Here is a 72,089-nt window from a genome sequence, read left to right as displayed (position 1 = left end):
CCAGGCCAGCAGAAGCCGCCCTCCAAAGGCAACAGAGACGAACTGTCCAGCCTAAACAAAATTCTGGACCAAATATGTCAGATCCATAGCACCCCTGATAAACCTGCAAATCATACCCACAGAAAATGTTGGGTCTTCAAACAGTCCGGCAAGCTCAACGCCGAACACAAGGGGCAGGATACACCAAGTGAAGACGAGGACGAGCCTCGCAAGCAAAGTACAGGGGAACAGAAGAAATTCCCACCAGAAGTCAAAACAGTCAATGTGTTACACGTGATAAAAGGGAGAAACAAAGTGGCACCTTTAGAGAAACACGCCCCAGGGCCTATCACCGCGGAGCTCCGCCACTGGTCGTCCCAACCGATCACCTTCGACCATCGGGATTACTCAGCAAGTATCCAGCGTGCGGGATGGGCCGCCTTGGTATTAGATCCAATAATTGACAGATACCACTTCACACGAGTCCTGATGGACGCCGACAGCAGTTTAAATCTGATATATCAGGACACAGTCCGCAAAATGAGGATAGACCCAACAAAAATTTGCTGCAGCAATGCAACCTTTAAAGGAGTAACACCAGGCCTGGAGGCTCATTGCAGGGGCTCCCTGCTACTAGAGGTTATATTCGGCTTCCCCAATAACTTCCGCAACGAAAATTTAACTTTCCACGTCGCTCCGTTCCAAAGTGGCTATCAAGCACTACTCGGACGCGAAGCTTTCGCTCGCTTTAACGAAATACCGCATTACGCTTCCCTCAAGCTCAAGATGCCCGGTCCACGTGGCATCATTACAGTAAATGGAAATACTGAGCGCTCCTTGCGCGCCGAAGACAGTGCGGCCGCCTTGGCCGCCGCACACTAAACGGCCTCACCAACTCAAGCATTTGACAGGTCGTTAAGACCATGGACGCGGTTAGACGAGTCCGGCGCAGCTATACGTAATTAATACAGGTTTGACGGCTATACCCCTATTACAATACAAGGGGCTCAACGCGCGTGCAAAAGTCGCAATAAGGCTCACCTTTACCAAATTTCAACTATATATCGTTTATTTAGTATAACTTAACTTTTGCACGGTAATTAAGTTCCTCTCTTTTTCAGATGACCATCGTGCTACACCCGTCCAGGATATGGCACAACGGAGACACAGGCGCAGACGTGCAGCAGGGACCCGTTCCAAGGATTCTTTGTAGATTAAGACCCTGCGTAAACCTTTTCTACTGTCTCTTGTTGATTTACATCCCTCGGTTTCTCAATACAATCGAGATGGATGCTGTCGTCTTGGCATGTGGCCACGCTAGAATAATGCACGTACCTGGACACCAGGGGCTTATTATAAAGGGTACTGTTTAGACCTGGTTTACACCATAAAGATCGAATACCTTAGGGAGTCTTCGGCATCGCGAGTTTGGCCTTATATGCATCAGCTCCGAATCATGTCTTTGGTCAAATGTTGGGTTTCCCGGCTCCTGTGTTTTACTGTCTTACGTTCCGCACTATCGGCTAAGGCGGTACCAGGAGAACTACTGCGATTGTGCCCTGGTTCATCCGGACGAGCACCTCAGTAGAGAAAGCCGAAAACTGACTATCATGATATAGCGTGAGACTGGTCAACCACTTGATGACCTATTGGAATCTTCGGGATTCCTCCACATTAACGAAGGGTCGTTTCCCGGCCAGGCATGTACGCACCCCGAATCTGGATGAGTGCGGAGCCACCAGGGGCTATATAGTAGCCCCACTGTCAAACTCCTATGGCTAAGTGAAAGTGTTAAAGCAATATAGTCCGGTTGCCTAGTTCGCTACGCTATCACCTCTTTAATAGGACCAAGATGTTGGATTTAGTGTGAATACGCGTCTTCCGCGAACATCCCCGCATTATATGCGTGGGGGCTGAAGCCGACGACTGCAATATTTGAGGTTATATACATGTATACATAAACGGCCGCACAGGAGGCATCACAATACTTTCGGGCAAAAGTATAAATACAGCCTTGATAAAATCAATAAAACGTTGTTTTTACAATAGGAATACATATCACTCAAACATAACATTCTTCGAGCATTGGGCCTCTATCGAACGAGCGCCCTCAAGAACTTCTTCAAAATAGTGCTCGGCAGCCACTCGGCCTATGGCCGAACCCTACGCCGCGACAGTCGTGGCATCCATCTCTGCCCAGTATGTTTTGACACGGGCAAGGGCCATCCATGAGCCTTCTATGCACGCCGACCTCTTCAACGCATTAATGCGTGCCACCGCACCAAGAACTGCTGCACCAAGCTAAAATAGCTGTTCGGCTTTGGCATTTCCGGCCACAGATGATCCACGACAGACCTCATGGTGAGTCCGGACAATCTATTGAGTTCGGCCCATTCGGCAAGCTGATCAGTCAATGGAAGCGGACGCTCTGGAACGTTAAATTGCGACCAGAACAGCTTGTCCACTTCATGATTTGTTTGATCTCGGAAGTATTCGGCCGCATCAACAGTGCTCGCCGCTAAGTCCAGATATGCGTCGGCCGAACTCCACAGCCGATCCAGAGGGGCATACCGCGGATCACCGAACTTCCTCCGTAGCATAAAGGGCTTCCCAGCCACAATGTGCCCGGCTTCACGTAGTTCCTCCTTCTTCGCTCTCATTGTAGAGCGGGTGTCTTTGGTCGCCATTGTGGCCTTTTCAAGGTACGTAGCCTTCGCCCGGTTTTCTTCTTCAAGAAACTGGCAGCGGTCGGCAGTGTCTTTTAACCTCACAGCCATTTTGGCCATTTTCTCTTTGCTCTTGCTATGAGCGGCCTTCTCGGCTCTCAACTCTTCGGACGCCTACAAAGCGGCCGCATTACTACTCCTTGCTTGCTCCTTGGCTCGGGCAAGCTCCGCACGCAAGGCCTCCACGGTGGCAGCTCCATCTGCAGTCACAACATATTAAAGATACTGGCATCACGCTGCTCTTACTATGTCACATCCACTATAAATATCACCTACCCTGTGCCTCGTCAAGCCGCTTGTTAACAAGCTCGATGTCGGCATCCGCTGCATCCAATCGCCGCTTTAGTTCGGCAACCCCATCAGTCCGGCTAGCCACCGGAGCTTCATACACCTACAGATAAAGGCGGTCCGGTTATTACCTGGGACTATGATCCTCTATTCGCTGCCGTTCTCGACGACAACCAGAGTCTCAGGGGCTACTATCTACACAGGGCACACCTAAAATGTGCGGTACCATCACAAATGTATATCATTTCACGTACCTCAAAGCCCGTCAGTAGACTCATAAAGGCTTCATGCAACCCGTTTTCGGCGGACGAAATCCTTTCAATCGCCGTACACATTAATGTACGGTGCTCTTCTGAGACAGTCGCTCGCTCTAGCAGACCCTTCAGTATGTCCGACTGCATACCAGATGGTGCCGGACTCTTTTGATTGCTCTCTTCAAGAGCGGGATACTGAGGGCTTCGGGTGACCATGGGATTACCTTCTGGCCTTGCCGGATCCGGAGAAACTCTCTGTCATGACACTTCAAGGTCGCCCCCTTCTTGAGCCGGGGAGTCCGGGGGAGGCGTTTCGCTCTCCATCATCTCCGGAAGAAGATCCCCCGAAGACGAGCTCCGCTGAGAAGGGCTCAGATCCGAACTGCAAGATAAATGCTTCGGTTATCTTCCTCAGGAGTAAGGTAGTATATCTTCACTATTAAGTACTTTTTGATTACTTACAGCTCGTTAGAGGGCTGATCCCCGCACGAACTTTGTGCGGCAAGAGCACCCTCCGAGGCGGGACCCTCTGGTGGAGTTTTCTTCTCCCGTTTGGAAACCTTGGTTTCTGGATCATCAGAGGTAGTCCTCTTCCTCCCCCGGGGTGAGGGAATGTCAGATTCCTTCCCTTGGTTATCCTCCCTCACAGAGGCGCTCGTTCCCTCGGTTGGAATAGGTAGCGGTGGAGGCCCGCTTGCGCCCTCTTTATTGCCCCCTTCATCTCCCTTTAAGGGCACCGGGCAAGGTGTTGGCTCGAGCATCTTTTCCAGGACCGGATTGTCCAAGCCTTGGGGGAGGGGGGCCGAACACCGGATCATCTTCGCCTTTGTTATCCAGTCCTGGTCAAAAGCGATTCTTCAGAATGACGTCGTGATAAATGAAAGACAGTGTGTTCGACTAGAGGATTACTTACTTGGGCCGCGGTGCGGTTGCTGCTCAGGCCCACGTCCTCGGAGGTGTCCGGACACTCTATTTGGGCTTCGAAGAACGACTTGTACATCTCCTCGTGCGTCAGCCCGAGGAAATTCTGAATAGCGTGCGGTCCTTCTGGGTTGAATTCCCACAAGCGGAGGGGCCGATGTTTGCAAGGCTGGACTCGATGAACCAGCATGCCTTGCACTACCATAACCAAACTAAAATCTCCCATGAAGAGATCTCGGATGCGGCTCTGCAGTATGGGCACATCCTTGGCTGGACCCCAGCTCAGCCCCCTGCTGATCCATGACATCAGTTGTGGTGGAGGGCCCAAGCAAAAGGTAGGGGAAGCTACCCACTTGGCACTTCTGGGAGCGGTGACGTAGAACCACTCCCGTTGCCATAATCCGGACACCTCTGGAAAGGAACCCTTTAGCCACGGAGCTCCAGCAATCTTGCCTATTAATGCCCCTCCACACGATGCATGCTGCCCCTCAACCGTCTTCGGCTTCACATCAAAGGTCTTGAGCCACAGGCCGAAGTGAGGGGTAATGCTGAGGAAGGCCTCACATACGACAATAAATGCCGAGATGTGGAGAAAGGAATCCGGGGCTAGATCATGGAAGTCAAGCCCGTAATAGAACATCAAACCCCTAATGAAGGGATCCAGAGTGAGGCCTAGTCCTCGGAGGAAGTGGGAGATGAACACGATGTCTTCATTGGGTTCGGGAGTAGGGACGACCTGCCCTCGGGCAGGAAGCCGATGCGGAACTTCAGTGGTCAGGTATCTTGCCTCCCTCAACTTCTTGATATCCTCTTCCGTGACGAGGAAGGCATCCACCGGCCCTGGAGACTGGATCCGGACATGATTGGAGATCCGAAGCACCTGACCTGGGCTTTGGGTGTTAGAACTCGAGGCGGGGGAAGGATTCGATTGAGCACACGAGGGAAAAAGTAAAAGCCTTGTCCCTTTATAAAGAGGGTGAATATCAAGCGTCCTCCTCGTAGCCATTTGGGACTTGCCTAAAATCTAGGAGTCCTAGGCGCGGTTGGGTTACCCACGACTGTATTGATGAGAATCTCGTAATAAGGGGGACACGATCTCTGCTTTGAAAAGACGTGTCAAGAAACTGCCTCGCGTTATGTGCGGGGCTAGTTAGAGAAAAACAGTTCGAATAATCGCCGAGCCATGGCATGATGTCATGTTGCCAAAACGTGTCAGCAGATTAGATTTGTGGAAATATTATTCTCTCTACGATAGTATGTGGAACTTATTTTGCAGGGTCAGACACTATCCTTTTATTCGAACTCTTCTGTGGTGTATCCGGAGGAGGAACCCACCTTGCAATGCCGAAGACAACACTGCGCGCCGGACTCATCGTCATTGAAGCCTGGTTCAGGGGCTATTGAGGGAGTCCTAGATTAGGGGGTCTCCGGACAGCCGGACTATATCCTTTGACCGGACTGTTGGACTATGAAGATACAAGATTGAAAACTTCGTCTTGTGTCCGGATGGGACTCTACTTGGCGTGGAAGGCAAGCTAGGCAGTACAGATATGGATATCTCCTCCTTTGTAACCGACCTTGTGTAACCGTAACCCCTTCCAGTGTCTATATAAACCGGAGGGTTTTAGTCCGTAGGACAACATACAATCATACCATAGGCTAGCTTCTAGGGTTTAGCCTCTCCGATCTCGTGGTAGATCAACTCTTGTAATACTCATATCATCAAGAATAAATCAAGCAGGACGTAGGGTTTTACCTCCATCAAGAGGGCCCGAACCTGGGTAAAACATCGTCTCCCTTGCCTCCTGTTACCATCTGCCTTAGACGCACAGTTCGGGACCCCCTACCCGAGATCCGCCGGTTTTGACACCGACAATCTTCGTAGAATATGTAGGAGCCAATATGGGCATCCAGGTCCTGCTATTGGTTATTGACCAGAGAGGTGTCTCGGTCATGTCTACATAGTTCTCGAACCCGTAGGGTCCGCACGCTTAACGTTCGTTGATGATATAGTACTATGAGTTATGTATGTTCGTGACCGAATGTTGTTCGGAGTTCCGGATAAGATCACAGACATGACAAGGAACTCTGGAATGGTCCGGACATAAAGATTGACATATGGGATAATAGTGTTTGGACTCCGGAAGGGTTCCGGAATTCACCAGAAGGGGTTCCGGATGTTTCCCGAAATGTTTGGGTACGAGAACACTTCATTTGGGCAAGGGGAAAGCCCACAAGGTTTTTCGAAAGCGTAAAAGGAAGTTTGCGGAGTCCAGGGGTCCCTGGCGTGTGGGTCCAGACGCTGGGAACCCTGGCGTCTGGCCCTGGAGTCCGGGAAGGACTCTTGCCTTTCGGGTGAAACCAACTTTGTGGAGGCTTTTACTCCAAGTTTCGACCCCAAGGCTCAACATATAAATAGAGGGGTAGGGCTAGCACCCAAGACACATCAAGAAACACCAAGCCGTGTGCCGGCAACCCCATCCCCTCTAGTTTATCCTCCATCATAGTTTTCGTAGTGCTTAGGCGAAGCCCTACGGAGATTGTTCTTCACCAACACCGTCACCACGCCATCATGTTGCCGGAACTCATATACTACTTCGCCCCTCTTACTGGATCGAGAAGGCGAGGACGTCACCGAGCCGAACATGTGCAGAACTCGGAGGTGCCGTGCTTTCGGTACTTGGATCGGTCGGATCGTGGAGACGTACGACTACATCAATCGCGTTAATATAACGCTTCCGCGAACGGTCTACGAGGGTACGTAGACAACACTCTCGCCTCTCGTTGCTATGCATCACCATGATCCTGTGTGTGTGTAGGATTTTTTTGAAATTACTACGTTTCCCAATAGGGGGTAGGGCACGCCCCCACCCTTGTGGCCAGGGTGTGGCCCCACACTAAAACTTCTTGCGCTCAGTATTTTTTATATATTCTGAAAATGACTTCCGTGAAGTTTCAGGACTTTTGGAGCTGTGCAGAATAGGTCTCTAATATTTTCTCCTTTTCCAGCCCAGAATCCCAGCTGCTGACATTCTCCCTCTTTATGTAAACCTTGTAAAATAAGAGAGAATAGGCATAAGTATTGTGACATAATGTGTAATAACAACCCATAATGCAATAAATATCGATATAAAAGCATGATGCAAAATGGACGTATCAGGGTTCATTGCTATTTAAAGTTTTAATCTCTTCAATCCCACTTTTAACAATTTTTGGCATCAAGATCTAAAGATTTTGAATTTTTGGAACACCTTCTAGGTAAAGGTGGCTCATCTTCAGTCCCATCATTATCAAGATTCATATTGCAAAACAAAGATTTAATAGGGGACACATCAATAACTTCTAGATCTTCATCCTTATTATCATGAAAACTAGAAGAACACGCTTTAATAAAGCAATCTTTCTTAGCACGCATCCTAGCGCTTCTTTCTTTGCACTCATCAATGGAAATTCTCATGGCTTTGAGAGACTCATTGATATCATGCTTAGGTGGAATAGATCTAAGTTTCAAAGAATCAACATCAAGAGAAATTCTATCCACGTTCCTAGCCAACTCATCAATCTTAAGCAATTTTTCTTCAATCAAAGCGTTGAAACTCTTTTGCGAAGTAACAAATTCTTTAATATTAGATTCAAAATCAGAGGGCATCTTATTATAATTTCCATAAGAATTGTTGTAGGAATTACTAGGAAACGGCCTAGAATTAAAATTGCCTCTGTACGCGTTATTACCAAAATTGTTCCTGCCAACAAAATTCACATACATAGATTCATTATTATTCTCAATAAAAGTAGACAAAGGAATATCATTAGGATCAGTAGGAGCACTCTTATTAGCAAACAATTTCATAAGTTCATCCATCTTTCCACTCAAAACATTGATTTCTTCTATCACATGCACTTTTTTACTAGTAGATCTTTCGGTGTGCCATTGAGAATAATTAACCATAATATTATCTAGGAGTTTGGTAGCTTCTCCTATAGTGATTTCCATAAAAGTGCCTCCCACGGCCGAATCTAAAAGGTTTCTAGAAGCAAAATTCAATCCGGCATAAAAATTCTGTATAATCATCCAAAGATTCAAACCATGTGATGGGCAATTACGTATCATTGATTTCATTCTCTCCCAAGCTTGTGCAACATGTTCATTATCAAGTTGCTTAAAATTCATAATATCGTTTCTAATAGAGATGATCTTAGCGGGAGGAAAATACTTAGAGATAAAAGCATCTTTGCACTTGTTCCATGAATCAATACTATTTTTAGGCAAAGATGAAAACCAAGCTTTAGCACGATCTCTAAGCAAAAACGGAAATAGCTTCAATTTAACAATATCATTATCCACATCTTTCTTCTTTTGCATATCACACAAATCAACAAAGTTGTTTAGATGGGTAGCGACATCTTCACTAGGAAGGCCAGAAAATGGATCTTTCATGACAAGATTCAGCAAAGTGATACGTCTCCAACGTATCTATAATTTTTGATTGCTCCATGCTATATTATCTACTGTTTTGGACTATATTGGGCTTTATTTTCCAATTTTATATTATTTTTGGGACTAACCTATTAACCGAAGGCCCAGCCCAGAATTGTTGTTTTTTTGCCTATTTCAGTGTTTCAGATAAACGGAATATCAAACAGAGTCCAAACGGAATAAAATCTTCGGGAACATGATTTTCTCACCGAACGTGATCCAGGAGACTTGGACCCTACTGCAAGGGATCAAAGAGGAGGTCACGAGGGTGGGGGGCACCCCCCTAGGGCGCGCCCCTGCCTCGTGGGCCCCTCGGTGCTCCACCGACGTACTCCTTCCTCCTATATATACACACGTACCCCCAAATGATCAGAACAGGAGCCAAAAACCTAATTCCATCATCGCAACTTTCTGTATCCACGAGATCCCATCTTGGGGCCTGTTCCGGAGCTCCGCCGGAAGAGGGCCGTCATCACGGAGGGCTTCTACATCATCATAGCCTCTCCGATGAAGTGTGAGTAGTTTACCTCAGACCTTCGGATCCATAGTTAGTAGCTAGATGGCTTCTTCTCTCTCTTTGAATCTCAATACAAAGTTCTCCCCCTCTCTCATGGAGATCTATTCGATGTAATCTTCTTTTTGCGGTGTGTTTGTTGAGACCAATGAATTGTGGGTTTATGATCAAGTCTATCTATGAATAATATTTGAATCTTCTCTGAATTCTTTTATGCATGATTGGTTATCTTTGCAAGTCTCTTCGAATTATCCGTTTGGTTTGGCCAACTAGATTGGTAGTTCTTGCCATGGGAGAAGTGCTTAGCTTTGGGTTCGATCTTGCGGTGTCCTTACCCAGTGACAGAAGGGGCAGCAAGGCACGTATTGTATCGTTGCCATCGAGGATAACAAGCTTGGGTTTATTTCATATTGCATGAATTTATATCTCTACATCATGTCATCTTGCTTAAAGCGTTACTCTGTTTTTAACTTAATACTCTAGATGCATGCTGGATAGCGGTCGATGAGTGGAGTAATAGTAGTAGATGCAGAATCATTTCGATCTACTTGTCACGGATGTGATGCCTATATACATGATCATGCCTAGATATTCTCATAATTATGCTCAATTCTATCAATTTCTCAACAGTAATTTGTTCACCCACCGTAGAATACTTATGCTCTTGAGAGAAGCCACTAGTGAAACCTATGGCCCCCGGATTGATATCTTGGTTCTCAAAAACTGAGGGAAATACTTACGCTACTCTTCTGCATCATCCCTTCCTCTTCGGGGAAAACCAACGCAAGCTCAAGATGTAGCACAAAGCAGTATTAATTTCAGAAGATTCAGCATCGGTAAGAGGAGCAATCAGAGTGCTAATAAAATCATTATTGTTGGTATTGGCAAAGTCACACAATTTAGTATTATCTTGAGCCACCGTGACAAGCAAGCAATCCAACACACAAGCAAACAAGAATCGGGAAAAAAGGCAAATAGAAAAAGAGAAGGGGAACGGAAATAGAGGGAGAGAGGAAAAGAGGGCGAATAAAATGGCAAGGTGAAGTGGGGGAGAGGAAAACGAGAGGCAAATGGCAAATAATGTAATGCGAGGGATAAGGGTTTGTGATGGGTACTTGGTATGTCTTGACTTGGCGCGAATCTCCCCGGCAACGGCGCTAGAATTCCTTCTTGCTACCTCTTGAGCACTGCGTTGGTTTTCCCTTGAAGAGGAAAGGGTGATGCAGTAAAGTAGCGTAAGTATTTCCCTCAGTTTTTGAGAACCAAGGTATCAATCCAGTAGGAGATCACACTCAAGTCCCATGCACCTACACAAACAAATAAGAACCTCGCAACCAACGCGATAAAGGGGTTGTCAATCCCTTCACGGTCACTTACGAGAGTGAGATCTGATAGATATGATAATATAATATTTTTGGTATTTTCATGATAAAGATAAATAAAAGATGCAAAGTAAAATAAATGGCAATGGAAATAACTAAGTATTGGAAGATTAATATGATATAAGATAGACCCGAGGGCCATAGGTTTCACTAGTGGTTTCTCTCAAGAGCATAAGTATTACGGTGGGTAAACGAATTACTGTCGAGCAATTGATAGAATTGAGCATAGTTGAGAATATCTAGGTATGATCATGTATATAGGCACCACGTCCGAGACAAGTAGACCGAAACGATTCTGCATCTACTACTATTACTCCACACATCGACCGCTATCCAGCATGCATCTAGAGTATTAAGTTCAAGAGAACAGAGTAATGCTTTAAGTAAGATGACATGATGTAGAGGGATAAACTCATGCAATATGATATAAACCCCATCTTTTTATCCTCGATGGCAACAATACAATACGTATCGGTTCCCTTTCTGTCACTGGGATCGAACACCGCAAGATTGAACCCAAAGCTAAGCACTTCTCCCATTGCAAGAAAGATCAATCTAGTAGGCCAAACCAAACTAATAATTTGAAGAGACTTGCAAACATAAACCAATCAAACATAAAAGAATTCAGAGGAGGATCAAAAATTGTTCATAGATAATCTGGATCATAAACCCACAATTCATCGGATCTCGACAAACACACCGCAAAAGAAGATCACATTGAATAGATCTCCAAGAGAATCGAGGAGAACTTTGTATTGAGATCCAAAGAGAGAGATGAAGCCATCTAGCTAATAACAATGGACCCGTAGGTCTGAAGTAAACTACTCACACATCACCGGAGAGGACGTGGAGTTGATGTAGAGGCCCTCCGTGATCGATGCCCCCTCCGGTGGAGCTCCGGAAAAGGCCCCAAGATGGGATCTCTCGGGTACAGAAGGTTGCGGCGGTGGAATTAGGTTTTCATGGTGCTCCTGGATGTTTGGGGCTACGTGGATATATATAGGAGGAAGAAGTACGTCGGTGGAGCAATGGAGGGCCCACGAGGGTGGAGGGCGCGCCCAGGGGGGTAGGCGCGCCCCCTGCCTCATGCCTTCCTCCCTTGTTTCTTGACGCACACTCCAAGTCTCCTGGATCATGTTCGTTAAGAAAATCACGTTTCTGAAGGTTTCATTCCGTTTGGACTCCGTTTCATATTCCTTTTCTTCAAAACCCTAAAATAGGCAAAAAAACAGCAATTTGGGCTGGGCCTCCAATTAGTAGGTTAGTCCCAAAAAATGATATAAAAGTGTAAAATAAAGCCTATTAACATCCAAAATAGATAATATAATATCATGGAGCAATCAAAAATTATAGATACATTGGAGACGTATCAGTCATATCATCGTAGTGCTTAGGCGAAGCCCTGCGACGGTAGCATCATCATCACCGTCATCACGCCATCGTGCTGACGAAGCTCTCCCTTGTCACTCAGCTAGATCGAGAGTTCGTGGGACTTCACTGAGCCGAACGTGTGCAGATCGTGGAGGTGCCGTACTTTCGGTACTAGGATCAGTTGATCGTGAAGACGTATGACTACATCAACCGCGTTGTCATAACGCTTTCGCTTACGGTCTACGAGGGTACGTGGACAACACTCTTCCCCTCTCGTTGCTAGGCATCACCATGATCTTGCGTGTGCGTAGGAATTTTTTTGAAATTACTGCGTTCCCCAACAATGGCATCCGAGCCAGGTTTATGCGTAGATGTTATATGCACGAGTAGAACACAAAGGAGTTGTGAGCATGAGTATATACATATTGCTTGTCGTTACTAGTTGATTCTTGATTCGGCGGTATTGTTGGTTGAAGCGGCCTAGACCGACATTACACGTACGCTTATGTGAGACTGGTTCTACCGCCGTGCCTCGCACACAGGTGGCTAGTGGGTGTCTGTTTGTCCAACTTTAGTTGCATCGGTTTCAATGAACAGGGTTGTTTCTGAAGATTAAAAAGCAATCACTATACTACGTTGTGGTTTTTGATGCGTAGGTAAGAACGGTTCTTGCTCAGCCCGTAGCAGCCACGTAAAACTTGCAACAACAAAGTAGAGGACGTCTAACTTGTTTTTGCAGGGCATGTTGTGATGTGATATGGTCAAGACATGATGAGATATAAATTGTTGTATGAGATGATCATGTTTTGTTGAAGTTATCGGCAACTGGCAGAAGACTTATGGTTGTCTCTTTATTGCATAAGATGCAAGCGTCAAATAATTGCTTTACTTTATCGCTATGCGACAGCAATAGTTGCAAGAGCAATAGTTGGCGAGACGACCATGTGACGACACGTCGATAGAGATCAAGATGATGGAGATCATGGTGTCATGCCGGTGACGATAGAGATCATGACGGTACTTTTGAGATGGAGATCAAAGGCGCAAGATGATCATGGCCATATCATGTCACATATTTTGATTGCATGTGATGTTTATCATTTATGCATCTTATTTTGCTTAGTTCGGAGGTAACATTATAAGATGATCTCTCACTAAATTTCAAGGTATAAGTGTTCTCCTTGAGTATGCACCGTTGCGACAGTTCATCGTGCCGAGACACCACGTGATGATCGGTTGTGATAAGATCTACGTTCACATACAACGGGTGCAAGCCAGTTTTTCACACGCGGAATACTCGGGTTAAACTTGACGAGCCTAGCATATGCAGATATGGCCTCGGAACACTGGAGACCGAAAGGTCGAGCGTGAATCATATAGTAGATATGATCAAGATAGTGATGTTCACCATTGAAAACTACTCCATCTTGATAATTCCCAAGTGTAGGGAATCATCGTAGCAATTCCCAATGGTGGAAGTGATAAGTATGGAGTGTCGAACCCGGAAGGAGCTAAAGGTAAGATCAATATTCTCTCAAGTCCTATCTGCCACTGATACGACTCTACATACACCAAACGTTTACTTCCAACTAGAAACAAGAAATAAAACTACATTGTGGGTGTGAAGAGGATAACTTTGCATGATATCAGAGAGCTAAAATATAAAAGTAGGTGATGTTATCATAAAGTTAGAATATATTACTAAATATTATAAATAGCGAGTGTGGAATAATGATGGGTCGGTGTGCGGAATAGTCCTAGGCAATTGTTAACAAGACCGATAGTCGTCATTGCAATTTCATATGAGGGAGAGGCATAAGCTAACATACTTTCTCTTCTTGGATCATATGCACTTATGGTTGGAACTCTAGCAAGCATCCGCAACTACTAAAGACCATTAAGGTAAAAGCCAACCATAGCATTAAAGCATCAAGTCCCCTTTATCCCATACGCAACAACCCCCTTACTCGGGTTTATGCTTCTGTCACTCAAGCAACCCACTATAAGAGAATCATGAAGGTATTGCAACACCCTACAGCGGGAATCCCTCACGCTTGCGCGACACGGAGGGCACAATAGGACAACACCAAAATAAAACATACAACTCATATCAATCTAGGTCATCAATCAACCCAAAGACAAAGGATATCTACTCAAAACATCATAGGATGGCAACACATCATTGGATCATAATATGTGGCATAAAGCACCATGTTCAAGTAGGGATTACAGTGGGGTGCAGGAGAGTGGACCGCGAAGAGATGAGGATGGTGATGATAATGGTGATGTTGATGATGACGATCACCGCGGCGATGATTCCCCTCCTGATGGCACTCCAACGCCACCGAGAGAGAGGAAGAGAGGTTCTCCCCCTTGTGCTTCCTCCTCCATGGCATCCCCCTGGATGGGGAGAGGTTCTCCCTCTGGATCTTGGCCTTCATGACGATGATGGCTGACACGTCTCCAACGTATCTATAATTTTTGATTGTTCCATGCTATATTATATTTTGTTTTGGACATTATTGGGCTTTATTATACACTTTTATATTATAGCAAAAAGGCCTGTGCGTAGCAACGGGTGAACAAAATTCATGCACATACCTAGCCACACATCGATCTTGTCACTTCTCCCGTTCGTCGATGGTGGTCATGTATTCCACCTAATCACGGTAAACACTTCTCCCGTTCATCGATGATGGCCATGTATTCCACCTAATCATGGTAAACATGATCAATTCCAAGGTGACGAGGTTGGCCATTACACTATAGCATGTTGCATCCGCGTGTCCCTTTTTTCACTGACTTGTAATTCTGTGGATGACATGTCCCATTAATGTAAGCATGAGTATAATTAGAATGTAATACTGTAAGATACACAGTTTTACTATTGTTTCCTTATGTATTAATTAAATAAATGCATACCATCTTCTTCCATGCTAGAAAAAAAACTAACTTGAGATTGTTGAAGCTCTCCTCTCAGTACACGCGATACAACAAATACCGTAGAAAGGAAAATAGCACAAAGGAGTCATGAAAAATATAATCACTTTTGCCAGTCCACATATCAAAGGAATCAACATCATTATATTCTGATAGACAATTTAAAGTTGGGAAATATTCTTCTACTCAAACAATAATAGTATGCAAATTCACTAAATATACGTAGTGTAATTGTATTTCAACTAATGTGCAGGTCGGAAATATAATCGATGCTTTGAGAAGTCTATACAATGATCATAACCCTTTGTTCAATTATGCAGAGGAAGGATAAGTAAAATGTTCATCATCAGGAGACAAGACAGTTCAGGCGACAACCTGTGTGGTCTGCGTCATCCGCCGTGTGTAGCGGAGCCGGCGTCGCGTGCATCGGTAGCTCTGTTCCTCGTCAATCTGCCCGCGAGGAAGCTGATACAAAATCTTAGGTAGCTAGCTTTGTACACAAGCGTTACCTTGAACTCATGGTCTGGATGAAGCTATCTCGGCCTTGTGTTTGGATTAAGCGCCCCGACCTGCGTTGCACGCCCCGTTCCACATGCCCGCGAGCGGAGGAGTGTAAGACAGCTGGATTGGGGAAGCAATGTCGGCGAACAACACAGCGCCACCATGTACAGCTCCTGTCCATCCTAGTTAGGTGCCCAGAAGTCCGTAACTCCAACCGCAGCACAGCCAGGCGTTCAATCTCTTCAGACTGGTACGTACCTCTTGGATGGGTTGGCCTTCCTTTCCCTGTGTCCACGTTCCTCCAGGAGTTTTCTCCTCGTCCCCATGGGATCGGCCTCCATGCACCTGCTCCACCGGCTCCTCCGTTGTCCATTTGGGATCGGCCTTAGTGCGCCTCCTCGACCGGCCACTCCTCTCTACCCATGGGATCACCCTCCACACGCCTCCTCAACATGCCGCTTCACGTGTTGCTTCTCCTCCAGCCGCTCTGTCATCCATGTGGGATCGGCCGGCCGTTTCGTCTTTTGCTACTCCACCTCTACGATATCGACCGCCTCCCTCTTATCTGATATATATATCGTAGGGGTTAGGGCATTACCAGTTTGAAATCTTATCGTAGCAACTGCCTAGATGGAGGTACGTGTATGAGTCAGACACAAAAGAGAAAACCGAATTAAACCAATGTTTTTGACGGACAGACGGGATTAGTACCACCTTGGATTTTGGAAAAAATATGGACGTGTTAAAAAAAATGAAAGCATAAATTGTTAGTACCACCTTGGATTTTGGAAAAAATATGGACGTGTTGGAAAAAAACTAAAAACGTAAATTGACGGAAAAAAGCGTACTGTGACGGTGAACCCACGGAGTCAATCCGTGCTTTATTATTAGGGAGAGATTTTTGGGACTAACCTATTAACCGAAGGCCCAGCCCAGAATTGTTGTTTTTTTTGCCTATTTTAGGGTTTCGCAGAAAAAGAATATCAAACGGAGTCCAAACAGAATGAAACTTTCGGGAACGTGATTTTCGGAACGAACATGATCCAGAGGACTTGGACCCTACGTCAAGCAATCAACAAGGAAGGCACGAGGTAGGGGGCGCGCCCTCCACCCTCATGGGCCCCCTGTTGCTCCACCGATGTACTCCTTCCTCCTATATATACCTACGTACCCCCAAACTACTAGATACGGAGCCAAAACCCTAATTCCACCGCCGTAACTTTCTGTATCCACGAGATCCCATCTTGGGGCCTTTTCCGGAACTCCACCGGAGGGGGCATCGATCACGGAGGGCTTGTACATCAACACCATAGCCCCTCTGATGAAGTGTGAGTAGTTTACTTCAGACCTACGGGTCCATAGTTATTAGCTAGATGGCTTCTTCTCTCTTTTTGGATCTCAATACAAAGTTCTCCCCCTCTCTTGTGGAGATCTATTCGATGTAATCTTCTTTTGCGGTGTGTTTGTTGAGACCGATGAATTGTGGGTTTATGATCAAGTTTATCTATGAACAATATTTGAATCTTCTCTGAATTCTTTTATGTATGATTGGTTATCTTTGCAAGTCGCTTCGAATTATCAGTTTGGTTTGCCCTACTAGATTGATCTTTCTGGCAATGGGAGAAGTGCTTAGCTTTGGGTTCAATCTTGCGGTGTCCTTTCCCAGTGATAGTAGGGGCAGCAAGGCACGTATTGTATTGTTGCCATCGAGGATAACAAGATGAGGTTTATATCATATTGCATGAGTTTATCCCTCTACATCATGTCATCTTGCTTAAAGCGTTACTCTGTTCTCTTGAACTTAATACTCTAGATGGATGCTGGATGGCGGTCGATGTGTGGAGTAATAGTAGTAGATGTAGGCAGGAGTCGGTCTACTTGTCTTAGACATGATGCCTATATACATGATCATAACTAGATATTCTCATAACTATGCTCAATTATGTCAATTGCTCAACAATAATTTGTTCACCCACCGTAAATACTTATGCTCTTGAGAGAAGCCACTAGTGAAACCTATGGCCCCCGGGTCTATATTCCATCATATTAATCTTTCAATACTTAGTTATTTCCTTTGCCATATATTTTACTTGCATCTTTTATTTATCTTTATCATGAAAATACCAAAAATATTATCCTATCATATCTATCAGATCTCACTCTTGTAAGTGACCGTGTAGGGATTGACAACCCCTTATCGCGTTGGTTGTGAGGATTTATTTGTTTGTGTAGGTGCGAGGGACTCGTGCGCGGCCTCCTACTGGATTGATACCTTGGTTCTCAAAAACTAAGGGAAATACTTACGCTACTTTGCTGCATCACCCTTTCCTCTTCAAGGGAAAACCAACCCAGTGCTAAAGAGGTAGCAAGAAGGATTTCTGGCGCTGTTGCCGGGGAGGTTCGCGCAAGACAAGTCAAGATTTGACTCCCGACAACGAGTCACTTGTGGTGTCGTTGCAAGTCAAGACATACCAAGTACCCATCACAAACCCTTATCTCCCGCATTACATTATTTGCCATTTTCCTCTCGTTTTCCTCTCCCCCACTTCACCCTTGCCGTTTTATTCGCCCTCTCTCTCCATCCTCCCTCTCTTTATCTATTTGCCTCTTTTTGCCCGTTTCTTGTTCGCTTGTGTGTTGGATTGCTTGCTTGTCATTATGGCTAGTCCCCTATCTTCTCCGCTGTCTCCCGAAAATGAAGTTCTTAATTTTAAGCAAAGGGAAGGAGAAAACCTAAAATACGCTTGGTATAGAATTTGCAATGCTCAAAATAGATCTACCAGGAAGTAATCTACTTCTATTGTTCTCCACAATTTTTATGTAGGTGCTATTCCTTGGCACATATATGTCCTTCATACCATTGCCGGAGGGAATTTCTTGGGTAGCCACACTTTAGATTCCTATAATACTATGATAGATTTGTTTGGCTCACCCCCTCTTTTGGTTAATGGAACTATGTTAACTTTGGAGCATGTAATGCAAAAACTTGAAATTATTGAAAATAAAGTTGCTACCATTGAGTTAATTGAAAATTTCGATAAAAAGATCCACAACCAAATTACCCAATATGGATCTAAAGTAGGAGTAACTTTGAAAAATATTAAAGAGAAGGAACCTATAGTTAATGAAAGAATAGATCATGATTCCACTAGAATCGATAAACTTGAGGGTATCATTACCAACTTGGGAACTGCTTTTTCTTCCGTAAAGAATACTCCAAGTCCTCCGACTAAAATTGCCAAGCTTATGTATGTTCCTAAAAATAAGGGTGAATCCTCTAGCAAAGAAACTGCGGATCTCAAATATATGAGTATTCATCCTAATCTTTTTGCTATCATTAAGGAACCATTTGCTACTAATGATTTTTTCGATCTTGTGCCTAGAAGTTTGATTATTTATAAAAGGAAAGAAACTCCTAAAGGTGATAGATGTCTCATTAAAGAATTACCCACTAAAGATACCTAGATCTATCCTTGCTTTTATGCCTAGCTAGGGGCGTTAAACGATAGCGCTTGTTGGGAGGCAACCCAATTTTATTTTTATTCCTTGCTTTTTGCTCCTGTTTAGTAATAAATAATTTATATAGCCTCTGTTTTGGTTGTGTTTTTTGTGTTTAATTAGTGTTTGTGCCAATTAGAACAGTTGGGAAGACTTGGGGAAAGTCTTTTTAATCTTGCTGTAAAAAAAAGAAACTTTAGTGCTCACGAGAATTGCTGCCATTTTTATTTGGAAAGTTCTATTTAGTTAATTATTTTTGCATATGATTAATAGATAAATTCCTCATGTACAGCAATTTATTTTAGAATTTTTGGGGTTCCAGATCTTGGGTTAGCTACAGATTACTACAGACTGTTCTGTTTTTGACAGATTCTGTTTTTCGTGTGTTGTTTGCTTATTTTAATGAATCTATGGCTAGTAAAATAGTTTATAAACCATAGAGAAGTTGGAATACAGTATGTTTAACACCAATATAAATAAAGAATTAGTTCATTACAGTACCTTGAAGTGGTGTTTTGTTTTCTTTCGCTGAGCTCACGAGATTTTCTACTTTAAGTTTTGTCTTGTGAAGTTTTCAAGTTTTGGGTAAAAGATTTGATGAATTATGGAACAAGGAGTGGAAAGAGTCTAAGCTTGGGGATTCCCATTGCACCCCAAGATAATCTAAGGACACCTAAAAGCCAAAGCTTGGGGATGCCCCGGAAGGCATCCCCTCTTTCGTCTACTTCCATCGGTAACTTTACTTGGAGCTATATTTTTATTTACCACATGATATGTGTTTTGCTTGGAGCGTCTTGTATTATTTGAGTCTTTATTTGTTAGTTTTCCACAATCGTCCTTGCTGTACACACTTTTTGAGAGACACACACATGATTCGGAAATTGTTAGAATACTCTATGTGCTTCACCTATATCTTTTGAGTTATATAGTTTTTGCTCTAGTGCTTCACTTATATCTTTTAGAGCACGTCGGTGGATTTGTTTTATAGAAACTATTGTTCTCTCATGCTTCACTTATATTATTTTGAGAGTCCTACAAAACAGCATGGTAATTTTCTTTAATTATGTTAAGCATTCAAGATTAATAAATTTTTTCTTATGAGTGTGTTGAATACTATGAGAAGTTTGATACTTGATAATTGTTTTAAGATATGGAGATGGTAATATTAGAGTCATGCTAGTCGAGTAGTTGTGAATTTGAGAAATACTTGTGTTAAAGTTTGTGATTCCCGTAGCATGCACGTATGGTGAACCGTTATGTGATGAAGTCGGAGCATGATTTATTTATTGATTGTCTTCCTTATGAGTGGCGGTCGGGGACGAGCGATGGTCTTTTCCTACCAATATATCCCCCTAGGAGCATGCGTGTAATACTTTGCTTTGATAACTTGTAGATTTTTTCAATAAGTATATGAGTTCTTTATGACTAAGGTTGAGTCCATGGATAATACACACTTTTCTTCCTTCCACCATTGCTAGCCTCTCTAATACCGTGCACCTTTCGCAAGTATCATACACCCACCATATACCTTCCTCAAAACAGCCACCATACCTACCTATCATAGCATTTCCATAGCCATTCCGAGATATATTGCCATGCAACTTTCCACCATTCCATTTACTAAGAAACGCTCCATCATTGTCATATTGCTTTGCATGATCATGTAGTTGACATTGTATTTGTGGCAAAGCCACCGTTCATAATTCTTTCATACATGTCACTCTTGATTCATTGCATATCCCGGTACACCGCCGGAGGCATTCACATAGAGTCATATTGTGTTCCAAGTATTGAGTTGTAATTGTTGAGTTGTAAGTAAATAAAAGTGTGATGATCATCATTTTTAGAGCATTGTCCCAAGTGAGGAAAGGATGATGGAGACTATGATTCCCCCACAAGTCGGGATGAGACTCCGGACAAAAAAAAGAGGCCATAAAAAAAGAAAAGGCCCAAATAAAAAAATATTAGAGAAAAAGAGAGAAGGGACAATGCTACTATCCTTTTACCACACTTGTGCTTCAAAGTAGCACCATGATCTTCATAATAGAGAGTCTCCTGTGTTATCACTTTCATATACTAGTGGGAATTTTACATTATAGAACTTGGCTTGTATATTCCAATGATGGCCTTCCTCAAAATGCGCTAGGTCTTCGTGAGCAAGCGAGTTGGATGCACACCCACTTAGTTCCTTTTGTTGAGCTTTCATATACTTATAACTCTAGTGCATCCGTTGCATGGCAATCCCTACTCACTCACATTGATATCTATTGATGGGCATCTCCATAGCCCGTTGATACGCCTAGTTGATGTGAGACTATCTTTCCCCTTATTTGTCTCCTCCACAACCACCATTCTATTCCACCTAAAGTGCTATGTCCATGGCTCACACTCATGTATTGCGTGAATATTGAAAAAGTTTGAGAACACCAAAAGTATGAAACAATTTCTTGGCTTGTCATTGGGGTTGTGCATGATTTAAATACTTTGTGTGGTGAAGATAGAGCATAGCCAGACTATATAATTTTGTAGGGATAACTTTCTTTGGCCATGTTATTTTGAAAAGACATAATTGCTTAGTTAGTATGTGAGGGAGTCCTGGATTAGGGGGTATCCGGACAGCCGGATTGTATCCTTTGGCCGGACTGTTGGACTATGAAGATACAAGATTGAAGACTTCGTCTCGTGTCCGTATGGGACTCTACTTGGCGTGGAAGGCAAGCTAGGAAATACGGATATGTACATATCTTCATTTGTAATCGACCTTGTTTAACCCTAGCCCTTTCCGGTGTCTATATAAACCGGAGGGTTTTAGTCCGTAGGACAACATACAATCATACCATAGGCTAGCTTCTAGGTTTTAGCCTCTCCGATCTCGTGGTAGATCAACTCTTGTAATACTCATATCATCAAGAATAAATCAAGCAGGACATAGGGTTTTACCTCCATAAAGAGGGCCCGAACCTGGGTAAAACATCGTGTCCCCTGCCTCCTGTTACCATCCGCCTTAGACGCACAGTTCGGGACCCCCTACCCGAGATCCACCGGTTTTGACACCGACATTGGTGCTTTCATTGAGAGTTCCTCTGTGCCGTCACCGTTAGGCTTGATGGCTCCTACGATCATCGATAGCGATGCAGTCCAGGGTGAGACTTTTCTCCCCGAACAGATCTTTGTGTTCGGCGGCTTCGCACTGTGGTCCAACTCGCTTGTCCATCTGGAGCAGATCGAAAGTTACACCCCTGGCCACCAGGTCAGGTTTGGAAGCTTAAACTATCGGGCCGACATCCGCGGAGACTTGATCTTCGACGGATTTGAGCCCCTGCCTTGTGCGCCGCACGGTCATGATGAGTACGATTTAGCTCTATCATCGGACCGTATTCAGGAGATCGCACCAGCAGCCGCCCCGAGCCTCAATTCGGAGCCAGTTGCGCCATCCATGGACGGGTGGATGGACCCCGTCACGGAGGTCGTACCCTCAGCGGCGATCGAGCCGAATATTGACCTTACCCTTCATGAGAGCCGTGTTGCCAAACTGCCGGATCCTTCTCCGGCCACGGACTCCGGACTGCCTGCGCCCATGCCTATCGAATCCGATTGGGCTCCGATCATGGAGTTTACCTCCGCGGATATTTTCCAGCACTCGCCCTTCGGCGACATACTGAACTCATTAAGCTCTCTCTCCTTGTCAGGAGGATCCTGGCCGAAGTACGTCCAGCAGAATTGGGATACGGATGACGAAGAAATTCGCCGCCCACCCACCACCCACTTAGTAGCCACTGTCGATGACTTAACTGACACGCTTGACTTCGACTCCGAAGACATCGACGGTATGGACAATGATGCAGGAGTCGAAGAGGAACCACTGCCCAGAGGACACTGGACGCCCACTTCATCACATGACGTATACATGGTGGACACACCCAAAGAAAATAATGACGAGGAACGGAAGGACGCGGCGACGGGTGGTTCCCTCGAGCAGCAGTCAAAGCGGCAGCGTAAACGCCGCCCCAAATCCTGCTCTGGCAGAAATAACGATCACATAGACCCAGCGTTAGAGCAGGGTGAACCATCGCCTGACAACGGTAACATGGAAAATGAAGCCGAACAACCAAACCCCGTCGATGATAATAGTCCGGAAGACATCACACCGGACAGGCGCCAGGAGCAACATAATGCCCACCAAAGGCTTGTTGCCACGGCGAGGAGTCTGAAAAAACAGAAGCAAAGGCTCAAGGCTGCACAAGATACACTCAAAATAAAGTGGAGTGAAGTACTCAACACATGAAGTACGGCAGTAATCGCCACACCAAGAGCTACCCGAAGTGGAAGTTGCTACCTGAATTCGATGAGGAGGCCTTAGATCCCCCGCAACCAAAAATTAAAATGGCCATCCAGCCGGATAGACGACCTCACGGCCAACATAAAGCGGCAAACAACGCCGCACATAAGCCAATGCGCGACCCACGCGATGGCTCGCATCAAAAGGACGGCGCAACCAGATCCATTTATGGACCACGCAAGCGCGCTCCAGCATACGATGCAATACAACAAACATCCGAACACCACGGTACACCTAGATACAGGGGTGCCGGACACCCCCTATGTTTCACCGATCAGGTGCTGGACCATGAATTTCTAGAGGGATTCAAACCAGTAAACATAGAGGCATACGACGGAACAACAGACCCTGGGGTCTGGATTGAGGACTATATCCTCCATATCCATATGGCTCGAGGGGATGATCTCCACGCCATCAAGTACTTACCCCTCAAGCTCAAAGGGCCAGCTCAGCACTGGCTTAATAGCCTCCCCGAAAGCTCCATTGGAAGCTGGGAAGAGCTCGAAGACGCCTTTCGGGCAAATTTTCAAGGGACATATGTCCGACCACCGGATGCAGACGATCTAAGTCATATAACTCAACAGCCCGGAGAGTCAGCCCGAAAGCTTTGGAACAGGTTTCTTACTAAAAAGAACCAAATAGTTGATTGTCCGGACGCCGAGGCCTTGGCAGCCTTTAAGCACAGCGTCCGAGACGAATGGCTTGCCAGGCACCTCGGCCAAGAAAAGCCGAGAACAATGGCAGCATTAACAAGCCTCATGACCCGCTTTTGCGCGGGCGAGGACAGCTGGCTAGCCCGATGCAGCACCAGAGACCCAAGTACATCCGAAGTAAGAGATGGAAATGGGAAATCACGACGCAGCAAAAATAATAAGCGCCGGAATAAAGAAGACAGCCCGAAGAGCACGACGGTAAACGCTGGGTTTAGAAGCTCTCAGCCAGGTCAGCAAAAGCCGCCCTCTAAAGGCGCCAGAGATGAACTGTCCAGCTTAAACAAAATTCTGGACCAAATATGTCAGATCCATAGCACCCCCGATAAACCTGCAAATCATACCCACAGAGAATGTTGGGTCTTCAAGCAGTCCGGCAAGCTCAACGTCGAACATAAGGGGCAGGATACACCAAGCGAAGACGAGGATGAGCCTCACAAGCAAAACACTGGGGAACAGAAGAAATTCCCACCAGAAGTCAAAACAGTAAACGTGTTACACGTGATAAAGGGGAGAACCAAAGTGGCACTCCCAGTCAAACATGCCCAAGGGCCTATCACCGCGGAGTTCTGCCACTGGCCGTCTCAACAGATCACCTTCGACCATCAGGATTACTCAGCAAGTATCCGGAACGCGGGGTGGGCTGCCTTGGTATTAGATCCAATAATTAACGGATACCACTTCACACGAGTCCTAATGGACGGTGGCAGCAGCTTAAACCTGATATATCAGGACACAATCCGCAAAATGGGGATAGACCCAACGAAAATTTCCACAACAATACTACCTTTAGAGGAGTAACGCCAGGCAAAGGGGCTCATTGCACGGGCTCCCTGCTACTAGAGGTTATATTCAGCTTCCCCGATAACTTCCGTAGCAAAAATTTAACCTTCCACATTGCTCCGTTCCAAAGTGGCTATCAAGCACTACTTGGACGTGAAGCTTTCACTCACTTTAATGCAATACCGCATTACGCTTCCCTCACACTTAAGATGCTCGGTCCACGTGGCATCATTACAGTAAATGGAAATATTGAGCGATCCCTGCGCGCCGAAGAGAGTGCGGCCGCCTTGGCAGCCGCACACTAAAACGGCCTCACCAACTAAAGCATTCGATAGGTTGTCAAGACCACGGACACGGTTAGACGTGTCCGGCGCAGCTATATGAAATTCATACAGGTTTGATGGCCACACCCCTATTACAAATACAAGGGGCTCAACGCACGCAGACAAGTGGCAATTTTTACTCATCTTCAACTGTAGATGGTTTCTTTAAACCCACCTTTTTGCATGACAACTTTTCACCTAAGTTCCTCTCTTTTACAGATGACAATCGTGCTACACCTGTCCAGGATACGGCACAACGGAGACACAGGCGCAGACGTGCAGCAGGGACCCGTTCCAAGGATTCTTTTTAGATTAAGACCCTGCGTCAACCTTTTTTACTGTCTCTTGTTGATACACATCCCTCGGATTCTCAGTACAATTGAGAAGGATGCTGACGTCTTGGCATGTGGCCACGTCAGAACAATGCACGTACCTGGACATTAGGGGCTTCTTACAAAGGGCACTATTTAGGCCCGGTTTACACCATAAAGACCGAATACCTTAGGGAGTGTTCGGCGTCACGAGTTTGGCCTTATATGCATCAGGGCCGAATCATGTCGTGGGTCAAATGTTGGGTTTGCCCGGCTCCTGTGTTTTTCTTCCTTACGTTTCGCTCTATCGGCTAAGGCGGCACCGGGAGAACTACTGTGATTGTGCCCTGGTTCATCCGGACGAGCACCTCAGTAGAGAAATCCGAAAACTGACTGTCATGATATAGCGTGAGACTGGTCAACCACTCGATGACCTATCGGAATCCTAGAATTCCTCCGCGTTAACGAAGGGCCGTTTCCCGGCCGGGCATGTACGCACCCCGAACTCGGGTGAGTGCGCGCCACCAGGGGCTATATAGTAGCCCCACTGTCAAACTCCTATGGCTAAGTGAAAGTGCTAAAGCATTATAGTCCGGTTGCCTAGTTCGCTGCGCTCTCACCTCCTTAGTAGGACCAAGACATTGGATTAAGTATGAATATGCGTCTTCTGCGAACACCCCTGCATTATATGCGTGGGGGCTGAAGCCGATGACTGCAATCTTTCAGGTTATATACATATATACATAAAACGGCCGCACAGGAGGCATCACAATACTTTCGGGCAAAAGTATAAATACAACCTTGATAAAATTAATAAAACATTGTTTTTACAATGGGAATACATGTCACTCAAACATAATATTCTTCGAGCACTGGGCCTCTATCAAACAAGCACCCTCAAGAACTTCTTCAGAATAGTGCTCGGCAGCCACTCGGCCTATGGCCGAACCCTGCGCCGCAACAGTGGTAGCATCCATCTCCGCCCAGTATGCTTTGACACGGGCAAGGGCCATTCACGAGCCTTCTATGCACGCCGACCTCTTCATCGCATTGATGCGTGGCACCGCGCCAAGGAACTGCTGCACTAAGCTGAAATAGCTGTTCGGCTTCGGTTTTTCCGGCCACAGATGATCTACGACGGACCTCATGGCAAGTCCGGACAATCTATTGAGTTCGGCCCATTCGGAAAGTTGATCAGTTAGTGGAAGCGGACGCTCTGGAACGTTAAACTACAACCAGAATAGCTTGTCCACTTCACGATCTGTTTGATCTCGGAAGTATTTGGCCGCATCGACAGCACTCGCCGTCAAATCCAGATATGCGTCTGCCGAACTCCACAACCGATCCAGAGGGGTGTACCGCGGATCTCCGAACTTCCTCCGCAGCAAAAAGGGCTTCCCAACCACAATATCACTGGCTTCACGCAGCTCCTCCTTCGCTCTCATGGCAGAGCGGGTGTCTTTGGTCGCCATCGTGGCCTTTTCGAGGTCCGTCGCCTTCGTTCGGTTTTCTTCTTCAAGGACCCGACAACGGTCGGTAGTATCTTTTAACTCTATAGCCATCTTGGCCATTTTCTCTTTGCTCTCGCAATGCGCTGCCTTCTTGGCTCTTAACTCTTCGGCCGCCTTCAAAGCAGCCGCATTACTACTCCTTGCTTGTTCTTTGGCTCGGGCAAGTTCCACCCGAACAGTCTCCACGGTGGCAGCTCCATCTGCAGTCACAACATATTAAAGATACTGGCATCACACTGCTCTTACTATGTGACATTCACCAGAAAATATCACTTACCTTGTGCCTCATCAAGCCGCTTGTTAACAAGCTCGGTGTCAGCATCCGCCGCATCCAGTTGCCGCTTTAGTTCGGCAAACTCATGAGTCCGGCTAGCCACCGGAGCTTCCACCACCTGCACATAAAGGCGGTATGGTTATTACCTAGGACAACGATACTCTATTTGCCACCGTTCTCGGTGACAACCAGAGTCTCAGGGGCCACTATCTACACCGGGCACACCTAAAAATGTGAGGTACCATCACAAAGGTATATCATTTTACGTACCTCAAAGCCCGTTAGTAGACTCATAAAGGCGTCATGCAACCTGCTTTTGGCGGATGAAATCCTTTCCATCATTGTACACATCAACGCATGGTGTTCTTCCGAGATGGTCGCTCCCTTCAGCAGATCCCTCAGTGCGTCCGACCGCATACCAGACAGCGCCGGACTCTTTTGTCCGCCCTCTTCAAGAGCCGGATGCTGGGGACTTCGGGTGACTAGGGGATTATCTTCTAGCCTCACCAGATCCGGAGAGGCCCTCCGTGACGATACTTCAAGATCGCCCGCTTCTTGAGCAGGGGAGTCCGGGGGAGGCATTTCGCTCTCCATCATCTCCGGAAGAAGGTCCCCTAAAGACGAGCTCTGTTGAGAAGGGCTAAGATCCGAACTGCAAGATAAACGCTTCGGTTATTTTCCTCGGAAGTAAGGTAGAATATCTCTACTATTAAGTAAATTTTGATCACTGACGACCCGTTAGAGGGCTGATCCCCGCACGAACTTTGTGCGGCAAAAGCACCCTCCGAGACGGGATCCTTTGGTGGAGTTTTCTTCTCTCGTTTGGAAACCTTGGTTTTCGGATCATCAGAGGTAGTCCTCTTCCTCCCCCGGGGTGAAGGAATGTCAGACTCCTTCTCTTGGCTATCCTCCCTCACGGATGCGCTCGTTCCCTCGGTTGGAACAGATAGCGGTGAAGGCCCGCTTTGGCCCTCTTTATTCCCCCATTCATCTTCCTTTGTGAGCACCAGGCAAGGTGCTAGCTCGAGCATCTTTTCCAGCACCGGATTGTCCAAGCCTTCGGGAAGGGGAGCCGAACACCGGATCATCTTCGCCTTTGCTATCCAGTCCTGGTCAAAGAGCGATCCTTTAGAATGATGTCCTCATAAAAGAAAGATAGTGTGTTCGGCTAGAGGGTTACTTACTTGGGCCGCGGTGCGGTTGCTGCTCAGGCCCACGTCCTCGGAGGTATCCGGACACTCTATATGGGGTCCGAAGAACGACTTGTACATCTCCTCGTGCGTCAGGCCGAGGAAATTCTGAATAGCGCGCGGTCCTTCTGGGTTGAATTCCCATAAACGGAGGGGCCGACGTTTGCAAGGCTGGACTTGACGAACCAGCATGACTTGCACTACCATAACCAGACTAAAATCTCCCTCGAAGAGATCCCGGATGCGGCTCTGCAGTATGGGCACGTCCTTGGCTGGACCCCAGCTCAGCCCCCTGCTGATCCATGACATCAGTTGTGGTGGAGGGCCCGAGCGAAAGGCGGGGGGAGCTACCCACTTGGCACTTTTGGGAGCGGTGATGTAGAACCACTCCCTTTGCCATAATCCGGACACCTCTGGAAAGGAACCTTTTGGCCACGGAGCTCCAGCAATCTTGCTTATTAATGCACCTCTGCACGCTGCATACTGCCCCTCGACCGTCTTCGGCTTCACATCAAAGGTCTTGAGCCATAGGCCGAAGTGAGGGGTAATGCGGAGGAAGACCTCACATACGACAATAAATGCCGAGATGTGGAGAAAGGAATCAGGGGCTAGATCGTGGAAACCAAGCCCGTAATAGAACATCAAACCCCTTACGAAGGGATCCAGAGTGAGGCCTAGTCCTTGGAGGAAGTGGGAGATGAACACGACCTCTTCGTTGGGTTTGGGAGTAGGGACGACCTGCCCTCGGGCGGGCTGTCGATGCGAGACTTCGACGGTCAAGTATCTTGCCTCCCTCAACTTCTTGATATCCTCTTCCATGACGGAGGAGGGCATCCACCGGCCCTGGAGGCTGGATCCGAACATGATTGAAGGTCCGAAGCACCTGACCTGGGCTTTGGGTGTTAGAACTCGAGGCGGGGGAAGGATTCGATTGAGCACGGGAGGAAAAAAGTAAAAAACCTTGACCCTTTATAAAGAGGGTGAATATCAAGCGTCCTCCTCGTGGACGTTTGGGACTTGCCTAAAATCTAGGAGACCTAGGCGCGGTTGGGTTACCCACGCTCGTATTGATGAGAATCCCGTAATAAGGGGGACACGATCTCTGCTTTGACAAGACGTGTCAAAAAACAGCCTCGCGTTTTGTGCGAGGCTAGTTAAAGGAAACGGTTTGAATAATCACCGGGCCATGGCATAATGTCATGTTGCCAAAACAAGTCGGTAGATTAGATTTGTGGAAATATTATTCTCTCTACGGTGGTATGTGGAACTTATTTTGCAGGGTCGGACACTATCCTTGTATTCAAATTTTTCGATGGTGTATTCGGAGGAGGAACCCGCCTTGCAATGCCGAAGACAATACTGCGCGCCGGATTCATCGTAATTGAAGCCAGGTTCAGGGGCTACTGAGCGAGTCCTGGATTAGGGGGTATTCGGACAGCCAGATTGTATCCTTTGGCCGGACTGTTGGACTATGAAGATACAAGATTGAAGACTTCGTCTCATGTCCGGATGGGACTCTACTTGGCGTGGAAGGCAAGCTAGGCAATACGGATATGTACATCTCCTCCTTTGTAACCGACCTTGTGTAACCCTAGCCCTTTCCGGTGTCTATATAAACCGGAGGGTTTTAGTCCGTAGGACAACATACAATCATACCATAGGCTAGCTTCTAGGGTTTAGCCTCTCCGATCTCGTGGTAGATCAACTCTTGTAATACCCATATCATCAAGAATAAATCAAGCAGGACGTAGGGTTTTACCTCCATCAAGAGGGCCCGAACCTGGGTAAAACATCGTGTCCCCTGCCTCCTGTTACCATCCACCTTAGACGCATAGTTCGGGACCCCCTACCCAAGATCCGCCGGTTTTGACACCGACAGTATGCTTGAACTATTATTATTTCTATGGCAATATTGAACTTTTGTCTTGAATCTTTCAGATCTGAATATTCATACCACAATTAAGAAGAATTACATTGAAATTATGCCAAGTAGCATTCCACATCAAAAATTCTGTTTTTATCATTTACCTACTCGAGGACGAGCAGGAATTAAGCTTGGGGATGCATGATACGTCTCCAACGTATCTATAATTTTTTATTGTTCCATGCTATATTATATTCTGTTTTGGACATTATTGGGCTTTATTATACACTTTTATATTATTTTTGGGACTAACCTATTAACCGGAGGCCCAGCCCAGAATTGCTGTTTTTTTTGCCTATTTTAGGGTTTCGCAGAAAAAGAATATCAAACGGAGTCCAAACGGAATGAAACCTTCGGGAACGTGATTTTTGGAACAAACATGATCCAGAGGACTTGGACCCTACGTCAAGCAATCAACGAGGAAGGCACAAGGTAGGAGGGCGCGCCTACCCCCCCATGCACGCCCTCCACCCTCGTGGGCCCCCTGTTGCTCCACCAACATACTCCTTCCTCCTATATATACCTATGTACCACCAAACTACCAGATACGGAGCAAAACCCTAATTCCACCGCCGTAACTTTCTGTATCCATGAGATCCCATCTTGGGGCCTTTTCCGGAGCTCCGCCGGAGGGGACATCGATCACGGAGGGCTTCTACATCAACACCATAGCCCCTTCGATGAAGTGTGAGTAGTTTACTTCAGACCTACGGGTCCATAGTTATTAGCTAGATGGCTTCTTCTCTCTTTTTGGATCTCAATACAAAGTTCTCCCCCTCTCTTGTGGAGATCTATTCGATGTAATCTTCTTTTACGGTGTGTTTGTTTAGACCGATGAATTGTGGGTTTATGATCAAGTTTATATATGAACAATATTTGAATCTTCTCTGAATTCTTTTATGTATGATTGGTTATCTTTGCAAGTCTCTTCGAATTATCAGTTTGGTTTAGCCTACTAGATTGATCTTTCTTGCAATGGGAGAAGTGCTTAGCTTTGGGTTCAATCTTGTGGTGTCCTTTCCCAGTGACAGTAGGGGCAGCAAGGCACGCACGCCCCCTACCTCGTGGCCTCCTCTTTTGTGTCTTGACATAGGGTCCAAGTCTCCCGGGTCTTATTCGTTGAGAAAATCACGTTCCCGAAGGTTTCATTCCGTTTGGACTCCGTTTGATATTCCTTTTCTTCGAAACCCTGAAACAGGCAAAAAACAACAATTCTGGGATGGGCCTCCAGTTAATAGGTTAGTCCCAAAAATAATATAAAAGTGGATAATAAAGCCCAATAATGTCCAAAACAGTAGATAATATAGCATGGAGCAATCAAAAATTATAGATACGTTGGAGACGTATCACATCACCCTTTCCTCTTCAAGGGAAAACCAACGCAGTGCTCTCGAGGTAGCAATGGCCCCTCCGGGATCCTCCTCCATAGCCTCCGGTGATGATGGCCCCCTCCGACAGGGTGCCAAAGAGGGCCTAGATTGATTTCTTGTGGCTACAGAGGCTTGCGGCAGCGGAACTTCCAATCTAGGTTATTTTCTGGAGGTTTGGGTATTTATAAGAGAGGTTGGTGTCGAGAACAAGTCAGGGGGCCCCACGGGTAGTCCACGAGGCACAGGGGCGCGCCTAGGGGGGTGGGCGCGCCCCCACACTCGTGGGGCCCACGGGACTCCCCTCTGGTAGATTTTTGTTCCAGTATTGTTTATATTTTCCAGAAAAATTCTCCGTTGATTTTCATCGCAATCCGAGAACTTTTATTTCTGCACAAAAACAACACCACGGTAGTTCTGTTGAAAACAGCGTTAGTCCGGGTTAGTTCTAATCAAATCATACCAAAATATATAAAACTGTTGTAAACATGGCATGAATACTTCATAAATTATAGATGCGTTGGAGACGTATCACATCTCACATGATGATCGGACATGGTTTAGTTGATTTGGATCACGTGATCATTTAGATGACTAGAGGGATGTCTATCTAAGTGGGAGTTCTTAAGTAATATGATTAATTGAACTTTAATTTATCATGAACTTAGTCCTGATAGTATTTGCATAACTATGTTGTAGATCAATAGCTCGCGATGTAGCTCCCCGTTTATTTTTGATATGTTCCTAGAGAAAAAAATAAGTTGAAAAATGTTAGTAGCAATGATGCGGACTAGCTCCATGATCTGAGGATTATCCTCAGTGTTGCACAGAAGTATTATGTCCTTGATGCACCGCTAGGTGACAGACCTATAGCAGGAGAAAATGCAGACGTTATGAACGTTTGACAATGCTCAGTATGATGACTACTTGATAGTTTAGTGCACCATGCTTTACGGCTTAGAACCGGGACTTCAAAATGTTTTGAACGACATGGAGCATATGATATGTTCCAAGAGTTGAAATTGGTATTTCATACTCATTCCCGTGTCGAGAGGTATGAGACCTCTGACAATACTTTGCCTACAAGATGGAGGAGAATAGCTCAACCAGTGAGCATGTGCCTAGATTGTCTGGGTACTACAATTGCTTGAATCAAGTGGGAGTTAATCTTCTAGATAAGATAGTAATTGAAAAAGTTCTCTATTCACTATCACCAAGTTACTAGAACTTCATGATGAACTATAATATGCAAGGGATAACGAAAACAATTCCCAAGCTCTTCGAGATGCTAAAATCGGCAAAGGTAGAAATCAAGAAAAGCATCAAGTGTTGATGGTTAACAAGACCACTAGTTTCAAGTAAAAGGGCAAGGGGAATAAAGGGAACTTCAAGAAGAATGGCAAGCAAGTGCCACTCCCATGAGGAAGCCCAAAGCTAGACTCAAGCCTGAAACTGAGTGCTTCTACTGCAAAGGAAATGGTCACTGGAAGTGGAACTGCCCTAGATACTTGGCGGATAAGAAGGATGGCATACTGAACAAAGGTATATTGGATATACATGTTATTGATGCGTACTTTACTAGTGTTTATAGAAACCCCTTGGTATTTGATACTGGTTCAGTTGCTAAGAGTAGTAACTCGAAACGGGAGTTGCAAAATAAACAGAGACTAGTTAAGGGTAAGGTGATGATGTGTGTTGGAAGTGATTCCAAGGTTGATAAGATCACCATCGCACACTCTCTTTACCTTCGGGATTAGTGTTGAACCTAAAATAAATGTTATTTGGTGTTTGTGTTGAGCATGAATATGATTGGATCATGTTTATTGCAATACGGTTATTCATTTAAGTCAAAAAAATTGTTGTTCTATTTACATGAATAAAACCTTCTATGGTCAATATAAATGGTTTATTGAATCTCGATCGTAGTGATACACATATTCATAATATTGAAGCCAAAAGATGCAAAGTTAATAATGATAGTGCAACTTATTTGTGGCACTATTGTTTAGGTCATATTGGTGTAAAGCGCATGAAGAAATTCCATGTTGATGGGCTTTCGGAATCACTTGATGCTTGCAAACCATGCCACATGGGCAAGATGACTAAGACTCCATTCTCTGGAACAATGGAGCGAGCAGCTAACTTATTGGAAATAATACATACTGATGTATGCGGTCCGATGAGTGTTGAGGCTCGCGGCGGGTATCGTTATTTTCCAACGTTCACAGATGATTTGAGAAGATATGGGTATATCTACTTGATGAAACATAAGTCTGAAACATTTGAAAAGTTCAAAGAATTTTAGAGTGAAGTGGAAAATCATTGTAATAAGAAAATAAAGTTTCTACGATCTGATCGCGGAGACGAATATTTGAGTTACGAGTTTGGTCTTCAACTAAAACAATGTGGAATAGTTTCACAAATTCATGCCACCTGGAACACCACAGCATAATGGTGTGTCCGAATGTCATAACCGTACTTTATTGGATATAGTGCAATCTATGATGTCTCTTACCGATTTACCACTATCGTTTTGGGGTTATGCATTAGAGACAGCTGCATTCACGTTAAATAGGGCGCCATCTAAATCCGTTGAGATGACACCGTATGAACTATGGTTTGGCAAGAAACCAAAGCTGTCGTTTCTTAAAGTTTGGGGCTGCGATGCTTATGTGAAGAAGTTTCAAACTGATAAGCTCGAACCCAAATTGGAGTAGTGCGTCTTCATAGGATACCCAAAAGAAACTCTTGGGTACACCTTCTATCACAGATCTGAAGGCAAGATATTTTGTTGCTAAGAATGGATCCTTTCTAGAGAAGGAGTTTCTCTCGAAAGAAGTGAGTGGGAGGAAAGTAGAACTTGATGAGGTAATTGTACCTTCTCCCGAATTGGAAAGTAGTTAATCAAAGAAATCAGTTCCAGTGATTCCTACACCAATTAGTGAGGAAGCTAATGATGATGATCATGAAACTTCAGATCAAGTTACTACTGAACCACGTAGGTCAACCAGAGTGGTACGGTAATCCTGTTCTAGAAGTCATGTTACTAGACCATGACGAACCTACGAACTATGAGGAAGCGATGATGAGCCCAGATTCCGCAAAATGGCTTGAGGCCATGAAATCTGAGATGGGATCCATGTATGAGAACAAAGTATGGACTTTAATTGACTTGCCCTATGATGAGTCATTGAGAATAAATGGATCTTCAAGAGGAAGACGGACGCTGATAGTAGTGTTACTATATGCAAAGCTCGAATTGTCGTAAAAAAATTTCGAAAAATTCAAGGTGTTGACTACGATGAGATTTTTTCACTCGTATCGATGCTTAAAAGTATGTCCGAATCATGTTAGCAGTTGCCGCATTTTATGAAATCTAGCAAATGGATGTCAAAACTGCATTCCTTAATGGATTTATTAAAGAAGAGTTGTATATGATGCAACCAGAAGGTTTTGTCGATCCTAAAGGTGCTAACAAGGTAAGCAAGCTCCAGCGATCCATCTATGGACTGGTGCAAGCATCTAGGAGTTGGAATATATGCTTTGATAAAGTGATCAAAGCATATGGTTTTATACAAACTTGCGGTGAAGCCTGTATTTACAAGAAAGTGAGTGGGAGCACTACAACATTTCTGATAAGTATATGTGAATGACATATTGTTGATCGGAAATAATGTAGAATTTTCTAGAAAGCATGAAGGAGTGTTTGAAAGGAGTTTTTCAAAGAAAGACCTTGGTGAAGCTACTTACATATTGAGCATCAAGATCTATAGAGATAGATCAAAACGCTTGATATATTTTTCAATAAGTACATACCTTGACAAGTTTTTGAAGTAGTTCAAAATGGAACATTCAAAGAAAGAGTTCTTGTCTGTGTTGCGAGGCGTGAAGTTGAGTAAGACTCAAAGCCCGACCACGGCAGAAGATAGAGAGAGAATGAAAGTCATTCCCTATGCCTCAGCCATAGGTTCTATAAAGTATGTCATGCTGTGTACCAGACCTATTGTATACCCTGCCTTGAGTTTGGCAAGGGAGTACAATTTTTGATCTAGGAGTGGATCACTGGGCAGCGTTAAAAATTATCCTTAGAGGACTAAGGAAATATCTCTCGGTTATGGAGGTGATAAAGAGCTCGTCGTAAAGAGTTACGTTGATGCAAGCTTTGACACCGATCTGGATGACTCTAAGTCACAATCCGGATACATATTGAAAGTGGGAACAATTAGCTAAAGTAGCTCTGTGCAGAGCATTGTAGACATAGAAATTTGCAAAATACATATGGATCTGAATTTGCTAGACCGTTGACTAAACTTCTCTCACAAGCAAAACATGATCACACCTTAGTACTCTTTGGGTGTTAATCACATGGTGATGTGAACTAAGATTACTGACTCTAGTAAACCCTTTGAGTGTTGGTCACATGGCGATGTGAACTATGGGTATTAATCACATGGTGATGTGACTTATTGGTGTTAAATCACATGGCGGTGTGAACTAGATTATTGACTCTAGTGCAAGTGGGAGACTAAAGGAAATATGCCCTAGAGGCAATAATAAAGTTATTATTTATTTCCTTATTTCATGATAAATGTTTATTATTCATGCTAGAATTTTATTAACCAGAAACTTAGTACATGTGTGAATACATAGACAAAACAAAGTGTCCCTAGTATGCCTCTACTTGACTAGTTCGTTTATCAAGGATGGTTATGTTTCCTAACCATAGACATGTGTTGTCATTTGATGAACGGGATCACATCATTAGGAGAATGATGTGATGGACAAGACCCATTTGTTAGCTTAGCATTATGATCATTACAGTTTCATTGCTACTGCTTTCTTCATGACTTATACATGTTCCTCGGACTATGAGATTATGCAACTCCCGAATACCGGAGGAACACCTTGTGTGCTATCAAATGTCACAACGTAAATGAGTGATTACAAAGATGATCTACAGGTGTATCCGATGGTGTTTGTTGAGTTGGCATAGATCGAGGTTAGGATTTGTCACTCCGTGTATCGGAGAGGTATCTCCAGGCCCTCTCGGTGATGCACATCACCATAAGCCTTGCAAGCATTGTGACTAATGAGTTAGTTGCGGGATGATGCATTACGGAACGAGTAAAGAGACTTGCCGATAACGAGATTGAACTAGGTATTTAGATACCTACGATCGAATCTCGGGCAAGTAACATACCGATGACAAAGGGAACAACATATGTTGTTATGCGGTTTGACCGATAAAGATCTTCGTAGAATATGTAGGAACCAATATGACCATGCAGTTTCCGCTATTGGTTATTGACTGGAGATGAGTCTTGGTCATGTCTACATAGTTCTCGCACCCGCAGGGTCCGCACGCTTAACGTTATGTGACGATTTGTATTATGAGTTATGTGATTTGATGACCGAAGTTTGTTCGGAGTCCCGGATGAGATCGAGGACATGACAAGGAGTCTCGAAATGGTCGAGACGTAAAGATCGATATATTGGAAGGCCATATTTGGACATCGGAAAGGTTCCGATTGATTCAGGTATTTTTCGGAGTACCGGAGAGTTACGGGAATTCGTATTGGGTGTTAATGGGCCATACAGGAAAGGAGAGAAAGGCCTCAAGGGTGGCCGCGCCCCTTCCCCATGGACTGGTCCAAATTGGACTAGGGAAAGGGGCGCCCCCTTCCTTCCTTCTCCTTCTCTCTTCCCTTTTTCCTATTCCATGTGGGAGGTGGAATCCTACTAGTACTAGGGACTCCTAGTAGGACTCCACACTTTGGGCACGCCCTATGAGGGCCGGCCTCCTCCCTCTATCCTTTATATACGTGGCCAGGGGCACCCCATAGACACACAAGTTGATCATTGATCCCTTAGTCGTGTGTGGTGCCCCCCTCCACCATAATCCAACCTCGGTCATATCATCGTAGTGCTTAGGTGAAGCCCTGTGACGGTAGCATCATCATCACTGTCATCATGCCGTCGTGCTGACGAAGCTCTCCCTCGTCACTCAGCTGGATCGAGAATTCATGGGACGTCAACGAGCCGAACATGTGCAGATCGTGGAGGTGCCGTACTTTCGGTACTAGGATCGGTCGACCATGAAGACGTACGACTACATCAACCGCGTTGTCATAATGCTTCGGCTTACGGTCTACGAGGGTACGTGGACAACACCCTTCCCCTCTAATTGATATGCATCACCATGATCTTGCGTGTGCGTAGGAATTTTTTTGAAATTACTGCGTTCCCCAACATTTGCCAAATTTCATAATCATAAAATGCGGCAATTGCTAACATGATTCGGACGAACTTAAGCATTGCTACGGGTAAGAAGGTCTAATCGTAGTCAGCTCCTTGAACTTGTCGAAAACCTTTCGCAACAAGTTGAGCATTGTAGATAGTAACATTACCGTCAGAGTCAATCATCTTCTTGAAGATCCATTTATTCTCTATGGCTTGTCGATCATCGGGCAAGTCAACCAAAGTCCATACTTTGTTCTCATACATGGATCCCGTCTCAGATTTCATGGCCTCAAGCCTTTTTGCGGAATCTGGGCTCATCATCGCTTCCTCATAGTTCGTAGGTTCGTCATGGTCAAGTAACATGACCTCTAGAACAGGATTACCGTACCACTCTGGTGTGGATCTTGCTCTGGTTGACCTACGAGGTTTCGTAGTAACTTGGTCAGGAGTTTCATGATCATCATCATTAACTTCCTCACTAATTGGTGTAGGAATCACTGGAACTGATTTATGTTATGAACTACTTTCCAATAAGGGAGAAGGTACAGTTACCTCATCAAGTTCTACTTTCCTCCCACTCACTTCTTTCAAGAGAAACTCTTTCTCTAGAAAGGATCCATACTTAGCAATGAATATCTTGCCTTCGGATCTGTGACAGAAGATGTACACAACAGTTTCCTTTGGGTATCCTATGAAGACACATTCTTCGATTTGGGTTCGAGCTTATTAGGTTGAAGCTTTTTCACATAAGCATCGCAGCCCCAAACTTTAAGAAACGACAACTTTGGTTTCTTGTCAAACCACAGCTCATATGGTGTTGTCTCAACGGATTTCGATGGTGCCCTATTTAACGTGAATGCATCCATCTCTAAAGCATAACCCGAAAATGATAGCGGTAAATCAGTAAGAGACATCATAGATCGCACCATATCTAATAAAGTGCGGTTACGACGTTCGGACACACCATTACGCTGTGGTGTTCCAGGTGGCGTGATTTGCGAAACTATTCCGCATTGTTTCAAATGAAGACCAAACTCATAACTCAAATATTCACCTCCACGATCAGATCATAGAAACTTAATTCTCTTGTTATGATGATTTTCCACTTCACTATGAAATTCTTTGAACTTTTCAAATGTTTCAAACTTATGTTTCATCAAGTAGATATATCCATATCTGCTCAAATCATCCGTGAAGGTCAGAAAATAACGATACCCGCCACGAGCATCCACACTCATCGGACCGCATACATCAGTATGTATTATTTTCAATAAGTCTGTTGCTCATTCCATTGTTCCGGAGAACGGAGTCTTAGTCGTCTTGCCCATGAGGCATGGTTCGCAAGTATCAAGTGATTCATAATCAAGTGATTCCAAAAGCCCAACAGCGTGGAGTTTCTTCATGCGCTTTACACCAATATGACCTAGACGGTAGTGCCACAAATAAGTTGCACTATCATTATTGAACTTATATCTTTTGGTTTCAATACTATGAATATGTGTATCACCACTATCGAGATTCAATAAAAATAGACCACTCATCAAGGGTGCATGACCATAAAAGATATTACTCATATAAATATAACAACCATTATTCTATGATTTAAATGAATAATCGTCTCGCATCAAACAAGATCTAGATATAATGTTCATTCTTAACGCTGGCACCAAATAACAATTATTCAGGTGTAATGCTAATCCCGAAGGTAGATGTATAGGTAGCGTGCCAACCGCGATCACATCGACTTTGGAACCATTTCCCACGCGCATTGTCACCTCGTCCTTAGCCAATCTTCGCTTAATCTGTAGCCCCTGTTTCGAGTTGCAAATTTGAGCAACAAAACCAGTATCAAATACCCGGCGCTACTGCGAGCATTAGTAAGGTACACATCAATAACATGTATATAAAATATACCTTTCACTTTGCCATCCTTCTTATCCGCCAAATACTTGGGGCAGTTCCTCTTACAGTGACCAGTCCCTTTGCAGTAGAAGCACTTAGTCTCATGATTAGGTCCAGACTTGGGCTTCTTTACTTGAGCAGCAACTTGTTTGTCATTCTTCTTGAAGTTCCCCTTCTTCGCTTTGTCGTTCTTCTTGAAACTACTGGTCTTGTTGACGATCAACACTTGATGCTCCTTCTTGATTTCTACCTCCGCAGCCTTTAGCATTGTGAAGAGCTCGGAAATTGTCTTATCCATCCCTTGCATATTATAGTTCATCACGAAGCTTTTGTAGCTTGGTGGCAACGATTGAAGAACTCTGTCAATGACACTATCATCAGGAAGATTAACTCCCAGTTGAGTCAAGTGGTTGTGGTACCCAGATATTCTGAGTATATGTTCACTGACAGAACTATTCTCCCCCATCTTGCAGCTATAGAACTTATTGGAGACTTCATATCTCCCAATTCAGGCATTTGCTTGAAATATTAACTTCAACTCTTGGAACATCTCATATGCTCCATGACGTTCAAAACATCATTGAAGTCCTGATTCTAAGCCGTAAAACATGGCACACTGAACTATCGAGTAGTCATCAGCTTTGCTCTGCCAGACGTTCATAACATCTGGTGTTGCTCCTGCAGCGGGTTTTGCACCTAGTGGTGCTTCCAGGATGTAATTCTTTTGTGCAACAATGAGGATAATACTCAAGTTACGGACCCAGTCTGTGTAGTTGCTACCATCATCTTTCAACTTAGCTTTCTCTAGGAATGCATTAAAATTCAAAGGAACAGTAGCACGTGCCATTTATCTACAACAACATAGACATGCAAAATACTATCAGGTACGAAGTTCATGATCAAATAAAGTTCAATTAATCAAATTACTTAAGAACTCCCACTTAGATGGACATCCCTCTAGTCATCTAAATGATCACGTGATCCATATCAACTAAACCATGTCCGATCATCACGTGAGATGGAGAAGTTTTCAATGGTGAACATCACTATGTTGATCATATCTACTATATGATTCATGCTCAACCTTTCGGTCCCAGTGTTCCAAGGCCATATCTGCATATGCTAGGCTCGTCAAGTTTAACCTGAGTATTCTGCTTGTGCAAAACTGGCTTGCACCCATTGTATGTGAACGTAGAGCTTATCACACCCGATCATCACGTGGTGTCTCGGCACGACGAACTGTAGCAACGGTGCATACTCAGGGAGAACACTCATACCTTGAAATTTAGTGAGAGATCATCTTATAATGCTATCACCGTACTAAGCAAAATAAGATGCATAAAAGATAAACATCCCATGCAATCAATATAAGTGATATGATATGGCCATCATCATCTTGTGCCTTTGATCTCCATCTCCAAAGCACCGTCATGATCACCATCGTCACCGGCTTAACACCTTGATCTCCATCGTAGCATCGTTGTCGTCTCGCCAACTATTGCTTCTATGACTATCGCTACCGCTTAGTGATAAAGTAAAGCAATTACATGGCGATTGCATTTCATACAATAAAGCGACAACCATATGGCTCCAGCCAGTTGCCGATAACTTTGTTACAAAACATGATCATCTCATACAACAATTTATATAATCATGTCTTGACCATATCACATCGCAACATGCCCTGCAAAAACAAGTTAGACGTCCTCTACTTTGTTGTTGCAAGTTTTACGTGGCTGCTATGGGCTTAGCAAGAACTATTCTTACCTACGCATCAAAAACCACAATGATTTTTCATCAAGTGTGTTGTTTTAACCTTCAACAAGGACCGGGCGTAGTCACACTCGATTCAACTAAAGTTGGAGAAACAAACACCCACTAGCCACCTGTGTGCGAAGCACGTCGGTAGAACCAGTCTCATGAACGCGGTCATGTAATGTCGGTCTGGTCCGCTTCATCCAACAATACCGCCGAATCAAAGTATGACATGCTGGTAAGCAGTATGACTATTATCGCCCACAACTCTTTGTGTTCTCCTCGTGCATATAACATCTACACATAGACTTGGCTCGGATGCCACTATTGGGGAACGCAGTATTTCAAAAAATTCCTATGATCACGCAAGATCTATCTAGGAGATGCATAGCAACGAGAGGGGAGAGTGTGTCTATGGACCCTCATAGACCGAAAGCAGAAGCGTTTAGTAACGCGGTTGATGTAGTCGAATGTCTTCGCGATCCAACCGATCAAGTACCGAACGCACGACACCTCCGCGATCTGCACACGTTTAGCTCGATGATGTCCCGCGTACTCTTGATCCAGCTAAGGCCGAGGGTGAGTTCCGTCAACACGACGGCGTGTTGACGGTGATGATGAAGTTACCGAGGCAGGGCTTCGCCTAAGCACTACGACAATATGACCGAGGTGTAAAACTGTGGAGGGGGCACTGCACACGGCTAAAGATCAACTTGTGTGTCTATGGTGTGCCCCCTCCCCCGTATATAAAGGAGGGGAGGAGGAGGCCAGCCGGCCCCAAGAGGCGCGCCCAAGGGGGGGAATCCTACTCCAAGTAGGAATCCCCCCCTTCCTAGTCCAAGTAGGAGAAGAAGGAAGGAGAGGGAGAGGGAGAGGGAAAGAGGGTCCGCGACCCCTCCCCTAGTGCTATTCGGACTCCCCTTGGGGGGGCACCACCTCCTAGCTGCTTCCATCTCTCTCCCCTAATCCCACTAAGGCCCATTACTTCCCCGGGGGGTTTCGGTAACCCCTCCGGCACTCCGGTTTTATTCGAAACTATTCGGAACACTTCCGGTGTCCAAATAACATGGTCCAATATATCAATATTTATGTCTCGACCATTTCGAGACTCCTCGTCATGTCTGTGATATCATCCGGGACTCTGAACAATCTTCAGTACATCAAATCACATAACTCATAATACAAATCGTCATCGAACGTTAAGCGTGCGGACCCTACGGGTTCGAGAACTATGTAGACATGACCGAGACTCATCTCCGGTCAATAACCAATAGTGGAACCTGGATGATCATATTGGTTCCTACATATTCTACGAAGATCTTTATCGGTCAAACCGCATAACAACATACGTTGTTCCCTTTGTCATCGGTATGTTACTTGCCCGAGATTCGATCGTCGGTATCATCATACCTAGTTCAATCTCGTCACTGGCAAGTATCTTTACTCGTTCTGTAATGCATCATCCCGCAACTAACTCATTAGTCACATTGCTTGCAAGGCTTATAGTGATGTGCATTACCGAGAGGGCCCAGAGATACCTCTCCGACAATCGGAGTGACAAATCCTAATCTCGATCTATGTCAACTCAACAAACACCATCAGAGACACTTGTAGAGCATCTTTATAATCACCCAGTTACGTTGTGACGTTTGATAGCACACTAAGTGTTCCTCCGGTATTCGGGAGTTGCATAATCTCATAGTCATAGGAACATGTATAAGTCATGAAGAAAGCAATAGCAATAAACTAAACGATCATAGTGCTAAGCTAACGGATGGGTCTAGTCCATCACATCATTCTCTAATGATGTGATCCCGTTCATCAAATGACAACACATGTCCATGGCTAGGAAACTTAACCATCTTTGATTAACGAGCTAGTCAAGTAGAGGCATACTAGCGACACTCTGTTTGTCTATGTATTCATACATGTACTAAGTTTTCGGTTAATACAATTCTAGCATGAATAATAAATATAAATAACAACTTTATTATTGCCTCTAGGGCATATTTCCTTCAGGTCTTGTGCTCATGGAGCCTTCACCCAATAGGTGGCCTTGTACTACTTGGAGTCTTCACCCGGTGGGTGGCCTTCTATTCCATTGGAGTCTTCTCCACTAGGAGGAAACCCACAATGAGAGGCAGATGAGCTAAGATCTATCAATGTCTATTCTTGTTTCAACTAACCCTATATCTCAGGTGGGGGAGAGGTATATATAGTCCTAGGCATGAAAAGGTAAGTGAGGGGCAAACAAAGAAAAGAATACATGGGCATTGCCCAGGTGATGAGCTAAATACATGGGCATTTTCCAACAGCTGCTCGCAGGCAGGCCCATGGGCACGGGGTTTCCACAGAGGTTGGTGGCAAGACCCTATGGGGAAAGGGTCGAGAGGCCCATGACCACGAGATTTTTATAGAGCTTCTCAGTTGCTGGACTTCGCGTGGATGCCTGTTGATGCTTCCAAAATCTGTCCTTTCTCTTGATGGTTCCTTCTCCGGTTCCATGCTTCCCTCTTGGATGGCATATTTCTTCTCTTGTGCTTGACCTTCTCCGTGCCAAGTGTGATATTCGGCTTACATCTAAAGATGAATAGGTAGGAATATCAAGTAGTATATCATCCTCGAGAGAGCCAAGTACACATGGTTAAAAAAGGCAGACAATAACATAAATGGAAGAAAATAAGCCAAATAGCAGTCAGTAGACACTTTTTTTTGAAATCATTCCAATTTGTTACATAAGGTTCACCCTAAATATAATAAAAACTACATTGAGATCCCTGGACCATCGAACGACAAATCCTGCGGGTAGAATGAGTTGCCGACGAGCCGACGCCGTCACTCCCATACCGAAGCCGGCCTGGCCTTGTCGGTAACAACCAGAAAGTCTTCATGCACGTGCCCTTAAGAACCACTGTCCAAGAGCTAAAGTCGTCATTGTTGAACCTTGAATTGGTCTGAAGAACTTGTCAGTCTTGCCATTAAGTACGCACGACGAGAAACTCTAATCTCGTCGCCCTAAGGAGGTGGCAGGAATATACGCCAGAGCTCTGCCTAATCCGTTCTTACGAACAAATTTGAGGAAGATCAGAGTGGCTCCCGTGTGAGTACTAAAACCATAACCTATCTATTAGCCCCAGCCTAGGCACCCTCCCCACCACCGGCCTCCGAAGTGGCATACAAAGGAAAGGTGAATCCATGTGCTTGTTAGCCAAGATCAAAGGAGGAATATTTTACGTGGTCCAAAGAGAGGAAAGAAAACCTTCAGTCGGTATAGACTCGTAAAAATGTTTTAGCTGACTGAGCACTAATAATTACGTAAAAGTAGCATGCTGTGGACAATCACTCAAGTGACGGTGGAGCCACCAATTCCAAGCGGCGCTCACACCACGCTTACTTTGACACGTACTCAAAGATGGCCGTTCGTTCGTTCTTGTGTCCAGAAAACCATTTCTTCATGATTTTCAGATTGCGCAAGAGTTCAGTAAGCAAAAAAAAAAAAGAGATGAGGTTCGGCCAGCAAAGAAGCAAGAGGAAGAAAAGATCCAGAGACGAAGAGTGAAAGGAAGATATTTTTACTAGTATGTGGAGAAGATTTTTCTCATGGTGAAAACTCAAGCCGCATTATTGTTGAACCCTTGAATTGATCTGAAGAACTTGACACTCTTGCCATCGTGTACGCACGATGAGAAACTACAATCTCGCTGCCCCGAGCAGCTGACAGAAATATATGCCGGAGCTCCGTCTAATCCGTTTCGACGGACAAATTTGATAAGGATCGAAGCGCCGTTCATGTGAGTACTAAACCCTAACCTATCTATTAGCCCGAGCCTAGGCACCCTCCCCACCACTGACCTCTGAAGCGGCAGACAGAGGAGAGGTGAATCCACAGGATTATCGTCCGAGATCGAGGGAGGAGTGCCACTGACTCTTAGAGCATATACAACCGAGGACAACATATCCGACCTCTCAAACGCCCGCAGGCGCGCTCAGGCGTGTCTGCAGACAGTGACCGGTCACACCTCAAATTTGCTCCTCTGCATCTGGATACCTCACAGTACAAACCTTAGATCCATACAAAAGCATGCAAACGAGAAAAATCCACGTATTACGTAGATCAAGTAACCTATACTACCATTATCCTCGCCTGAGATGTCCACTATCTCCGTGCTCGGCTCCGGGTACATGGGCAACAACTGGAGCTCCGTCTCCTGCGGCTACTCCGCGTCGGCCTCCACCTCTATATTTGCTTCCATCTCGTTGAAGAACACATCGGTCGCCACTAGTTCTTGCTGGATGAACTGCCGGTTGGCCTCCACATAGGCCTCTTCTTGGATGGAGTCCAGAATGGCCTGCTGCTCCGCCATCGCGGCCATTTGGGTGACTGCGAACTCCTTCTTCACACCCTCCATGTTGAAGCCCGGAGCCAGCACCAGCTCCTTCGGCTGCTCCACCTCGTTCTCCCCCGGTTCCGTCACCTCCATCGGGGCCGGCTGCTGCTCCTCTTCCTCCTCCTCCTCCTATTCTTCTTCCTCCTCCTACTCTTCCTCCTCCTCCAGCTCCGGTGAGTCCGGAGGCACGCCGCAGCGATGCGGGCGGCGCGCCTCACCCGGATCTCCTGCTCAATCTAGAATCGACGCTTCGGCGTGAGCATAGCACACGTGGTCTTCTTTTGCCGAACCATGGCGAAGCCGGAGGACGTGGGAAGAGCAACAGAGTGGGAGAGAAGTGGATGGGCTCAGACTGGCGGCGCGAAGAGGGAGCAGGTGGATGTGGCTAGGGTTGGGGGACGCCGGCCGGCTTAAATAGCCGGATTTGGCCTCGGACGGCGAGTCGGAACGGTGCCACGCGACATTCACCCCCCCCCACCAGAGGAGAAGTCCGTCGGACCGTCGGGTTTCCGGACGATTCCGTGTTGGACCTCATCCTCAGGCTTACATGGCGGACGCGCCCGGGCGCCTTCATATCCTCTCTATATCTGGGATGTATATGAGGATGCCGGTCAGCCCAAGCGTTTGTGGCGCATTTGAGGCATCCGTCTGGTCGGTTTTTTATGACCGAACCATCCGCCGACGTTTGAGGCAGGTTTGAGGCACCTCGGGTAGATGCTCTTAGCATGGTGTGAACACCAATTCCAAGCGGCGCTCACATGGTCAAACCACGCTTACTTTGACACATACTCAAAGATGACCGTTCGTTCGTTCTTGTCTGCAGAAAACTATATCTTCACTATTTTCAGATTGCGCAAGAATCCAGTGAGCAAAAAAAGATGAGGTTCGGCGAGCAAGGAAGCAAGAGCAAGAAAAGATCCAGCGACGGAGAGTGAAAGGAAGATATTTTTACTAGTATATGTGGAGAAGATTTTTCCCATGGCGAAAAACTAAAGCCCCTCTATGATCTTTTTGCTTTTTGTCCTATAGCTAAACCCCCAAAAAATCAAGCGGGCCATCTCAGTTGCCCAGCGATCCTCCACCAGCAGCATCATCCGCGCCGTCGTCGCCGCCTCCCCACCACACAAGCGCGCTCGCCTCTATCCACGCCTATATATGGCGACTCCTGCAAGCGCGAGAAGCTAGCCGATCTTTGAACTCAGCCGTCCTCCACACCTGCAAAACCAAAGGAATTGAGCAAGGAAGTACGTAGCTAGGCAGATATCATCGGAGGCACGCACGCACGCACGATGGCCACCATCTCTTCTTGCAGCCGCCTGTGCGGCGGCGGCGGCGGCAGCAGCACCGCCTTCCACCGCCGCCGCAGCCGGCCCGCGCGGGCCGCGCGGGCCGCCGTCGTCACCTGCCGGAGGTTCTCGGCCGTCGTCCGCGCGGCCGCGGCCGCCTCTGCCACCGCCGCGGCGCCCGTGTCCGTCGTGCCACAGAGCAAGGAGTAAGCTGGCTATCTCCACAGTTCTGCGCTCCTAGCTGAGTATGATGCATATTTTGTTGTGTGATTGACTCGTGGAGCCGGAATTGGTCTTTAGGGTGAAGCTTCCGACGTGGGCGGAGTTCGAGCTGGGGAAGGCGCCGGTGTACTGGAAGACCACCAACGGCCTTCCTCCAGCCCCGGTAATTATTCACTCTCCTTTGCATCTATCCATGCACATATCGACATAGCTCTATCTCCGAGCTTCGTCTTATCTTTAATTTTGTGTGTGTGTGGCAGGGAGAGGGCCTGAAGATATTCTACAACCCAGGGACGAGCAAGCTGACACCCAACGAGCAGTTCGGCATCGCGTTTAACGGTAGCCAGAGCAAACCATACACGCTCCTGAATCCTGATATATACACCATTTTCTGTCGAAGTTCCTTGGACAAAATTGATCAATTTGATTGGCTTGTGCCTTGGTATATATGTAGCTGACCGATGAGGTGTTTAACCTGTATGCAGGGGGCTTTAACCAGCCGATCATGTGCGGCGGCGAGCCGAGGCAGATGACGCTGCAGGAGAGGGGGAAAGCCTGCCCCCCCATCTACACCATCAGGATCCGGGTGCCGCAGCATGGTCTGTACTCTGTACACACTTCTAGCCTAATTCCTTTTAGCTAGCTTATTATTATTATGGTTACTGATGCAGTCCTGTGCTGCTGCAGCCATGTCTCTGGTTTTCTCCTTCACCAACGGAAATGAATGGGACGGGGCATACACCCTCAAGTTCAAGGTTCCCAAGCCATGGCTCGACAAGCCTCTGAGCTTCTTCAACGAGGTAATTAATTATATCTCTCAAACACTCCATGACAAAGGTCAAGAGTTGAAAATGCCTAGCCATCACCTTGCCACAGTGGGGCTTTCCGTGTTCATCATGTATGGTATGGAAGTGGGTAAAAACTAAGAACTTTGTGGTGCTGGTGCAGGGGCTGGCTGACGAGCTCAACATGGAGGGCGCCTGCGACAGGGCCATCTTCCCGGATGAGAACATCGTCATCACAAGCTGCGACATCGGCGGCTTCTACGAGGAGGGGGGAGACCGGTGCAAGCTGGACATCGTGAGCGGGTGCATGGACCCGACCTCGCACATGTTCGACCCGCTGGCCACCATCGACGACGGCTCCTGCCCGCTGGACTCTGATACGGAGGAGTGACCACCACCAAGACGACATGAGCAGCAGCTTCACAATATGTACTCATAAGACGAGGAGAGGAGAGCCACAATTGGTCGATGTGCGCGCCCTCCTCTCTCGTTTATATACTTGTAAAAAGGGAATGGTTGTGATACGATTAAAGGAAGAAGGATAGTACGACAGTGCGCACTAGGTGGACACGAGCGTTTCGCTGGAAACATGGATGCATGACATGTGCTGATTCTATCTCTGAAACAAATGTACATGGAAGGAAAAACAGCATAGTACCTGTTTTGTAAGGTGCAGGCATGGCCAGGGGAGTTCAGGAATTCTTTTTTTGGAGGGGAGTTCAGGATCTAAATAGTACTCCCTCCGCCCCATAATATAAGGTGTTATTACAACCGAATTGCATGGGTCGGAGGGAGAAGAGCATAGAGGAATTGAGCCCAAGCCTTATTAGTTGAGTCGGAGCCAAATCTGCAAGAGCAATGTCATGCAAACAACGCAAAACTCAGACCAATGAATCCACTCCTCATGTCTATTTCCATACACAAATTGCTTTTTTCGCCAACTTGAGCAGCTCTAAATGTATTCATGGAGATCTATATGGCTTCCTTCTTCTCTGCACTTGCATAGGTTTCCGAGCTCCATCAGTGGTTGCACCCGCGTCGTCTCCCCTCATTTTAACTATAGCTATCCCCGAGGTACCCCCGCGTCGTCTCGCGCAGGCGACTCGGGGGCGATTAGGTTTTCCCCCGAGCGCCGCCACCCTCGTCTGCCTCCCCTCGTCGCCGTCACCGGTGGCCTCCGGCCGGCCCGCGGCGGCGGCGGGACCCCTTCCACCTCCTCCTCCGTCCATCCCCGCGTTGGTCCCCCTACCTGCTCGCCGCCTCTCCTCGTCCGGTGGGCTGCTTCCTCTTGGAGCGGTCAGATCTGGATCATGCTGTTGCAGTGCTTGGAGGGGGTCGGTCTGGGATGGGGCCTCGGAGTGGTGCTCGTTGCGGTGGCTGGAGCGGCCGGCTTCGCGCGAGCTGCTCGCCTCTTCGGAGATGGGTGAGCGTGGCCCTTTGGATCTGGGGCGGAGGCCCTTCCGGCGAGACTCCATTGGCCTGACCGGTGCTCGTTGGTGCTGGCCGTTCTTCTTCGGACACGGGGGCGGCAGGTGGCGGCTGTGGTGCGGGCGTCTCGGTGGCGCCCGATCCAGATCTGAAGGCCTCCGTCTACTTCAACCACGGCTGCCTCCGATGGTCCTGCTTTGGGCGGCCTTTGTCGCCGGAGTTGTACCTGTATGGTGGCTGGAGGTGGGAGGTGGCTCCGGAGAAATCCGAGGCCAGCAGTGCTGGTCACGACGGCGGAGACGCCCAAGGGCATCGTACCCTTCTTGTAGGCGACGTCCAGGTCTCCTCCTTCCCCTCTTCCTTCCACCCAGCTCGTATGCCAGGCGAAAGCCCAAATCCTTGCCGGATCGAGCGACAGCGGTGCTCCGGGCGTCGGCACCCTCTTGAGGGTGTCGTTCGTGGTGAGCTTGGATGGATGTGATGCTTTCGTTGCTTGGCGGTGGATTGGTCTTCAGCAGCCCTGCCGGTCTCGGCGGAGCGGTGCTTGAACCTACTCATTGATGGCGGCGTATCTCGGCGGCGCGGCGCAGTGGAGATTCGGCATACGATGTGTGGCGATGGACTCGCGCAGGAGGACGAAGCTGTCTGGTGTTGTCGTTGTTGGAAATATGCCCTAGAGGCAATAATAAATTAGTTATTATTATATTTCCTTGTTCATGATAATCGTTTATTATCCATGCTAGAATTGTATTGATAGGAAACTCAGATACATGTGTGGATACATAGACAACACCATGTCCCTAGTAAGCCTCTAGTTGACTAGCTCGTTGATCAATAGATGGTTACGGTTTCCTGATCATGGACATTGGATGTCATTGATAACGGGATCACATCATTAGAAGAATGATGTGATGGACAAGACCCAATCCTAAGCATAACACAAGATCGTGTAGTTCGCATGCTAAAGCTTTTCTAATGTCAAGTATCATTTCCTTAGACCATGAGATTGTGCAACTCCCGGATACCGTAGGAATACTTTGGGTGTGCCAAACGTCACAACGTAACTGGGTGGCTATAAAGGTGCACTACGGGTATCTCTGAAAGTGTCTGTTGGGTTGGCACGAATCGAGACTGGGATTTGTCACTCCGTGTGACGGAGAGGTATCTCTGGGCCCACTCGGTAGGACATCATCATAATGTGCACAAAGTGATCAAGGAGTTGATCACGGCATGATGTGTTACGGAACGAGTAAAGAGACTTGCCGGTAACGAGATTGAACAAGGTATCGGGATACCGACGATCGAATCTCGGGCAAGTACAATACCGCTAGACAAAGGGAATTGTATACGGGATTGATCGAATCCTCGACATCGTGGTTCATCCGATGAGATCATCGTGGAACATGTGGGAACCAACATGGATATCCAGATCCCACTGTTGGTTATTGACCGGAGGACGTCTCGGTCATGTCTGCATGGTTCCCGAACCCGTAGGGTTTACACACTTAAGGTTCGATGACGCTAGGGTTATAAAGGAAGTTTGTATGTGGTTACCGAATGTTGTTCGGAGTCCCGGATGAGATCCCGGACGTCACGAGGAGTTCCGGAATGGTCCGGAGGTAAAGATTTATATATGGGAAGTCCTGTTTTGGTCACCGGAAAAGTTTCGGATTTTATCGGTAACGTACCGGGACCACCAGGAGGGTCCCGGGGGTCCACCAAGTGGGGCCACCGGCTCCGGAGGGCTGCATGGGCCAAGTGTGGGAGGGTACCAGCCCCAGGTGGGCTGGTGCGCCCCCCCACAAGGGCCCAAGGCGCCTAAGGGGAGGAGGGGGCAAACCCTAAGGGCAGATGGGCCTTAGGGCCCATGCCTGGTGCGCCTCCCTCTCCCCCTCCCCTTGGCCGCCCCACCAGATGGGATCTGGGCTGGCCGCCGCCCCTAGGGTGGAACCCTAGGTGGGGGCGCAGCCCCCCTCTCCCCCTATATATAGTGGAGGCAAAGGAGCAGCCCACAGAAACGTGAAGTTTCTTCTCTTGTTGGCGCAGCCCTACCTCTCTTTCTCCTCATATCTCGCGGTGCTTGGCGAAGCCCTGCTGGATCACCAATGCTCCTCCACCACCGCCGTTGTGCTGCTGCTGGATGGAGTCTTCCTCAACCTCTCCCTCTCTCCTTGCTGGATCAAGGCATGGGAGACGTCACCGGGCTGTACGTGTGTTGAACGCGGAGGTGCCGTCCGTTCGGCACTAGGATCTCCGGTGATTTGGATCACGACGAGTACGACTCCTTCAACCCCGTTCTCTTGAACGCTTCCGCTTAGCGATCTACAAGGGTATGTAGATGCACTCTCCTTCCCCTCGTTGCTGGTTTCTCCATAGATAGATCTTGGTGACACGTAGGAAAATTTTGAATTTCTGCTACGTTCCCCAATAGTGGCATCATGAGCTAGGTCTATGCGTAGTTTCTATGCACGAGTAGAACACAAAGTAGTTGTGGGTGTTGATTTTGTTCAATATGCTTACCGTTACTAGTCCAATCTTGATTCGGCGGCATCGTGGGATGAAGCGGCCGGGACCGACCTTACACGTACTCTTATGTGAGACTGGTTCCACCGACTGACATGCACTAGTTGCATAAGGTGGCTAGCGGGTGTCTGTCTCTCCCACTTTAGTCGGATCGGATTCGATGAAAAGGGTCCTTATGAAGGGTAAATAGCAATTGGCATATCACGTTGTGGTTTTTGCGTAGGTAAGAAACGTTCTTGCTAGAAACCCATAGCAGCCACGTAAAACATGCAAACAACAATTAGAGGACGTCTAACTTGTTTTTGCAGGGTATGCTATGTGATGTGATATGGCCAAGAAGAATGTGATGAATGATATGTGATGTATGAGATTTATCATGTTCTTGTAATAGGAATCATGACTTGCATGTCCACGAGTATGACAACCGGCAGGAGCCATAGGAGTTGTCTTTATTTATTGTATGACCTGCGTGTCATTGAACAACGCATGTAATTACTTTACTTTATTGCTAACCGGTAGATAGTAGTAGAAGTAATAAGTTGGCGAGACAACTTCATGAAGACACGATGATGGAGATCATGATGATGGAGATCATGGTGTCATGCCGGTGACAACGATGATCATGGAGCCCCGAAGATGGAGATCAAAAGGAGCAATATGATATTGGCCATATCATGTCACTATTTGATTGCATGTGATGTTTATCATGTTTATACATCTTATTTGCTTAGAACGACGGTAGTAAATAAGATGATCCCTCATTAAAATTTCAAGAAAGTGTTCCCCCTAACTGTGCACCGTTGTGAAAGTTCGTCGTTTCGAAGCACCACGTGATGATCGGGTGTGATAGATCCTTACGTTCGAATACAACGGGTGTTGACGAGCCTAGCATGTACAGACATGGCCTCGGAACACATGCGAAACACTTAGGTTAACTTGACGAGCCTAGCATGTACAGACATGGCCTCGGAACACAAGAGACCGAAAGGTCGAGCATGAGTCGTATGGTAGATACGATCAACATGAAGATGTTCACCGATGATGACTAGTCCGTCTCACGTGATGATCGGACACGGCTTAGTTGACTTGGATCATGTAATCACTTAGATGACTAGAGGGATGTCTATCTGAGTGGGAGTTCATAAGATGAACTTGTTTATCCTGAACATAGTCAAAAGGATTTTGCAAATTATGTCATAGCTCGCGCTTTAGTTCTACTGTTTAGATATGTTCCTAGAGAAAAATTAGTTGAAAGTTGATAGTAGCAATTATGTAGACAGTAGAAGGCTTATGTCCTTAATGCGCCGCTCAGTGTGCTGAATCTCGAACATCGTCTGTGGATGTTGCGAACATCTGACATACACGTTTTGATGACTACATGATAGTTCAGTGTGTAATGCTAAATGGTTTAGAATTGATGCACCAAAGACGTTTTTGAAACATCGCAGAACATATGAGATGTTCCAAGGACTGAAATTGGGATTTCAGGCTCGTGCCCACGTCAAGACGTATAAGACCTCCGACGATTTTCTTAGCCTGCATAATAAGGGAGAAAAGCTCAATCTTGAGTTTGTGCTCAGATTGTCTGAGTACAACAATCGCTTGAATCGAGTGGGAGTTGATCTTCCAGATGAAATAGTGATGGTTCTCCAAAGTCACTGCCACCAAGCTACTAGAGCTTCGTGATGAACTATAACATATCAGGGATAGATATGATCCTTGAGCTATTCGCGACACCGCGAAAAGTAGAAATCAAAAGGGAGCATCAATCGTTGATGGTTAGTAAAACCACTAGTTTCAAGAAGGGCAAGGGCAAGAAAGGGATACTTCATGGAACAACAAATCAGTTGCTGTTCTAGTGAAGAAACCCAAAGTTGAACCCAAGCCCGAGACTAAGTGCTTCTGTAATAAGGGGAACAGTCACTGAAGCAGAACCACCCTAGATACTTGGTAGATGAGAAGGCTGGCAAGGTTGACAGAAGTATATTGGATATGCATTATAATGTGTAGTTTACTAGTACTCCTAGTAGCACCAGGGTATTAGATACCGGTTCGGTTGCTAAGTGTTAGTAACTCGAAACAAAAGGCTACGAAATAAACGGAGACTAGCTAAAAGGTGAGATGACGATATGTGTTGGAAGTATTTCCAAGGTTGATCAAATATCGTACGCTCCCTCTACCATCGAGATTGGTATTAAAACCTAAATAATTGTTATTTGGTATTTGCGTTGAGCATAGACATGATTGGATTATGTCTATCGCGATACGGTTATTCATTTAAGGAGAATAATGGTTACTCTGCTTATTTGAATAATACCATCCCGATCGTAGTGATACACAATTTCATGCCAAAGGTATAAGATAGTAATGATAGTACCACACAAATGTGGCACTGCAATTTGAGTCATATTGGTATAAAACGCATGAAGAAGCTCCATGTTGATGGATCTTTGGACTCACTCATTTTTGAAAGGATTGAGACATGCGAACCATGTTTGTTGGTAGATATGCATGAAGAAACTCTATACAGATGGATCGTTTGGACTCACTTGATTTTGAATCACTTGAGACATGCAAATCATACCACATGGGCAAGATGACTGAAAAGCCTCGTTTTCAGTAAGATGGAACAAGAAAGCAACTCATTGGAAGTAATACATTTTGATGTGTGCAATCCAATGAGTTGTGAGGCATGTAGTGGATATCGTTATGTTCTTACTTCATAGATGATTTGAGTAGATGCTAAAGTATATTTACTTGATGGATCATGAGTCTGAAATTATTGAAAGGTTCAAGTAATTTCAGAGTGAAGTTGAAGATCGTCATGACAAGAGTATAAAATGTCTATGATATGATCATAGAGATTCATATCTGAATTACGAGTTTGGCACAGAATTAGGACATTGTGGAAATTGTTTCACAACTAATACCGCCTGGAACACCATAGTGTGATGATGTGTCCGAACATCATAGTTGCACCCTATTGGATATGGTGCGTACCATGATGTCTCTTATCAAATTACCACTATCGTTCATGGGTTAGGCATTAGAGACAACCGCACTCACTTTAATAGGGCACCACGTAATTCCGATGAGACGACACCGTATGAACTATGGTTTAGAGAAACCTAAGTTGTTGTTTCTTAAAAGTTTGGGGCTGCGAAGCTTATGTGAAAAGTTTCAGGCTGATAAGCTCGAACCCAAAGCGGATAAATGCATCTTCATAGGACACCCAAAACAGTTGGGTATACCTCCTAATTCAGATCCGAAAGCAATAGGGATTGTTTCTAGAATTGGGTCCTTTCTCGAGGAAAAGTTTCTCTCGAAAGAATTGAGTGGGAGGATGGTGGAGACTTGATGAGGTTATTGAACCGTCACTTCAACTAGTGTATAGCAGGGCACAAAGAGTTGTTCCTGTGGCACCTACACCAATTGAAGTGGAAGCTTATGATATTGATCATGAGACTTCGGATCAAGTCACTCCCAAACCTCGTAGGAGGACAAGGATGCGTACTACTTCAGAGTGGTACGTGATCCTGTCTTGGAAGTCATGTTGCTAGACAACAATGAACCTACGAGCTATGGGGAAGCGATGGTGGGCCTGGATTCCAAAATGGCTCGAGGCCATATAATCCGAGAGAGGATCCATATATGAAAACAAAGTGTAGACTTTCGAAGAACTACTTGATGGTCATAAGGCTGTTATGTACATATGGATCTTTAAAAGGAAGACGGACAATGATGGTATCACCATTAAGAAAGCTCGACTTGTCGTTAAGATGTTTTCCGACAAGTTCAAGGAGTTGACTACGGTGAGACTTTCTCACTCGTAGCGATGCTAAGAGTCTGTTGGAATTATATTAGCAGTCACTGCATTATTTATGAAATCTTGCAGATAGGATGTCAAAAACCATTGTTTCCTCACGATTTTCTTGAGGAAAGGTTGTATGTGATACAACCAGAAGGTTTTAACAATCCTGAAAGATGCTAACAAGTATGCAAAGCTCTAGCAATCCTTCTAAGGACTGGAGTAAGCATTTCGGAGTTGGAATATACGCTTTGACGATGATCAAAGATTTTGGGTTTATACAAAGTTTATGAGAAACTTGTATTTCCAAAGAAGTGAGTGGGAGCACTATAGAATTTCCGATGAGTATATGTTGTTAACATATTGTTGATCGGAAATGATGTAGAATTTCTGGAAAGCATGCAAAGTTATTTGAAAAGTGTTTTTCAATGGAAAACCTGGATTAGGCTACTTGAGTATTGAGCATTAAGATCTATAAGGATAGATCAAAACGCTTAATAGTACTTTCAAATGAATACATACCATGACAAGATTTTGAAGGAGTTCAAAATGGATCGGCAAAGAAGGAGTTCTTGGCTGTGTTATAAGGTGTGAACATTGAGTAAGACTCGAAACCTGACCGCGGCAGAATAGAGAGAAAGGACGAAGGTCGTCCCCTATGCTTTAGACGTAGGCTCTACAGTATGCTATGCTGTGTACCGCACCTGAAGTGTGCCTTGCCATGAGTCAGTCAAGGGGTACAAGAGTGATCCAAGAATGGATCACAGGACAGCGGTCAAAGTTATCCTTAGTAACTAGTGGACTAAGGAATTTTCTCGATTATGGAGGTGGTAAAAGAGTTCATCGTAAAGGGTTACACCGATGCAAACTTTGACACTAATCCAGATTATTCTGAGTAGTAAACTGGATTCGTATAGTGGAACAGTTATTTGGAATAGCTCCAAATAGAACGTGGTAGCTGCATCTGGGAGATGACATAGAGATTTGTAAAGCACACACGGATCTGAAAGATTCAGACCCGTTGACTATAACATCTCTCACAAGCATAACATGATCAAACCCAGAACTCATCGAGTGTTAATCACATGGTAATGTGAACTAGATTATTGACTCTAGTAAACTCTTTGGGTGTTAGTCACATGTGGCTGTGACCTTTAGTGTTAATCATGTAGCGATGTGAACTGGATTATTGACTCTAGTGCAAGTGGGAGACTGTTGGAAATATGCCCTAGAGGCAATAATAAATTAGTTATTATTATATTTCCTTGTTCATGATAATCGTTTATTATCCATGCTAGAATTGTATTGATAGGAAACTCAGATACATGTGTGGGTACATAGACAACACCATGTCCCTAGTAAGCCTCTAGTTGACTAGCTCGTTGATCAATAGATGGTTACGGTTTCCTGACCATGGACATTGGATGTCATTGATAACGGGATCACATCATTAGAAGAATGATGTGATGGACAAGACCCAATCCTAAGCATAGCACAAGATCGTGTAGTTCGCATGCTAAAGCTTTTCTAATGTCAAGTATCATTTCCTTAGACCATGAGATTGTGCAACTCCCGGATACCGTAGGAATACTTTGGGTGTGCCAAACGTCACAACGTAACTGGGTGGCTATAAAGGTGCACTATAGGTATCTCCGAAAGTGTCTGTTGGGTTGGCACGAATCGAGACTGGGATTTGTCACTCCGTGTGACGGAGAGGTATCTCTGGGCCCACTCGGTAGGACATCATCATAATGTGCACAATGTGATCAAGGAGTTGATCACGGGATGATGTGTTACGGAACGAGTAAAGAGACTTGCCGGTAACGAGATTGAACAAGGTATCGGGATACCGACGATCGAATCTCGGGCAAGTACATACCGCTAGACAAAGGGAATTGTATACGGGATTGATTGAATCTCGACATCGTGGTTCATCCGATGAGATCATCGTGGAACATGTGGGAACCAACATGGGTATCCAGATCCCGCTGTTGGTTATTGACCGGAGGACGTCTCGGTCATGTCTGCATGGTTCCCGAACCCGTAGGGTCTATACACTTAAGGTTCGATGACGCTAGGGTTATAAAGGAAGTTTGTATGTGGTTACCGAATGTTGTTCGGAGTCCCGGATGAGATCCCGGACGTCACGAGGAGTTCCGGAATGGTCCGGAGGTAAAGATTTATATATGGGAAGTCCTGTTTTGGTCACCGGAAAAGTTTCGGGTTTTATCGGTAACGTACCGGGACCACCAAGTGGGGCCAAGCCCCGGAGGGCTGCATGGGCCAAGTGTGGGAGGGGACCAGCCCCAGGTGGGCTGGTGCGCCCCCCCACAAGGGCCCAAGGCGCCTAAGGGGAGGAGGGGGGCAAACCCTAAGGACATATGGGCCTTAGGGCCCATGCCTGGTGCGCCTCCCTCTCCCCCTCCCCTTGGCCGCCCCACCAGATGGGATCTGGGCTGGCCGCCGCCCCTAGGGTGGAACCCTAGGTGGGGGCACAGCCCCCCCCTCTCCCCCTATATATAGTGGAGGCAAAGGAGCATCCCACAGACGGAAGTTTCTTCTCTTGTTGGCGCAGCCCTACCTCTCTTTCTCCTCATATCTCGCGGTGCTTGGCGAAGCCCTGCTGGATCACCATGCTCCTCCACCACCACCACGCCGTTGTGCTGCTGCTGGATGGAGTCTTCCTCAACCTCTCCCTCTCTCCTTGCTGGATCAAGGCATGGGAGACGTCACCGGGCTGTACGTGTGTTGAACGCGGAGGTGCCGTCCGTTCGGCACCCCTTCATCATTTTGGATAGGAGTAGCGGCATATGTTGCCAAGATGGTGGATTCAGGCACATTGTTGTTATACTTTGTAAGGTCCTCAAGAATAATCAATAAAGTGGCCGTATGCATCTCCCAGATGCAAAGGCCGGGGGTCATCCTCCTTTTCTAAAAAAAATCGGTGGTTGCACCCAACCCACCCTCCGCTGCACCTCGAGCACTGTTGCACCGGACCTGAGTATCACCGCTCCTCTCCGAGCTCCATCCCCGTGTTGACGCTCAAAAGTGGCCCAAGGAACACCAAAGAAAGGAGCACAAAAGGGCTTGAGCCTACGGAACGGTTCACTCCTGGACGTCACTCCACAGGCGATGCCAGGAGCCAACCCTAGAGCCGCCGCCAGCCACCGTCCACTACGGCCTTCCCTGGCGCCACTGATGCTGGCCTCTGCCGTGCTGGCGGCAGGACCCATCTCCGAAGGAGGTGGGGCTCCCCTGGGCACGGTGCAGAAGGTGGAGGTTGGCCCGTGTGGGGCGGCACTGACAGGGAAAAGGATGGAAGGGCAGCGAACCTAGCGGTCTTGCCCCGTCCAACTCATCATTCTTCCTGCTGCCGGTGTTCCTTGACCTGTCCGCCTACGAATTTTAGACACCTTCATCAGAGGTCTTAACGGATTGGTGCATGGCACTCCTAGACTTCTGCACTGGATAGGATCTGGTTGTGCTCGTTTGGAAACATAAACCTGTGCGGCTTCAAGGGGGGTGCATCATGAAGCTCTGCTCTGTTGACGCCTTGGGGTATGTGGACATCGGCATCTATCATGCGATCTCCACGGTGTTGACAGATGTGGTGAATGTCAAGGTGGCTATAATTGGAGGACTAGAAGGTCTCGATGACTCAAGTCAGTTCAAGACGGCAAATAGTGGAGGAAGTGAGGTCTTGGATGCCATGAAGACAATACTTCACATGCTGTTATGCGGGCATGGTTCAGCTGTGGGACAATGCTCGTCCAAACCGCATGCGTGATGCTTGTGAGCGTGGCGATTGGTGCTTTGCAGTAGCGGCCTCGGCAAGTGGGTGTGGCAGCACTAAGGGACTTCAATTTTTGTGGTGCTCCTTGAGTACCGAGTCTTGATTTCTAGGGTGAAAACCCTAGGTCTGACCTTCTTTGGTTGTACCTGGCAAATGGTGACCGCTCCCTCGTTGAAGGCATTGTCTGGAAGTCTCAGACTTTCTCCTGGATGAAAACTTAAGATCTGTTGATGGGCGACGACGACGCTTATTCACGGTTCCCTTCCTGAAGGTGTCACTTTTGAAGAATCTCTCTTCTATCTTTTTGGATGTGTGCACCCGTGATGTCTCGACTAGTTCTTGACATTATGTTGGTGCAGGGGCTTCGCGTAATTGATATCTTTGGTATTAATATCTTCCCTTTGTCGATTTTTTTGGATAAACCTCTCTAAGAAGACAGAGGCCCCGTGGAGGGAGGTGTTTTGGTCAGCTATTCCAGGTCTTCTCCTCCTACGTAGAAAGTTGTTGATGAAAGACCTTGGGGTAAAATGACAAGGAGGAGCTCGTGTGCAGTAATCTCAAAGGCAAGACAGTGCTACTAATGATTCGGGAGGTAATGCGATATCTGGTCATGTAGATGAGGTCATATCCATTCAATAAGAGTTAGACATGAACTTGCTACCTGGAAAAGAAGCCAGACAAAAAAATTTGGACAAGCATCTTCTGAGAAGAAAAGCGCAACCGCAGGAGCAAAATGATACAAAAAAAATCAAAAACAGGAGATTTAATATGATTCTAGAAAAATAGTAGAACATATCCATTATTAATCTTAGAGTGGTCCCACTTGTGTGGCCTAATCAGTGAGTGCCTGTAAAAAAAGAAACATGTGTGTCGCTCCTAAGACGGCGGCTTGGACGAACCCTAGTGCTGCCTCTCCACTCCCCTCGCCACTGTTGGGTGACGTCGTCAAGCAAAGCCCGTGCAATGGCCGACAGCGATAGGCCTCTTCCTCTCGCGCAACGAGGGGCCCGGCTTGTGCGGTGCATCGGCCCTGGATGGTGGGCTCTACTGGCGGCGGGCGGCGACCCCGAGACCTGGCGGCTGCAAGGGCAGCACGGTGGCCGGATCCGACGACTCATGATGGTTGCGCGACCTTGGATCAAGGCGGCGGTGCATGGCACGGATTTGGCATGGGGATGCGTTTGACTGGTGGCGGCGTGGTCTATGGTAGTGGCGCGAGAGCCCTTGTGTGCTTGTTAGGTAGGCAACTTGATGATGTGCCTTCGAGCAGCGCGAGCCATCTTTCTCGTTGGTTGGGGAGCACAATGATCAGTATCCATGGGTGGCACAACGGTTGGAGGATCCGCAGGGGCAACATGGGACGCGACTTGGGGACCCGTCATCTTATCCTAGGTTAGCAGAGTTCCAGTGGGGCTCCTAGGACCTAGGGCGACAAACATTGAGGGTGTGCCCTCGGTCGCATCTGGAGCTGCTAGATCTGGCCTGGTGGAGGCCCGCTGCCCTGGCTATGTGACGTGTCGCACGGCTTCGGTGACAACGTACGGGCTGGTGGCGCGTAGGCATGTTGTTGGGTGTAGCCGGCAAGCCCCATCCCCGGCCACATCATTAGTTTGGTGCTAGATCTAGATGCGATCAAGCCCCACTTGTCGGCAATCCCCTCGTCACGTGGGCCTGCGGTCCAGCCCCATGCTAGTGATGTTCATGCCTACGTGCAACCTTGGTGGTGATCTTGTGGTCTGGCGGGAGGGGGAGGGGGGTTGGGATGCCGGGGTGACGCCCTGGATGGTGAGGTTGAACAGGTGGCTCCATGGTGGCACGTGGTGGCGTCTCCTCTTGCCTATGTGGGTAGCAAGGGGAGGGGTGACAGGTGCCCATGGTGTCGTCATGGCTTCGGCGATGGCGATCCCATGATCTGGAATTGGAGTCATCGCATGGTGCCCCAACCCTCATGGGTTAGGCCGACCTTGAGTCCACGGCTGGCACTTGTGTGGGTCTGAGCGAAAGCTCTGCGCTCCTGTGTCGACAATGGCGGCACCTATGGGTGTTGCTAGCCCCCCCCCCCCCATGCCATGGGTCCGGGGTGAAAATCCTAGTCCGTCTCTCATACTTGACGACGATGGTGCTCTGTGTCATCACCCTCTTGAGGGCATCGTCGCAGACCCCGGCCCCTCTAGGTTGCAGATGGCCTATGACACCGGGTTTGCCTTTTCCCTGGCATTGTGCGTCTTCGTCTCTAACAAGGGTTGGATCTGATGATCTCCTATATTATAGACATGCCCATGTTGTCTCCGTTCTAGGTCCTTGATGCCTCATTGCAGGAGCTACTCTCCATGGCCCGAGGCGAGGGTACTGTGTTAACGGTGTGTCATCCCTTTGCGAAGATGGCTCCGTGTGTTTGGTTCCTCGGTGTCTGGCGGTTTCTCATGACGGCATGGCTCCGGTCTTGTTTCCGTAGTCGTGGATGTAGTTTGTTAGGGGTGGCCCCTCCTGTTTTTCATCTTTGGTGTTTGGTTAGTGGCACTTGTGCCACTCACCGAGTGCCATTTTGTTTTTTTCAACATGCTTGTACGAGGGTTTACTCATCATTTTGTATCGATTTGGTCGGTTGTGCGGCCTGTGCATTTATATATAAACGAGTGGGTGCGGAGGGAAGCAAAACCTATTTCGTATGTAGACTCAGAGTGGTGGTAAGAGGAAAACACTTGGTTAATGGACCTTGCCATTCAATTTTGATTTTCCATAGTACACAATTTGGGGTTAGAAACACCAGTTTCAATCATGAATTTTGAAATGTTTGTAAATGTACTACTCTTAAATCGTAATTACCAGTATTTTTTTCCTATAACTTTTTTTGAGGTTTTTTTTTCCTATAACTGTTTTGTTATGTTATACGCATGAGGGTCACATTTTCACCTGCTCCGCCCACGTCAAAATTGTGGAGTGTATGAAACAAAGACTTATACAGACGATCGAGTAGAAGAAGTCAAAGGAGCAAGGCTAGGATGCATGCGTGGGAGCTGCCCGCGCGTACAAGAGAGAAACAGTCCCACGGTGTGCCACCGTTTGTGCCAGAGAATGGCGCTGCTGCCTGCATGCTGCCCCCTCGATCTCTCCTCCCCACTCTCCATATATGGCCTCCCTCCCCGATCAGACCATCGACCTACCACACTCGCCACTGCCCTCTCCACTATGGAGCTCCTCCGCGCGGTCGTCCTGCTCTCCCTGGCGCTCCTGGCCAACGGCCGGGACACCGACCTCTCCCGGGACAGCTTCCCCAAGGGCTTCGTCTTCGGCACCGCCTCGTCGGCGTACCAGGTGGAGGGCAACTCCCTCAAGTACGGCCGCGGGCCCTGCATCTGGGACACCTTCCTCAAGTATCCAGGTCTGGATCCATGGTGACATGGCGTCTCTGAACCAAGCCTTGCATGCGTGTGTGTGTGGCGACTCCTGAACTGAATGTGTGTTCTTGCGCCGTAGGTGCCACTCCCGACAACGCCACCGCCAACGTGACCGTCGACGAGTACCATCGCTACATGGTCAGTGATGGGGAGAAAACACTGATTTTCATTGTTCTTGCAAGTGGTTTCCGGTCGTGATCTGTTTGGGTTTTTGGTGGTGGTTTCCTTCAGGACGATGTGGACAACATGGTCAGGGTGGGCTTCGACGCCTACCGCTTCTCCATCTCCTGGTCGCGTATCTTCCCCAGTACGTCTCTCTTACGTGGTCGCACATTTCCTTCAGTCCCGTGATGCGTCTTCTTCTTCTTCTTCTTCTTCTTCTTCTTCTTCTTCTTCTTCTTCTTCTTCTTCTTCTTCTTCTTCTTCTTCTTCTTCTTCTTCTTCCTCTGAAACTCTTGACGAAAAAATGCAGATGGGATCGGGAGGATCAACAAAGACGGCGTGGACTACTACCACAGGCTCATCGACTACATGCTTGCCAACAGTACGATCCACCCATCCACCTCTGCGTTTCTCGAACTACTCACGACTCCGTTGGAATCTCTCTGTTGAACAACTGACGATTCCTTCTCTGCATGACGTTTCCCCATTGATCAGATATCACTCCGTACGTCGTGCTCTACCACTACGACCTGCCGGAGGTCCTCAACAACCAGTACAACGGCTGGCTCAGCCCCAGGGTCGTGTGAGTGTCCTGCAAAACCCTGCAGCATAAGCACACATGTACTAGTATGTGTGATCTCTGCTTGATTCCAACGACTCGACGCGCATTTTCTCGCAGGCCCGACTTCACGGCTTTCGCCGACTTCTGCTTCAAGACGTACGGCGACCGGGTGAAGAACTGGTTCACCATCAACGAGCCGCGGATGATGGCCTGGCACGGCTACGGCGACGGCTTCTTCGCGCCCGGCAGGTGCACCGGCTGCCGGTTCGGCGGCAACTCCGCCACGGAGCCCTACATCGCCGGCCACCACCTCCTCCTCGCGCACGCCGCCGCCGTCAAGGTGTACCGCGACAAGTACCAGCGCAGGCAGAACGGCACCATCGGCATCCTCCTGGACTTCGTGTGGTACGAGCCGCTGACCTACACCGAGGAGGACGAGTACGCGGCGCACAGGGCGAGGGAGTTCACCCTCGGCTGGTGAGGAACCACGCACGCATCTCACGGCGGCCGGCGACGACCGGACTTGACTGAAACTGAGCTGAGCTGAGCTGAGTTGAACTTGGCAGGTACATGCACCCGATCACCTTCGGCCACTACCCGGAGACGATGCAGAAGCTGGTGGGGACGAGGCTGCCCAACTTCACGGCGGAGCAGAGCAAGCTGCTGCAGGGCTCGGCGGACATCATCGGGATCAACCACTACACCACCTACTACGTCAGGCACCAGGAGAACCTGACGCGCATGAGCTACGCCACGGACTGGCAGGCCGAGCTTCTCTGTACGTCCGGTTAACCGAAACCCCACCCCACATGAATTGCTCCTCGCTCGTCCGCCTGTCTTAACACGTCTGATCATCTGCCTGTCCTTTCAGTCGAGCGCAACGGCGTGCCGATCGGAAGACAGGTAACGATCCTCAAATCTGACCACCAAAGAAACAAGGGTTGGACGGCAGAGCTGTAGTTGTAAATGACGCAAGAATTCGTGATTCATGCATGAACGCATTATTGCATTCAGGCGTTCTCGAAGTGGCTGTACGTGGTGCCCTGGGGGTTCTACAAGGCGGTGATGCACGTGAAGAACAAGTTCAGGGACCCCTTGATCCTCATCGGCGAGAACGGGATCGACCAGTCGGGCAGCGACACGCTGCCGCACGCGCTCTACGACACCTTCAGGATCGACTACTTCGACCAGTACCTCCACGAGCTGAAGCGCGCCATCGCCGACGGCGCCAGGGTGACGGGCTACTTCGCGTGGTCGCTGCTGGACAACTTCGAGTGGCGGATGGGCTTCACCTCCAAGTTCGGCCTCGTCTACGTCGACCGCAAGACCTTCACCCGGTACCCCAAGGACTCCACGCGCTGGTTCCGGAAGGTGATCAAGAGCGAGGAGTACTGAAGAGTGGGGCGGATCGTTCGTTCGTTCGTCCTAGCCTCCTAGGTAGCAGAGATTGTTTTTTTCTTCTTCTTTATAAAAAGAAGTGGTGCCAGATGGTTGAATAAGATGTCTTGTAGTTCAGTTTTGGTTGGATGAATAAGATGTCTTGTAATAGTTCAGATCAAAGAGGGTTCTTCAGCTGTAGTTTCGGCTCTGGATAAGTAAGGTTGATATCCGGTTCTAAATTTATCGTGTTGCTGCCATGTAAATTTTGCACGTCCGCGCGATATAGATCGAGATTTTTTCAACAGGGGGGCAGACGAAAACACGAATTCAAAACACCGAAGATGCACGGTCAAAATATTAGGAGAAACTTACAATCTGTTTATAATCAATCATGGTGATCCAGAGCGTAAAGGTGTGCGGGTAGGCCCCATCAATCTCTAATCTCATGTTTGCAGATGACTAACTGATCCTTATGAAAGCAAATATGGAGAATGCCCAAACTTCAAAGAGAATCCTGGACTTGTATTGTGATGCATCCGGATAATTGATGCATTTGGATAAATCTAGTGTTTTCTTTAGTCCCAACCGTAATGGTTAATTTTTTTAGAATACGCACGAGTATGCGTATCATGCATTAAAGAGGGAGAAGGGGGGGGGGGGGGGGGGGGGGGTAAAGATCCCCATCCACCATGTCTTACATGCATGCGGTTACACGAAGACACTAAGTCCACACTGCTAGCGCTAATTACTAGTCGTCACCCACCTAGCCAGAGACCCGAGGAAAGACGACGTGTCTCCTTTAAACAGGCCTGCTAGCTTCCACGCTCTACCCTCACTCTCAACTCTCTCAATTACAAGCTTCACCGATGGTGCTACGCCGTCAAAGACAATTGCATTGCGATGCTTCCAAAGCTCCCACATAACCAACAAGAGGATCGTCCGCACATCCTTGTCACGAAGATTAGAATCATGATGAGAGTTGCACCACCGAACTAGTTGATGTTCCACCGTTGGCGTCCACTCCGGTTTCCCAATCGCCGTTAGGACTGCATGCCACATCGTTCTCGCATGTACGCATGTCAGCATGATATGATTCAATGTTTCATCGGCTTGGTCGCGGAAAGGGCATGATGCCTTGTGTGGTAGGCCTCGTCGGGCAAGGCGATTGGATGTCCAACATATGTTCCTACCGGCAAGCCAGGCAAAGAAACGACATTGTAGAGGTGCCTTTGACTTCCATGCCGTGTCCGCGTATGGTGCAACTTCCCGGCCCCAGAACTTGTTGGGGAACGCAATATTTCAAAAAAAAAATCTTACAATCACGCAAGATCTATCTAGGAGATGCATAGCAACGAGAGGGGGAGAGTGTGTCCACGTACCCTCGTAGACCGAAAGCGGAAGCATTAGCTTAACGTGGTTGATTTAGTCAAACATCTTCGCGATCCAACCGATCAAGCACCGAACGTACGGCACCACCGAGTTCAGCACACGTTCAACTCGATGACGTCCCTCGAACTCTTGATCCAGCAGAGGATCGAGGGAGAGTTTCGTCAGCACGACGGCATGGTGACGGTGATGGTGAAGTGATCCGCGCAGGGCTTCACCTAAGCACTACGTGAATATGACCGGAGGCGTAAACTGTGGAGGGGGGCGCCGCACACGGCTAACAATGTTTGTTGTGTGTTCTAGGCGCCCCCTCCCCACATATATATATATAGGTGGGAGGGGTAGGGGGACAGCCACGGGGCGCCCGAAGTAGGAGGAATCCTACTTGGGGGCCTCCTCCAATTCGGCCACCCCCTTTCCTTGTCTTCGGAGGGGGGAAGGAAAGAGGGGAGAGGGGAAAGGAAGGGGGAATCCTATTCCGTCTATTTCCTTTCCTCCTCCCCTTTTTCTTTCTCCACTTAGATCAGCCTATATGGGGGCGCACCAGCCCACAAGGGGCTGGTCTGTCCCTCCCTAGGCCCAATAAGGCCCATATCTTTCCCCGGGGGGGGGGGGGGTGCCCGGAACCCCTTCTGGTGACCCGATACGTTCCCGGTACCCTCAGAACACTTCCGGTGTCTGAATACTATTGTCCTATATATGAATCTTTACCTCTCGACCATTTCGAGACTCCTCATCATGTCCGTGATCTCATCCGGGACTCTAAACAACATTCGGTCACCAAATCACATAACTCATAATACAAATTGTCATTGAACGTTAAGCATGCGGACCCTACGGGTTCGAGAACTACATAGACATGACCGAGACACATCTCCGGGCAATAACCAATAGCGGAACCTGGTGTTGGAAATATGCCCTAGAGGCAATAATAAATTAGTTATTATTATATTTCCTTGTTCATGATAATCGTTTATTATCCATGCTAGAATTGTATTGATAGGAAACTCAGATACATGTGTGGATACATAGACAACACCATGTCCCTAGTAAGCCTCTAGTTGACTAGCTCGTTGATCAATAGATGGTTACGGTTTCCTGACCATGGACATTGGATGTCATTGATAATGGGATCACATCATTAGAAGAATGATGTGATGGACAAGACCCAATCCTAAGCATAGCACAAGATCGTGTAGTTCGCATGCTAAAGCTTTTCTAATGTCAAGTATCATTTCCTTAGACCATGAGATTGTGCAACTCCCGGATACCGTAGGAATACTTTGGGTGTGCCAAACGTCACAACGTAACTGGGTGGCTATAAAGGTGCACTACGGGTATCTCCGAAAGTGTCTGTTGGGTTGGCACGAATCGAGACTGGGATTTGTCACTCCGTGTGACGGAGAGGTATCTCTGGGCCCACTCGGTAGGACATCATCATAATGTGCACAGTGTGATCAAGGAGTTGATCACGGGATGATGTGTTACGGAACGAGTAAAGAGACTTGCCGGTAACGAGATTGAACAAGGTATCGGGATACCGACGATCGAATCTCGGGCAAGTATCGTACCAGTAGACAAAGGGAATTGTATACGGGATTGATTAAGTCCTTGACATCGGTGGTTCATCCGATGAGATCATCGTGGAACATGTGGGAACCAACATGGGTATCCAGATCCCGCTGTTGGTTATTGACCGGAGGACGTCTCGGTCATGTCTGCATGGTTCCCGAACCCGTAGGGTCTACACACTTAAGGTTCGATGACGCTAGGGTTATAAAGGAAGTTTGTATGTGGTTACCGAATGTTGTTCGGAGTCCCGGATGAGATCCCGGACGTCACAAGGAGTTCCGGAATGGTCCGGAGGTAAAGATTTATATATGGGAAGTCCTGTTTTGGTCACCGGAAAAGTTTCGGGTTTTATCGGTAACGTACCGGGACCACCAAGTGGAGCCAACCGGCCCCGGAGGGCTGCATGGGCCAAGTGTGGGAGGGGACCAGCCCCAGGTGGGCTGGTGCGCCCCCCCACAAGGGCCCAAGGCGCCTAAGGGGAGGAGGGGGGGAAACCCTAAGGGCAGATGGGCCTTAGGGCCCATGCCTGGTGCGCCTCCCTCTCCCCCTCCCCTTGGCCGCCCCACCAGATGGGATATGGGCTGGCCGCCGCCCCTCTCCCCCTATATATAGTGGAGGCAAAGGAGCAGCCCACAGAGACGTGAAGTTTCTTCTCTTGTTGGCGCAGCCCTACCTCTCTTTCTCCTCATATCTCGCGGTGCTTGGCGAAGCCCTGCTGGATCACCATGCTCCTCCACCACCACCACGCCGTTGTGCTGCTGCTGGATGGAGTCTTCCTCAACCTCTCCCTCTCTCCTTGCTGGATCAAGGCATGGGAGACGTCACCGGGCTGTACGTGTGTTGAACGCGGAGGTGCCGTCCGTTCGGCACTGGGATCTCCGGTGATTTGGATCACAACGAGTACGACTCCTTCAACCCCGTTCTCTTGAACGCTTCCGCTTAGCGATCTACAAGGGTATGTAGATGCACTCTCCTTCCCCTCGTTGCTGGTTTCTCCATAGATAGATCTTGGTGACACGTAGGAAAATTTTGAATTTCTGCTACGTTCCCCAACAGTGGCATCATGAGCTAGGTCTATGCGTAGTTTCTATGCACGAGTAGAACACAAAGTAGTTGTGGGCGTTGATTTTGTTCAATATGCTTACCGTTACTAGTCCAATCTTGATTCGGCGGCATTGTGGGATGAAGCGGCCCGGGCCGACCTTACACGTACTCTTACGTGAGACTGGTTCCACCGACTGACATGCACTAGTTGCATAAGGTGGCTAGCGGGTGTCTGTCTCTCTCACTTTAGTCGGATCGGATTCGATGAAAAGGGTCCTTATGAAGGGTAAATAGCAATTGGCATATCACGTTGTGGTTTTTGCGTAGGTAAGAAACTTCTTGCTAGAAACCCATAGCAGCCACGTAAAAAAACTTGCAACAACAATTAGAGGACTTCTAACTTGTTTTTGCAGCAAGTGTTTTGTGATGTGATATGGCCAAAGGATGTGATGAATGATATATGTGATGTATGAGATGATCATGTTCTTGTAATAGGAATCACGACTTGCATGTCGATGAGTATGACAACCGGCAGGAGCCATAGGAGTTGTCTTAATTTATTTATGACCTGCGTGTCAATATAAATGTCATGTAATTACTTTACTTTATTGCTAACCGTTAGCTGTAGTAGTAGAAGTAATAGTTGGCGAGACAACTTCATGAAGACACGATGATGGAGATCATGATGATGGAGATCATGGTGTCATGCCGGTGACAACGATGATCATGGAGCCCCGAAGAAGGAGATCAAAAGGAGCAAAATGATATTGGCCATATCATGTCACTTTTTGATTGCATGTGATGTTTATCCTGTTTTTGCATCGTATTTGCTTAGAACGATGGTACTAAATAAGATGATCCCTCATTAAAATTTGAAGAAAGTGTTCCCCCTAACTATGCACCGTTGCGAAAGTTCGTCGTTCGAAGCACCACGTGATGATCGGGTGTGATAGATCCTTACGTTCGAATACAATGGGTGTTGACGAGCCTAGCATGTACAGACATGGCCTCGGAACACAAGAGACCGAAAGGTCGAGCATGAGTCGTATGGTAGATACGATCAACATGAAGATGTTCACCGATGATGACTAGTCCGTCTCACGTGATGATCGGACACGGCTTAGTTGACTCGGATCATGTAATCACTTAGATGACTAGAGGGATGTCTATCTGAGTGGGAGTTCATAAGATGAACTTGTTTATCCTGAACATAGTCAAAAGGATTTTGCAAATTATGTCATAGCTCGCGCTTTAGTTCTACTGTTTAGATATGTTCCTAGAGAAAAAAAAATTAGTTGAAAGTTGATAGTAGCAATTATGTAGACAGTAGAAGGCTTATGTCCTTAATGCACCGCTCAGTGTGCTGAACCTCGAACATTGTCTGTGGATGTTGCAAACATCTGACATACACATTTTGATAACTACGTGATAGTTCAGTTAAACGGTTTAGAGTTGAGGCACCGAAGACGTTTTAAAACGTCGCGAAACATATGAGATGTTTCGAGGGCTGAAATTGGGATTTCAGGCTCATGCCCACGTCAAGAGGTATAAGACCTCCGACGATTTTCTTAGCCTGCAAACTAAGGGAGAAAAGCTCAATTGTTGAGCTTGTGCTCAGATTGTCTGAGTACAACAATCGCTTGAATCGAGTGGGAGTTGATCTTTCAGATGAAATAGTGATGGTTCTCCGAAGTCATTACCACCAAGCTGCTAGAGCTTCGTGATGAACTATAATATATCAGGGACATATATGATGATCCTTGAGATATTCGCGATGTTTGACACCATAAAAGTAGAAATCAAGAAGGAGCATCAATTGTTGATGGTTGGTGAAACCACTAGTTTCAAGAAGGGCAAGGGCAAGAAGGGATACTTCATGAAACGGCAAATCAGCTGCTGTTCTAGTGAAGAAACCCAAAGTTGAACCCACGCCCGAGACTAAGTGCTTCTGTAATAAGGGGAACAGTCACTGAAGCAGAACCACCCTAGATACTTGGTAGATGAGAAGGCTGGCAAGGTCGACAGAAGTATATTGGATATGCATTATAATGTGTACTTTACTAGTACTCCTAGTAGCACCAGGGTATTAGATACCGGTTCGGTTGCTAAGTGTTAGTAACTCGAAACAAAAGGCTACGGAATAAACGGAGACTAGCTAAAAGGTGAGATGACGATATGTGTTGGAAGTATTTCCAAGGTTGATCAAACATCGCACGCTCCCTCTACCATCGAGATTGGTGTTTGCGTTGAGCATAGACATGATTGGATTATGTCTATTGCAATACGGTTATTCATTTAAGGAGAATAATGGTTACTCTGTTTATTTGAATAATATCTTCAATGGTCTTGCACCTAAAATGAATGTTTTTTTTGAATCTCGATTGTAGTGATACACATGTTCATGCCAAAAGATATAAGATAGTAATGATAGTACCACCTACTTGTGGCACTGCCACGTAAGTCATATCGGTATAAAACGCATGAAGAAGCTCCATGTTGATGGATCTTTGGGCTCACTCGTTTTTGAAAAAAAAATTGAGACATGCGAACCATGTCTATTGGTGTATACGCATGAAGAAACTCCATGCAAATGGACCGTTTGGACTCACTTGATTTTGAATCACTTGAGACATGCAAATCATACCACATGGGCAAGATGACTGAAAGCCTCGTTTTCAGTAAAATGGAATTAGAAAGCAACTTGTTGGAAGTAATACATTTTGATGTGTGCAGTCCAATGAGTGCTGAGATGTGTAGTGGATATCGTTATGTTCTTACTTCACAGATGATTTGAGTAGATGTTGAGTACATTTACTTGATGAATCACGAGTTTGAATTATTGAAAGGTTCAAGTAATTTCAGGGAGAAGTTG

General features: G+C 46.7%; 2 protein-coding genes across 2 annotated transcripts; both read left to right on the top strand.

The window, feature by feature from the left end:
• The first annotated feature begins 47,038 nt into the window (after window positions 1–47,038).
• On the top strand, window positions 47,039–48,830 carry LOC125520761 (protein POST-ILLUMINATION CHLOROPHYLL FLUORESCENCE INCREASE, chloroplastic). Its single transcript, XM_048685774.1, has 6 exons — window positions 47,039–47,360; window positions 47,455–47,539; window positions 47,637–47,715; window positions 47,862–47,975; window positions 48,064–48,176; window positions 48,325–48,830. The coding sequence occupies exons 1-6, from the start codon at window positions 47,158–47,160 to the stop codon at window positions 48,550–48,552; spliced, it is 822 nt and encodes a 273-aa protein (XP_048541731.1). The 5' UTR covers window positions 47,039–47,157; the 3' UTR covers window positions 48,553–48,830.
• A 14,072-nt stretch (window positions 48,831–62,902) lies between these two features.
• On the top strand, window positions 62,903–65,230 carry LOC125524825 (beta-glucosidase 38-like). Its single transcript, XM_048689854.1, has 8 exons — window positions 62,903–63,095; window positions 63,191–63,249; window positions 63,343–63,418; window positions 63,584–63,655; window positions 63,769–63,856; window positions 64,402–64,613; window positions 64,707–64,738; window positions 64,850–65,230. The coding sequence occupies exons 1-8, from the start codon at window positions 62,903–62,905 to the stop codon at window positions 65,228–65,230; spliced, it is 1,113 nt and encodes a 370-aa protein (XP_048545811.1).
• The last annotated feature ends 6,859 nt before the right edge of the window (window positions 65,231–72,089 follow it).

The sequence above is a fragment of the Triticum urartu genome, chromosome 7, assembly GCF_003073215.2.
Source record: "Triticum urartu cultivar G1812 chromosome 7, Tu2.1, whole genome shotgun sequence".
Lineage (NCBI taxonomy): Eukaryota > Viridiplantae > Streptophyta > Magnoliopsida > Poales > Poaceae > Triticum > Triticum urartu.
This window is presented reverse-complemented; position numbering and strand designations above follow the sequence as displayed.

Bases quoted from the DNA above. Each gene is read 5' to 3' on its own strand.
- LOC125520761 (XM_048685774.1), top strand. From the start codon at position 47,158: ATGGCCACCATCTCTTCTTGCAGCCGCCTGTGCGGCGGCGGCGGCGGC. The intron at 47,361-47,454 runs GTAAGCTGGCTA...ATTGGTCTTTAG, and splicing joins GTCGTGCCACAGAGCAAGGA to GGTGAAGCTTCCGACGTGGG. The intron at 47,976-48,063 runs GTCTGTACTCTG...GTGCTGCTGCAG, and splicing joins GATCCGGGTGCCGCAGCATG to CCATGTCTCTGGTTTTCTCC.
- LOC125524825 (XM_048689854.1), top strand. From the start codon at position 62,903: ATGGAGCTCCTCCGCGCGGTCGTCCTGCTCTCCCTGGCGCTCCTGGCC. The intron at 63,419-63,583 runs GTACGTCTCTCT...GAAAAAATGCAG, and splicing joins CTGGTCGCGTATCTTCCCCA to ATGGGATCGGGAGGATCAAC. The intron at 63,857-64,401 runs GTGAGTGTCCTG...TGAACTTGGCAG, and splicing joins TGGCTCAGCCCCAGGGTCGT to GTACATGCACCCGATCACCT.